The sequence below is a fragment of the Blastomyces dermatitidis genome, assembly GCF_000003525.1.
Source record: "Blastomyces dermatitidis ER-3 genomic scaffold supercont1.8, whole genome shotgun sequence".
In the NCBI taxonomy this organism is placed as follows: Eukaryota; Fungi; Ascomycota; class Eurotiomycetes; order Onygenales; family Ajellomycetaceae; genus Blastomyces; species Blastomyces dermatitidis.
In genome coordinates this window covers 2,324,392-2,394,238 of record NW_025544781.1, presented here as the reverse complement: position 1 = coordinate 2,394,238, position 69,847 = coordinate 2,324,392, and the positions used below count along the sequence as shown (strand labels likewise).

The 69,847-nt window shown below is 37.2% G+C and overlaps 14 protein-coding genes and 1 pseudogene across 18 annotated transcripts in view; 4 read left to right on the top strand and 11 right to left on the bottom strand.

Annotated features, from left to right (window-relative positions):
- Positions 1–2,326, top strand: part of BDCG_07401 (uncharacterized protein) — a 4,054-nt gene extending 1,728 nt beyond the window's left edge. Inside the window, exons 2-3 of the mRNA XM_045423196.1 lie at positions 1–268; positions 332–2,326. The exon at positions 1–268 is cut by the window's left edge and continues 360 nt beyond it. Of these exons, the coding sequence (XP_045278642.1) occupies positions 1–268; positions 332–987 (924 nt within the window). The 3' untranslated portion in view covers positions 988–2,326. The remainder of the gene's footprint in view (positions 269–331) is intronic.
- Positions 2,327–3,445: 1,119 nt separating this feature from the next.
- BDCG_07400 (uncharacterized protein) lies at positions 3,446–3,908 on the bottom strand (the record flags this gene model as incomplete). The annotated part of the gene is made up of 2 exons (XM_045423195.1): positions 3,446–3,708; positions 3,827–3,908. 2 exons carry the CDS (start codon positions 3,906–3,908, stop codon positions 3,446–3,448), a joined length of 345 nt encoding a protein of 114 aa, XP_045278641.1.
- A 93-nt stretch (positions 3,909–4,001) lies between these two features.
- Positions 4,002–5,881, bottom strand: BDCG_07399 (uncharacterized protein). The gene is made up of 3 exons (XM_045423194.1): positions 5,675–5,881; positions 5,178–5,450; positions 4,002–5,123 (listed from the first exon to the last, which is right to left on the bottom strand). The coding sequence occupies exons 1-3, from the start codon at positions 5,860–5,862 to the stop codon at positions 5,045–5,047; spliced, it is 540 nt and encodes a 179-aa protein (XP_045278640.1). The 5' UTR covers positions 5,863–5,881; the 3' UTR covers positions 4,002–5,044.
- A 4,288-nt stretch (positions 5,882–10,169) lies between these two features.
- BDCG_17516 (uncharacterized protein) lies at positions 10,170–10,409 on the bottom strand (the record flags this gene model as incomplete). Its single annotated transcript, XM_045426627.1, has 1 exon — positions 10,170–10,409. The coding sequence occupies one exon, from the start codon at positions 10,407–10,409 to the stop codon at positions 10,170–10,172; it is 240 nt and encodes a 79-aa protein (XP_045282116.1).
- An 8,897-nt stretch (positions 10,410–19,306) lies between these two features.
- Positions 19,307–19,395, bottom strand: BDCG_17515 (annotated as a pseudogene). Its single transcript has one exon. The product of its transcript is annotated as a tRNA-OTHER (tRNA).
- Positions 19,396–32,233: 12,838 nt separating this feature from the next.
- BDCG_07398 (ankyrin repeat-containing protein) lies at positions 32,234–35,128 on the bottom strand. The gene is made up of 2 exons (XM_045423193.1): positions 35,008–35,128; positions 32,234–34,946 (listed from the first exon to the last, which is right to left on the bottom strand). Exon 2 carries the CDS (start codon positions 34,221–34,223, stop codon positions 32,985–32,987), a length of 1,239 nt encoding a protein of 412 aa, XP_045278639.1. The 5' UTR covers positions 34,224–34,946; positions 35,008–35,128; the 3' UTR covers positions 32,234–32,984.
- Positions 34,979–36,329, top strand: BDCG_07397. Of its 2 annotated transcripts, none has more exons than XM_045423192.1 (3): positions 34,979–35,424; positions 35,526–35,695; positions 35,854–36,329. In XM_045423192.1, the coding sequence occupies exons 1-2, from the start codon at positions 35,171–35,173 to the stop codon at positions 35,692–35,694; spliced, it is 423 nt and encodes a 140-aa protein (XP_045278638.1). In that variant the 5' UTR covers positions 34,979–35,170; the 3' UTR covers position 35,695; positions 35,854–36,329. The 2 variants fall into 2 exon arrangements, with proteins under 2 accessions (XP_045278638.1, XP_045282115.1); XM_045423191.1 differs by having other exon boundaries at positions 35,004–35,424; positions 35,526–35,671; positions 35,854–36,275.
- BDCG_07396 (heme/steroid binding protein) lies at positions 36,000–37,535 on the bottom strand. The gene has a single exon (XM_045423190.1). The coding sequence runs from the start codon at positions 37,334–37,336 to the stop codon at positions 36,266–36,268; it is 1,071 nt and encodes a 356-aa protein (XP_045278637.1). The 5' UTR covers positions 37,337–37,535; the 3' UTR covers positions 36,000–36,265.
- A 733-nt stretch (positions 37,536–38,268) lies between these two features.
- BDCG_07395 (uncharacterized protein) lies at positions 38,269–38,463 on the bottom strand (the record flags this gene model as incomplete). The annotated part of the gene is made up of 1 exon (XM_045423189.1): positions 38,269–38,463. One exon carries the CDS (start codon positions 38,461–38,463, stop codon positions 38,269–38,271), a length of 195 nt encoding a protein of 64 aa, XP_045278636.1.
- A 600-nt stretch (positions 38,464–39,063) lies between these two features.
- On the top strand, positions 39,064–40,583 carry BDCG_07394 (uncharacterized protein; the record flags this gene model as incomplete). Its single annotated transcript, XM_045423188.1, has 4 exons — positions 39,064–39,328; positions 39,499–39,744; positions 39,921–40,235; positions 40,285–40,583. The coding sequence occupies exons 1-4, from the start codon at positions 39,154–39,156 to the stop codon at positions 40,581–40,583; spliced, it is 1,035 nt and encodes a 344-aa protein (XP_045278635.1). The 5' UTR covers positions 39,064–39,153.
- A 114-nt stretch (positions 40,584–40,697) lies between these two features.
- On the top strand, positions 40,698–43,898 carry BDCG_07393. 2 transcript variants are annotated; one of them, XM_045423187.1, is made up of 2 exons: positions 40,698–41,306; positions 41,376–43,279. In XM_045423187.1, exon 2 carries the CDS (start codon positions 41,488–41,490, stop codon positions 42,679–42,681), a length of 1,194 nt encoding a protein of 397 aa, XP_045282114.1. In that variant the 5' UTR covers positions 40,698–41,306; positions 41,376–41,487; the 3' UTR covers positions 42,682–43,279. The 2 variants fall into 2 exon arrangements, with proteins under 2 accessions (XP_045282114.1, XP_045278634.1); XM_045423186.1 differs by having other exon boundaries at positions 40,698–43,898.
- BDCG_17514 (uncharacterized protein) lies at positions 43,020–43,241 on the bottom strand (the record flags this gene model as incomplete). The annotated part of the gene is made up of 1 exon (XM_045426626.1): positions 43,020–43,241. One exon carries the CDS (start codon positions 43,239–43,241, stop codon positions 43,020–43,022), a length of 222 nt encoding a protein of 73 aa, XP_045282113.1.
- Positions 43,899–44,550: 652 nt separating the features above from the next.
- Positions 44,551–44,896, bottom strand: BDCG_17513 (uncharacterized protein; the record flags this gene model as incomplete). Its single annotated transcript, XM_045426625.1, has 2 exons — positions 44,551–44,726; positions 44,758–44,896. 2 exons carry the CDS (start codon positions 44,894–44,896, stop codon positions 44,551–44,553), a joined length of 315 nt encoding a protein of 104 aa, XP_045282112.1.
- A 102-nt stretch (positions 44,897–44,998) lies between these two features.
- On the bottom strand, positions 44,999–48,259 carry BDCG_07391 (the record flags this gene model as incomplete). Of its 2 annotated transcripts, XM_045423185.1 has the most annotated exons (3): positions 47,849–48,259; positions 47,267–47,788; positions 44,999–47,203 (listed from the first exon to the last, which is right to left on the bottom strand). In XM_045423185.1, exons 2-3 carry the CDS (start codon positions 47,342–47,344, stop codon positions 44,999–45,001), a joined length of 2,283 nt encoding a protein of 760 aa, XP_045282111.1. In that variant the 5' UTR covers positions 47,345–47,788; positions 47,849–48,259. The 2 variants fall into 2 exon arrangements, with proteins under 2 accessions (XP_045282111.1, XP_045278633.1); XM_045423184.1 differs by lacking the exon at positions 47,849–48,259 and having other exon boundaries at positions 44,999–47,788.
- A 15,321-nt stretch (positions 48,260–63,580) lies between these two features.
- Positions 63,581–65,200, bottom strand: BDCG_17512 (uncharacterized protein; the record flags this gene model as incomplete). Its single annotated transcript, XM_045426624.1, has 4 exons — positions 63,581–63,715; positions 63,886–64,031; positions 64,141–64,168; positions 64,247–65,200. 4 exons carry the CDS (start codon positions 65,198–65,200, stop codon positions 63,581–63,583), a joined length of 1,263 nt encoding a protein of 420 aa, XP_045282110.1.
- Between the last annotated feature and the right edge of the window lie 4,647 nt (positions 65,201–69,847).

The window sequence follows — 69,847 nt, the reverse complement described above, 5'->3', positions numbered from 1 at the left end:
GATTCGGATTGGATTCGCTTCGCGAGCCCCGTGGTGGAGGACTCGGTTTTCAAGGAAATCGTGCGCCTGTTCCGCGTCTTCCTGAATACCTGGACAAATGGGCATATGGACTACGACGACCACCAGTGGGCACTCCTGCCGCTGCTCAAGGGTTCTATGATTATCTATGTCGTGCTCTGTGGCACGATGTACATGCAGTACCGCTTTCGGATGATGGTGTACGCCATCATGTTCATGTACTTCTGGCAGCATCCGGGTCCTGATACTGGTTAGTGACAAAAAAACCCACCCGTTGCAAATCATCAAAAGTTCTATCAAGTAACTCCCGCAGAAACCTTCGGCCAACAATTCTTTGTCGGCATGTTCCTCTCCGACCTCGCCAACGACCAATCCTTCCAATCCTACGTTTCCTCCCTCACCTGGTCCCGGCGCATTTTCAGCTTCACAATCGCCTTCCTGGGCCTCTTCCTCGCCTCCTTCCCCGGCGAACGGCCTGAATTCGCCCCCTGGTCCCGCTTCCTCCTTGCAATCGGCCGCGCCATCTTCCCCAACAACGTTAAACTAGGAAAACGCTTCTCAGCCCTAGGCCTCGACCTCATCATCGTTGCAATCTATCTGTCCCCCACCACCAAATCCATCCTCTCCAAACGCCTTTTCCTCTTTCTCGGCCGCAACAGCTTCGCCGTCTACCTCTGCCACGGCACCCTGCTGCGCGTCGCCCTCACCTGGATGATCTACGGCATCTCCGGCCAGCCGTGGGAGCCCACCACCAACGAGGCCGGCAAGGTCGTGAAGCCGCCCTGGCTGCCCCGCGGTGGACCGATGGTTTTCGCGGTCTCGATCCCCATCTGGCTTTGCATCGTGTATGGCGTCGCGCACCTGTGGACGACGTATGTCGATTCGTTCTGCGCCCGACTTACGCATCGGCTGGAGATGCATGTTTTTGAGCCGGATGAAAAGGCGCGGCAGGTTGGGCTGCCGCGATAACGAACTTTGATTTTATTTTGTTTAAAGCTTCATTAATCTATTTTTTTTTTTCCCCTTTTGCGGTTTCTCGGTTGGATTTTTCCCGTGATATAGAAGAAATCTTCGCGGGGCCACGGCTCCGCGCCCGTGCATGCATCCTTCCACACATGCATTTGCCGCCAAATCGGGGTTGTAAAACAGCCAGCCAGACCAACCCCCGTGGTGTTTTTTTCGGAAATCTACTCCTACTCCTATTATCATTTGTCATAATTCCATTTTAAAATCCCATATCATTCTACTTCCGTTTTATTGTTCCTTTCTATCCTTTTTCCTTTCTTTTCTTTTTCTTTTTCTTTTTCTTTTTCTTTTTTTAATTCCTTTTTTAAATCCTTTCCAACCTCTATACCAATTACATGCTTCAATGTCGGTTGTATTTCTTGTATTTTTTGCGCGAACCTTGCTCTTTTTATGTACATATATATATATACATTATTCCCCGCGTGCTGCTGCCGCTGCCGCTGCATGTAGCTCTGGTTTTGTGGTCTTTAGATTTTTGATCATACATTTTATTTAGTTTTGTTCTTTTCTTTTCTTTTTTCTTTTCGTTCCGTTCCTTTTTTCATGGATTTTTATTTCCTGAGAGTAGTCTTATAGATACTATCTGTGTTATGTGCACGTACTTGATACCTTCAGTCCTTTGTGAGCACTTTGATAGCGGAAGAAGGAGTAGATGTTTATACCACTGCTTCTTTTACGGGCGCTTGATCTTATTCACAGAGTTATTTTATCTGAGCGTTTATGCAATGGATGTACGGAGTATATATGATGTTTGCGGCATGAGATATGAAGAATGTGTATTTGGAAGGTTCCAAGATAAGGTACACGTACATATGCTAACCCGTATATATGTAAGTGGGCCACAAGCTCCATGGAAAGAATAAAAGACAAAAAAAGCTTGCTCTGTGATTTGTTTTTTTGTATCATCTCTTGTTTGCTTTTGTAAATGGTGTTTTTTTGTGGTGGTGAGGATGGTGGTGGTGATGTGAATGATAGAAGGGACCTGCGTCTTGTCTAGTGATAGATATCTTTCTCTATGTACATGTATGTGGGAAGATTAGGAAAAAGGCGGGGGAAGTAATCGCACAGGGTATGTATGTATGGATGGATGGGCTAGCAAACGATAGGAGTATGGCCAAAAAGGTGGGAAGCATTAGGTGTAGGTGGGCGTAAGTGATGGGGGAAAAGGGATGAGTGAAAAGAGTGAAAATGGGATAGAAACACATGACGAAAGAAAAAAAAAGAAGGAATGAAAGAGAGAACAATCGCTTGCTTGATAGGAGTACAGGGGATCTAGGTAAATGAGTGCAAATCAAAAAAAAAGAAATCAAAAAAAAAAAGAAAACAAAAAAAGAAAAGGAAAAAGAAAAAAAAAAAAAAAAAAACCGAAACCGAAACCGAAACCGAAACTGAAACAGAAAGAACAATTCCTCGAGGTTCCATCACCGACGGACAGCCTTGTTTCGCCGGTTTATCCTGTCCTACCCATGTCCATGTCCATGCCCATGCCCATGCCCATCCATGCCCGTGCCGGCCAGTCCACCTCTATCCAATGGTTGGTTGTCCCTCTAAATCTCAAAGCCAATGAAATAAAATAGAATAAAACAGATGAAGGAGAGTAAAAATAAAAGGAGAAAAGTAAGAGCACGGAGCATATTCTACCGGGGATGAATTAAGCTTCCCCCTCCTCCCCCAGGCTCTCGCCGTTTAGTCCTGTTCTTTGTTTGGAGGCCAGCCATCCGTGAATTGAAGAAGACAGGGATAAAGAAAAGGAAAAAGAAGAAGGAGAAAAAGGCGACAAGACAGAGGGGTATTAAGAAGGGTTATACTGTACATGTACAGATGGCTGATGCAAGAAGAGAGATAATGCAGAAAACCAAAGAGAGGAAAACAAATGTAACAAAAAACATAGGGCTAGAGGAAAGGGGAAAGAAATATGATATGATAGACTAAGCCTAGAAATGTTGGTGTACAAAAGGGGATGCAGATGGGGATACAAATGGGGAAAAGGAAAAACTGGAAGGAAGAGAATAATCCGCAATAATGCGGAGAGAAATAGTTGTACATGTACAAGGCAGTGCGATGAGGCGGCGGGGCGAGGGGGGGGGCATATCTTTCGACAAGCAGATTCGGAATTGGGGAGTAGTTCATCGCACCGATGCGAAGAGTTGGCGGGAGAGAGAGAACGCTGGCGGTAGTGAAGTAGAGCCCGGGGGGGGTGTTGCTCGGTTTGCTCGCGTATCAATCTACGTTTGTCAAAAGAGGGTGTGGGTGGTGGTTGTTGTGAGAATAAAAGACCGTTTCTTTCTTTGTTTGCCAATTGCACCTCACTTTTTCCCTGTCCTTCCCGGGACTCTTCTTGCTGGGGAGGGGGGAGGAGGAGAGAGAAGATATGTATTGACCGCCGAGTCACCAGGACTCGTCAGAATGCGTTTGTGGTGTGATGAGCTTGTATTCGTCCGCATTTTGCTTTCGTTGAGGTAAAGAGGGCCTCGATCCGCTTGGCCTCCCGTCTCCAGCTGGCGCAGCCGTCATTGTCACCGCCGGTGTCTATTTCCATCGGCCGTCTCCCCAGTCGGAACGCCTCTTCTCGTCGTAAGTGCGGCTTCCGTGGTTGTGTACAACTACTGACGCTGGCTTTTTGGAGGTCGGGTCCCTTTGATGCTGTCCTGCGAAGGTTGAAGTCTTTCGTTAGTGAGTGATGAAGTGTGTGAGGGGTAGAGTCCCTTTTTTTTTTCGCTCTGAGAGTGTGGGAGAGCGGTGGGAGCCCGTACGGAGGGGAGTAGGAAGCATTGAGGCATACCTTGTGCATTGTGGACTCTAACATTTTTGCTATCCCCAGCAGACAACGTGCTGGACGGGTACGAGTCAACTTTGTGAGGCATGGTGGCGGGGGTTGTTGATGTGCAGTGGGTGGTGTAGATATGTGGTGGGGTAAATGGACCAAAAAAAAAGAAAAAAAAAAAAAAAAAAAAAAGCGCAAGATGGGATGACTCGACGCGAAGAGAGTGAGTACCAGAGGGATGAAGAGGCCAGAAGGGTAATCGCTGTAGAAGATTGACAGCGTAGAGGAGGTTTCAAAAGAATAAATATCCCCAAGTAAGAGGTCTAATGGCTGAGTAGTAGGAGCCTGGTGATGGTGAGGTAAAGAGTCAGTTTGGTTGATGTGGTTGGTTATCTTATCAGAGCGTAGATCTTGGGAGGGAGATGAAAATTTGGCGGGGGAGGGATGAGCTTTTTATACCAGCAGATTTTGCGGTTGGGCGGAGGCTGCTTAGACTTTTTTTTAATTATTACTATTATTCAACCTGTAGGAAGAGACAGTGCAGAGAGGAATAAGGTGTTTGCTCAAGCAAAGGAAGCAATGGAAGCGATGCTCCCCCAGAAAATGCACGTCCTGGCTGATTCAAGATCGCGGGGTAAGACAGGCAGCAAAGCGACAAAGAAGGAGGAATTGGCAAGGCACCGAACGAAAAGCGCCTGGGAAGCTATGTCGGTGGCGAGAGGAGGAGGAAAAGAATGAAGCGTCCTGTTCAGGCAGAACTTATTGGCCTGAGGGCCACCGGAAGATGAAAGTGGCCTCGGAAAGCAACCCAGGTTGCGGAATGCCGATTTTTCTCCAACTGATGGCTGTCATACAGAAAAGCTTCATGATCAAACGGACTAGACGTTTTGCTGAGAGCGATGCGGTCAAGAAAATAGCAGGGGGAAAGCAAAAGGAGAAGGGAGGGAAGAGTTAGCTTCATCGGTGCCTACTGTTCTAATTGCTCGACAGCACTGGGCGCTCGAAACGGACGGGAATGGGTCCTCAGCCCAGTGCGTCATCCTAGGCCGGCAGTGTTCTGGTGGATTATGATTCACCTCGCATCAGCCTCTTAAAACCGCTATGGGGAGATCTGGTGCGTTGCTTCATGCCAGGGACGCCCCTCAAGCCGGCTCGATTGGGCCGCCCGGATGCCCAAGCCAGCCAGTGAGCGGCAGCCAAGAACAAGGCTGGAGGCAGATATCGTGCTCTCCATCCCTATTGGGAACGATGCCTTGATGTTTTGTTTCCACGCCCAGGGCTGGTATGGGCCACTAGGCATTCCTTGGTCTGCAGCCTGTAATAAACAATTGTTAACACCGGAAACAGTTAGCGGGGTTTGCTTCCTTACCTAAAGAAGTGCCCCCAGCACGGAGTAGAAGGCGCCAATTTACGCTGCGTACTCCGTATAGCGTAGTGCTCTGGAAATGATTTGCTCCCTGGAGATGACTGAGCCCTGACTGGCTGATAAAAATATAGCTGCAGCGCAATGACGAGCACGCGACCATCAGAAATTCGGGGCTTGGAGAGATCAAACAGGGCAAACAGCAAGTTACAAAAGAGCCAGATCAGGACAGACATTGAGCTCAGGCAACGTTGGGCAGCTTGGGCATTCTCGTAGCATCTAATAATAATCATAGGATGGAGGAAGATATTGGAGGAAAATGAGGATGGGCGCTGTTAGGGCTAGGGCTCGCCCAATCCGGCGTAGTCTGGTATTGTATAGTCCTATACATTACATACAGTACATACATACCCCCGTGCAGGATTATTCAACATGAGTCTACTTCATTCTTTTCGCTTTTCTTTTCTTTCCATTTGAGTTGTTTGGTAGGCGTGGCTACGTACATATTACATCTTCTCAAGTCTTGAGATGTCGGAAAGGTATGACGAGAATAGATGTCCACAAATGTTTCCATCCAAGGCCTTGCGGTTGAGTTCTGGATACTACAAGTGCCATCCCGGCTACGGGCCGTCCCAAAAACAGGTTCTCCTGCCGATGGGAATGTCTGGGTGTCTTCGGAATCCTGGTCCATCAAGGATTATAGGAAAGAAAGATCTAGATGAAGAGATTAGCAGCGAGGAAAAGCCCAGTAGAGCTGTGCGAAGAGCAACAACTACGACATATTCGTCTAATATATCAGGTTTCAGTTGCAAACAACAACACCAAGCTGTTTGTAACAGTATATGTGCCAAATGTGATAGGGGCCTCAATTCTCGGGCGGCGTTAGTCTTGCTCCCAGTTGAACCCCTTTCTTCTCCCTGATCAGAACACTGAAGAACTGAGTTAACCGTGCCATGCTTACTCACTCTCTGTAGTGAGTGCACCACAGTGTATGGAAAACCACACTGTAAAGAAAATATTTTGAATATAGTAATCTTCAAAAATTAATTAATAATCACCATCACATCTATCTATAATATAAAGATTATCTATATACTCATTAGAAGATGTAGAATCCACTGTAAGTTGAGATTCTTGTCACGCCCCTGGCCGCGCCAAGGCCCCGCTGCGGTTCCACACGGCCCATCGCTTCCATGCGGATGATTCCATCCCGTCCGAACCGGTTTCCAACCACCCTATGACATCATTCGGATATATCATAGGAAGATCCGATTGATGGATATGAGAACCCCGCTTCTATACAAGGTCAGCAGATTACTTTTCCTTGGCAGTGAGACGCTGCTGAGGTATTGCTCCAGCTATTCTCACTCATGAAATGAGAGGAGGTATTCACTCATTGTCTATATAGAATAACTAGATACTGACTTCTTATAAAAGAAGTCAGTGATTTATTTCTTTTACTATAACTGAAATATATATAAGAGTTACTACATATCTCATACAATCTTCTTAGTATACTAAGTATCATATCTGTGATATTCTCACAATAACTCTGTAGCCTACAAGCTCACTATTCAAGCAAGATAGTTAAGCTCACTTATACAGCTTCTCAAACAACTACTTCTATATATTATCACTGACTAGTTATCACTTCAGTTTCACTATATTACAATTCAAATCACTTAATCTGATTATAAGTTTGAATCAGTCAAGCTCTAACAGACTGATATGATCTCACACATCTATACTGAGACTAGACTGGCCGGTGAGATCATGAATTTCACATTTGGTTCCATTTGGTCTGATCTCATACATTTCTTGACATGAGTCTCACCAGAACCAAGCCTCAAAAAAATCTGAAAATGAATCATTTCTGAGAGAAATGACATGAAAAATGATCAGATTTAATTCAAGAACAGTGAAATGAAAGTAATTTCTCAGAATAAACTGTGAAAGATAATCATTCTTTCAAAATCAGAATGAGACTGAGACTGAAGATTAAAATCAGTCTCATTCAGTTCATTCAGTGATTACTTATATAATCAGAATTTGATAACAATTATTGATAACACTCATGAAACAACTAAATACATTCTTGTGTAAGTTTATTCTTCACTTTCTCATGAAAACTACACTTCTCTGATATACTGTGATCAGAGGTATTAAACTGTCTGATAATTTCATGTTTTATAATCATGAGTTTCTTGATTATTTCTTCTTGTAATTGTCTCTGATAATAGTGATAAATATCTTAACTTGAGTTGAACTTTCACTTCATTCTCATCTCTGTTAATGAAATTGTCAGAATATCATATATTATCAGTGTAACAGTTGAATATGTACTCTCAACAATTTTTCATAACTCTAGAATTGATTTGATGTGTAAATTTATCAGATCATCTTGAAGATAACAGTTAAATTCAGTTTTACAAGTATGTAGTTTTATCTGATTTTCAGTTGCAATCAATGTATGTAAGTTCTGTTTCAAAGTTAGTATTATAGTTCTATGAGATATGAAGTGTTATCAAAGATCATTACTTACTAGGAAATTGTATTTCACTGTCTTCACATCTCAAACATCTGCTTATTCAAATCTCTGATAGTTGGCATTGTAGTAGTCTCAGACTAATTTAATATATGAGTCTCATTCCTCCTCTGTTCAATCTTGAGAAGTATAGATATTAACTTAATGAGAGAGATCTAGTAGAGCTGCTATAGCATAGTACTCTGTAAAAGATTGTTCAGTTTTACTATAGTAATATGTCAGTTTATTTCTTACAGCAATAATAATCTGTACTATAGCATCATCTCAGACTGAATTTCTTTTTGAGTGATTCAACTACTTCTTAAGATAAGTAAATAAACTGTTATACACTTATCAGACTGACTGCAGTATTGATGTATAAGTGATTAAGACTGTCTTTATTATCTTATAAAACTGAAACAGTAAATCAATCACATATTTCAACTGAGTTCACTTCATATCAGAAAGTTTCAATATCTGAATCTTTTTTTAATCAGAGTGTTGCACTCAATGATCAATTATCTGATACAATCAAAAAGTCTGAACAGTTATCTCATATATTAAACTTCACTGTGTTCTAACATTCTGTATCATATTCAGTGATGTGACTGATTTGTTTGTTTGTTGAATATCATGAAATCATTGTTATTATTTAGAAGAGATACAAATCACATTAGTAATGTTTCAAATCTATGATATTTAAATTATTAGTCAATCTATTCAAAATTAACAGTAGTGTTATTAAAAAGCATTATTAAAAAGCAATATTAAAAAGTGTTATCAAAAAACATTATCTTTTACAAAGTGAATGTAAAAGTTACTTGAGTAATCACTTTCATCTCATTCTCATCTCAAGAATCAGTCATCTCATTATTCTTTATCTTGATGTTAAGATTCTTTATCAGTGTTTGCATTACAAGTTGAATCATATGAGCAATGCAGAGAATATGACCTTGTTTATCATTTCAGAAATACAAAGCCAATTTTTACTCTAAGCTCTTCATCATAGTGTAGTTATTTGCAGCATTATCAGTTATAATTATAAGAAGACTGAGACTAATATTCTAATAGTCATTTTTAATCACAGTTATTAATATCTCTGTCATATAATTCTCAGTATGACTACTGATCAATGATTCAAATTCAATTAATATCTCTTGATAAGTTCAGTTCTCATCAATGTAATAACATGTAACTCTTATAAATGTAAGATTGTTTGTACTAGTTCATGCATTCACAGTGAGAGATACTCTTTGATAATTCTTCAACTCTGATTCTAGATATTGCATATTGACTTTGTAGTGTGTCTCAAGGTTGGACTGAAGACAGAATCAATGTGAAATATGAAGATTTGAATTAAGCATTTGAAGAAGTGTTCAGAATTCAGGGTTTTCAATTGATTGAAGAGAAAGATTCAGAGATATACACATGTAAAGTAATTATTCACAGAAGTTATCAGATGAGAGTTGTGAAATCAGAGTACTGATATATAGTTGTTTTTGCATGATTTTCTTCAAATTAGAAAGTTAGTGTTATCAAAAATTGTTATCTGATAGAGTAACTTACCAGCTCAGTAGTAATTTTCTGATTATTTTTCTTTTATTATCTGCATTCTGATGACTTCAGATGTCAGAAAATTTCTTCAGAGTTATGACTAGTTCATGATGAATGTTTCTGAATGAAGTTGCAGTGATTGCAGCAGAGAGATAACTCTCTGATAATCTGCAATACAATCTGTTGATAATTATTTCATAGTTCATCTTAATGTTTGTGTTGAGTTTTTCATAAATTTCATGACCTGGAATCAGATGTGAAGAATGAAGTGATCATTCATCATGATTGAAAGAGAGCATTCTGTGTTAAATTGTAAACAATATAGACTTTGTGATTCACAGTGATTTCTTGAAGAGTTTGTGAATCTTCAGTAGAAGTAAAAGAAGTGAAAGAAGTGAATTCAGAAGACATAATAATAATTTGAGAAAGATGATAATTTATTTTCAATAACTAATCACTGATGTGTGTAAGAAGAATTAATATAAGAGAAAATAATCTTGTTTCTTAGCTTAGTTATAATTTTAGTACTAACTCAGATTGAATATCATTGATGTATAAAAGTAAATAAACAATCTTGATTAATCTCTATCATATTTCTTAAAATATATTAATATTGTAAAAGAGAGTGTTATCAAATTGTGTTATTAGATAATATCATTAAAAATATATTAATATTATGAATATCAATGTTGAAAAAATGTTGATACTTATATATTATAGTGATTTGTGAATCATGATAGTTAAATATATATATATATATATATCATTCCTGACTTGATTACAACTTGTACAATAATTTTTGAAAACTCAAAATCAATTTTAATTATTAATAATTAAAAACTTAAACTTATAACTAACTAATATAAAAAGAAAAAAATCTACTTCTTCTCTTTCTCATTCTTCTTATCATTCTTTATAATTCACTTCTCATTCTTCTTCTTCTTCTTCTCCTCCTCATCTGAGATGATAATCATCTCAAAATCTCTCTTCACTGCCTTCTCAGAGAAGGGTTTCTGCTGCTCTCTCTCAGCCAGGTCAACCTGCATCTTAAAATCCTGCATTTTCTGATCTGCTGCCTCGGGTTCCATCTCAGCAGCAAGCAGATTGACATACTCAGAGAGCAGGGCTGTCTTCTCAATGTTCTGAATTATGAAGTGCATTTGAGACCTGAATAAGGCCTCAATTCTCTTCTTCTCTGCCAGCTTCTGCTAATCAATTAGAGAACAGAAGTGTTATTAAAAATCATTATCTCTCAATAAGTAAAAAACTTACTAGTTTTGACTTCTTTATCTCTCACTTTAACACCTTCTCAATCTTCTTCTGTCACTGCTTATTTATAGTAATACTCTTCTTCTCTCTCTCTCTCTTCATCTTGAACTCAAATCATTCTTAAAACTTCTTCTGATTCTACTGCTGCTGCATGAGACTCTTCACTGTCTTCTTCTTCAATCTCTCATAAGCAGTGTCATTCACATTATTTCTATACTTAGTTCAGTCTAAATCTATCAGAAGTGTTACTTAAAATTGTTATTATTCTGCTTTCTTACAGAGCCTCTTCAAGGCATTATAATGTGTCTTACAATCTGTCTTCTCTCACTTAAACACCTTCTTCTTCTCTCTCTTCAATCTGTGACAGTGCTCACGCGCCTTGATAATCTGCAGAACTACAGAATATTTAAAGAAGAATGACATGATTGATTTCAGTAAGTGTTGAAGAGAGGTGAAGACAGAAGAGATGGCCAGAAATAATATAATAATAATGATGATGATGATGATGATGATGATGATGATGATAATGATAATAATGATAATAATAGTGATAATGTTAATGATGATGATAATGATGATGATAATAATAATGAAAGAGAAAGTGCATTGAAATATATTACTGACTTATCAAATATAAAGAGACAAAGAAAATATTAACAGCTTTCAGAGATATACAGAAACAGCTACAGTGTTGCATAGTAATATCATCTTCATTCAATGCATGCAGTGTTGATATTCTTTGTATACAGTTATTATATAATCTATATCAGAGATACATGCAGAAAACAGATCTTTGTTGCTAGAGAGAATGATTGCAGCAATTCTCTGTTTTTATATTATAAAGATAAGTTATTCTCATTTCTTTCTTCTCTCTTTTCTCTTCTTCTTCAACTCATCACTAAGTTCAAGCTGATATAAAAACTATTAAAACACTCTTAGAAACCCTTAAATTGAAGAGTATAGACTAATCAAATTTTAAATGCAGAAGAATCAAATTACATTCAATATTACTAATTATTCATTCTCTCTTAATAAAACCACAGTTACATCTTCTCCTCCCCCCTCAAACAAAACATGGCTTATGAAAAGTGAGTACCACGCCAGGCTATAATGACCAACACAGCCCCAGCACACAGGGCTGCATACACACAGTGCATGCTGGACTGAGAGACTGCATGGATTGCAAACTGGCGCCAGCATCTCAGAAAGAGCCATGCAGCATGAGAAAGCCACAACTCTCAGTCATGTGTGCAGAGAGTGAATTGTTACAGTAAGTGCATATACATTGCATGAAAGTAATGCTTTTTGATAACACTCAGTCTCTGATATCATGAAAATAGAGTCTCTCTGTGAGATCTGTTTTTATCAGAAGTCAGAGAATCTTATATTTCTCAAGATCATCTTCACCTGCCTTGTCTGTGAAATTGATAAAGAGAATCATTGATTTCAGTATTCTGTTCTTGATATCATTCAAGTGACAGCAGAGTTCACTCTGACCACACTTTTTGAGTGTATGTTTTCTAAATATTCACATTTATACAGATATATACTGATTATTTATTAGATGATGTTAAGACAATGACTTATCACAGCTGTATTACTCTCACTGTGAGAGATACACAGTTGATGATAAACATTGTGAAGACTCTGAGAAGTGAGTATTTTGAGAGTGCTGCAGCTCTGTGATCTTGATTTTTTTTTTTTTTATTTTTTATTTTTTTCTTTTTCTTTTCTTTTTTTTTTTTCTTGTTTTTGTTTTATTTTTTGTTTTTTGTTTTTTTTTTGTATTTTATATTTTTTTCATAATTAAAATTATATGAATTATGATCTGTGTTTAGAAAAGTAATAATATTTGATAACACTCTCTGTTGAATTTTCAATAAATGAGTACTATGTTATGATATTATGTAAGTGAGAAGTGATTTCATAGTCTCATTTAATGTCATTCTCAATAATGAGATCAGAATGAAAATGTGACTAAGAATTCAAACATATTCTTTATCTGAGACTAGATTTTTATTTGAAAAGTGAATCTGAGACCTTTAATATTTGAAATAATGTGATTTGAAATCAATGTGATAAACACAAACCATGACCAGAAGTAATGCTTTTAGGCAATGTGACAACTGTAAAGTTTGATCCTGGTCTCAGACACGGTCACACGGTCAGTCTAACTGAGACTGACTTAATCTCACTCTCTGAGAGAAACACTACACTATTTTCTAGAGTGTGTACATCTCTATTCTGACAGAAATCTGAGATTTCTGAACTCACTGTATATTTTAACATAAGCTCTTCAACTGCTCTATCACTGCTGCAGCCTCTACACATCTATATCTATTATAAAGATAGAGATATTAAGATTAAAGATTCACTGAGATATAAGAGAAACATCTTATCTGAATTTCACAGCTTTATCTATACTCTTGAACAGAAATTTCACCTTAATCTAAGCCAGTATAATACTTATAAGATATAAGTAATATACACTGTCAATCTTCTTGAAGACATCTCTGTAACTACTTAAGTTATTAAGAAGAGAGAGCTTGAGTAGATCAATACTATTATAACTTAAGAAGAATTCAAGAACTTTCTATTGAATTAAATTAAAGATCACTGTAACTACAACTTCACAGTGATATAGCAGTTTAACTTATTATATTAACAAGATAATGAGAATTCTTTCAATTTCAATACAAGATTTGAAGAATATTAAGAGAAACTGACTAATGATTTGAATTAATTAAAAATGCAGCTTTATCTCATAAAGCTGACTTATAAGGTGTGAATAATAATATTATAATATCAGAGTTTATCAACTAATTACACTGAGCTAGTCAACCTGACTTTCTGAATCTATTTGAATAATTAATTCTCTGAGAAAAAGGTTAATAAGATCTCTTCTAAGTAATCAATGACAGAATCTAAATAACACTGTGATAACTTCAGTGTAGAGAAAGTAAAGAAGAATTTCAAGTGTTCTGATTCTTCACTCACTGTAAAGAAATATTAAAAAAGATTTGACAAAGATCTCTGTTTCAACTGTGAAGCTGATGAACACTATATCAGTGATTGTAAGAAGCTGAAGAAGAGAAGAAACTGAGAAGATATCTTCTCAAAGTCAACTCCTCTTCTGACAAATGTATCTGTGAAAGATAATGAAGAGAAAGAAATGAAGAATTAATAATTCTCATATCTCTGAGTTCATGTTATGATCACAATATATACTCTGAATAGAGAGATATCAGTGAGATATCTACTCAACTTCAGAGTAGATACTAACTTCATATTCTATTTCTTTTCTTTGATGAAGAGTTGAAAGAAGATAGATCTGTCAGATCATATAAAATTTACTGATGAAATGAAATGTCACTGTTTTGACATAATTCAAGTGAAGTATGTGATCACAGACTCAGAAGAAATCTTCAAAAAGAGTAGTCTGCTTCTTCACACAGTCAATATTATAGATAAGAATGTCATTCTAGATCTTCTGTAATTAAGAGAAAACAATTCTCTCATTAACTGAGTCACTCAGATATGACAGTACTGTCTCACTGATGAAGAGACAGTGATAGAGAAATCTGAAGAGTTTCATCAGAAGAATCTTGAGAAAAAGATTAAGTCAATATACTGTGTAACAGATAATTAAAACTTGAGAACAGATGAAGAAGTCATCACTCTCACTGTAAGATTAGCAGCAGTATCTGTCATTGAAGATGAATATATACAACATCTCTTTACAGATTTTAAGAATGTCTTTTCAGAAAGAGAAGCAGCAAAGTTTCCTGACATCAAGATATAATATAAGATTTGTCTTGAAGATGATGCAATGATGCTGTACAGGCCTCTTTACAACTTATCTGTAAAGAAGTTGAATATTCTACATAAATATCTTGAAGAAGTGTAATCAAAAAACTGAATATATTCATCAAAGAGTCTGACAGAGGCGTCTATACTCTTTGTACTCAAGAAGAATGATAGACTATGTCTATGTATAGACTACAGAGATCTCAATAAGATGACAGTTAAGAATTGCTATTTATTACTATTAATTGACAAGATGATTAATTAATTATCTGAAGTAAAGATATTCTTAAAGATTGATATACAGAATATCTATCATAGAATCAGAGTTAACAAAGATGATGTTTGAAAAACAGCTTTTCATACCAAGTACAGCAATTTTGAATATCTTGTTTTATTTTTTAATCTTTGTAATACTTCAGCCATCTTCCAGATCTATATAAATGAGATGCTGTGAGGTCTTATCAATGTCTTCTGTATAGTATATCTGAACAACATTTTAATCTTCTTGAAATCAGAGAAAGAACATGATACTCATGTTTAAGAAGTATTGAGTTACTTGAGACAGTATCAACTCTATACAAACACTGAAAAATGCTCATTCTACATGCAGAAGATTTATTTCTTAGATTATATTATTGAGATGAATAACATTTCAATGAATAGAAGCCAGGTCTCTGTCATTGAGAACTGGCTGATGCTGCAGACATATCATAAGATACAGATGTTTCTAGAATTTATGAATTTCTATAGATGATTTATCTATGCATATTCATGAATTACTGCTCTCCTTACAGATCTGTTAAAGAAAAGTGTGAAAGACAGGAAAACAGAACTGTTTACTCTCACTCAAGACACTGTTCAGATATTTATAGAATTGAAACAAGCTTTCACAGATATCACAATACTGAATCACTTTAACTCTGACTTACTCAGTCAGTGTGAGACTGATGTATTCAGAAATGAAGTCTGTGAAATCTTTTCACAGTTGACACTGAAGATCTTTCAACATTGAAAGAATCAGAGAATAATTATTTCTGAGAAAACAGATAATAAATTGTCTGTGAGAGAAGACTTTTTCACAGAGTCTATAAGACACTGTGAATAAAGATCAGTGACTTTCTTCTTCAAGAAGTTATTACTCACACAGAGAAGATATGATACTTATAATCAGAAGATGTTAGCAATTGTCAAATTCTTTAAGATCTGATAACATTATCTTCAGAGTAGTAAGTATTCAGTGCAAGTTCTCACTGATTATATAAATCTGTATTACTTCTTAACAATAAAGAGCTTGATAGAATGTCAAGCCAGGTGAGCAAAGCTGCTTTCAGAGTATGAGTTCTATATCTGATACTATTCAGATTGGCTTAATCTCACTGATGCACTGTTTAGATGATCTGATTATAATATTATTAATACAGAGAAGAATTCTACAAAAGAATCTCTATCATCACTGCAGAAGAAGCTGACTGCAGAGAGTTGAGATTCTCTAAAGCTCAGAAATGACACTGAAGAGGCAGCTGCATGACTCAGTATAGAAGATGAAAGAGAACTCAGATTCTCACAGAGAACTGACACTGAAGATCATGAGCTTCTCATGTTACATCTTGTAATCATTGAATTGACAAAGAATGAAACAGTCTACAATCTTTTAACTTAACTACTTTTAGAATTCATTGAAGAGTTACAGAAGAGAGACATCTCTACTACAGCTCAAATTCAGAAGTTGAAGAAGAAAGAGTCTGATTTGAACTTGAAAGAGACAGACTCTAAGTGAGACAGTGCTGCTAAGAAATCAAGTTACTGATAACTAGAAGAATGTGAACTTCTACTACTGAATGATTCAGTCTTCATTTCTTGTAGCAGAATGATATGTCAGAAGTTATTAAGAATTCATCATAATAATTCTCATACAGAGTACTTCAGGTTAAAGAAGACTAAGAAGCTTCTAAAATGTAAATACATTTAAGACAAGCTTCAGACAGATATCAAAGAGTATATTGAAACTTATAATATCTGTCAAAGAATAAAGATTTCACAGTATAAGTAATACAGTGAGTTGATATTACTGTCTGTTTCAAAGAGCTTATAACAGAATCTATTAATGAATTTCATAGTTGACCTGCTGAAGTTAACAAGAGTCAAAGAATATAACTTGATTTTGATTATTATTGACTGCTTCATGAAGATAATCAGATATATCTCTACTTATAAAAAGATTAAAGCCTCTGAATTGACTGACCTATTTTTAGATATTATCATTTGTGATCACAGTGCTTCAAAATCATTGATAACAGATTGAGAATTTCTCTTCATCAGCAAATACTGATCAGCTTTTTACTATCATCTTATAATAAGATGTCTTCTCAGTATTACATTTTATCTACAGATCAATGATCAGACTGAATATCAGAATCAGACACTAGAACAGCATCTTCAAGTGTTCTATTTATATTATCAGAATAATTGACTCAAACATCTTCTAATCACTGAATTCATATATAACAATGTAAAGAATGCAATCTTAAAGATATCTTCTTTCTATACTTGTTATGAATATAATTCTTCATTATTCAGTGACATCGCGGATAACATTTCAAAGAGAGGAATAAACAGTCAGAATGTCAGATAGATACAGAGAATGAAGTATCTCTCAGTATCAGAAGTAAAAGTGAGATTGAAACTTTTGAATAAAATTCATGAGAAGGTGGTGAAAAGCATTCACTACATTCAGAAGTGATAGATAAAATACTATAATTAAAAACATCTTCTGATGAAGTTCTTAATAGAGAATTAAGTACTACTTTCAGCAAAGAATATCAAGATAATAAGACTGTGTAAGAAGCTCAGTGAGCAGTGACTAGAATCTTTTCTGATAATAAAAGTGATGAATAAGCAGACATATGAGTTGAAATTACTCACAGAATTGAAATCAATTCATTCTATTTTTCACATTTTCTATTTAAAGCTCTATAAGTAATACTCTGAGACAGAGCTGTCTCAGCTGAATAATATTGAAATTGAGAGTAATACTGAATATCTTATGAAGAAAATATTGAATAAGTAAACATATTACAGCAAGCTTCAATATCTTATTAAATGAGAAGATTATTCATTATCAGAGAATTCATGAGAACTGCTTGAGTATTTGAAAAATGCTGAGAAAGAGATTGCAATCTATGAGACAGCTAGTAGAGACTGTCTTATTACACATCAGAGACATTGAGTAAGAAATACTGCTTAAGACTTCTTATTTTTCTCAAAGAGTTTTTAGAGATAATCTTATAGTAATGAGCTGACATCTTGTAGACTCTGTAGCACTCTTCTTCTATTTTCTTTCAAAGGGTTTTTAGAAGTTTAATAAGACTACACAAGTGTAACATTTCTGAAGCAGTTAAAAGAAAAGAGATATTTGAAATTAATAAAAAAGATTATTATTAATTGATCTGCAGGCTGCTGCTATTCTAGTAAGACTGCAGCTCACTGAAAAAGTAAAAAGAGAAAATCTCAGAGTCTACTCATCAATAATCACACTCTTATCAAACTCATTCTTCACTATTAAAGTCTCTGACACTGATATCTTTATCTGCTGAGAAGTTAGCACTGCAGCACTGCAGAAGAGTATGAGAAATGTATAAAATATTAACTTACTAACTTACAAAGCATCTCAGTCATCTACTTCAGTTGAAGTGAGATTCTCTTTAATCAGTGATTAATCTCTGTGATGCTTTCAACAGCAGCACTGACTGACTTCTTCTTGAGATCAGTCATTCTAAGATGTTTTTTTATCTCAGAGATTCACACTTTTGTCTTCTTTTACAGATGAGTAAGAGAGACCTTCTCAGTCTTGACAGAATTCATCAACACTTGAAGCTCTGAGACTCTTACTCTGTACTGCTTGAATATCTAGACTTCTTATCAGAACTGATATAATGTCTTTCTGTGAGATAATACTTACAGAGAGACAGAAGTCATTGTTATAAGTATAATAAAAATAATGAAAGTGAAAGAAGAGATAGATGTATAAAATTCTCTTCTTCTTCAGCTGCTTAATGCAGTGTAGATAAGTAGTGATACTGATCAGAGACTGTATCAGAGCCTTCTCACAGAGAGAAGATGAAGAAATCACAGAATTCTGTGAATCTAACTCAGCAGCATCTCAAGCAGGGCTCAGATGTGCTGTGAAAGAGAAACTATGAATTAAGCTTCTCAGAGTCACTGTTTCTGAAATCAAGCTCTTCTCAGACTTCTCTCTGAATGATCACACAGAGTCATACATCACTGTATTAGCTGGGAGAGAAAGCAGCATTGCAACAGTAATAAGAGAGACAGAGAACAGATCAGACATAGATAAACTAATCAGTAAAAGAGATAACACTTCACTGCAAGATACAGTGACTACTACTATGACTGCAAAAGAAGTAGAAGAAGAAGAAGATGTGATAATGAAAGTAATACTCTCACAGCTCATTGATATCATCACCTCTGCCTTTAATCTGACTTTCTTGATAGTCATGAAGGCCACTGCTGCATCATGAAGATGTTTACTCACTAGAAAATGTCAGAATAAGCCCTCTATTGTCCTTCAAGAATGATACTCTCATACACTCACTATTACAGATGAAGAGAGAGAAGAGAAAAAGATATCACAGAGAGAAAGAATCTTTTCAAAAAATCCTGTCACTACTGTTATTATTATTATTATTATTATTATTATTCTTTCATTATACTCATATGCAAGCGGAGCTTATGATGAGTCCTTGCGTGATGTTAAATACAGGCCAAGTGTTGGTTATACAGGAGGAAATACAGGTGTTGAGACCACGCCAAGATAACAAGAACATAGGAAATACAAAGGAGTGACAATTAGATACATGCGATAATAACTTCCCAGCCCAGGAACATAGAGCGATTTATTGAAGCGATTTGTACACCTCTGTATTTATTAGGAACCTGAGGTGCTTGAGTTCCGGATTTAATGTATCCCCTGCGGGTTTCGAACCCACACGCCTTGGTTTCCCACGCCAAGGCGCTACCAGGTGGCTGCATTAACCATTCGGCCACCAGGGCTGTCACTACTGTTAGCTTTGTCTCTAAAACACATCACTTTTGTAGAGAATTTCATATGTAGAACAGAATATGTTGAAAGATCTGTAAGTCACTTATTAACTACATTTTTCTACATTTTAAATTAATATATAAGGAACTCACTTATCACATATTTGATTTGAATGAAGATAAAAAAAGAAAGATCTACACAGTCAGTAGAAAAACTCATCTATTTCTTTATATTATATACAGCACATGCACTATTAATCAGTTAGCAATCATTACTATACAATAAAGATAATTTCTAATTCAGTAATCTTGAGAGCATAGAGACTATGCTCTTAAAGAGAAGAACATTGTCATATCTCTGACTGTGTCAAGATCTCACTGTAATTTCACACAGCTCATCACTTTCATGCAGATAATTTCATTCTGTCTGAACTGATTTTCAATCACTCTATAACATTATTCAAATATATCATAGAAAGATCTGATTAATGAATATGAGAACTCTGCTTCTATATAAGATTAGCAGATTACTTTTCCTTAATAGTGAGACACTGCTGAGATATCACTTCAGCTATTCTCACTCATGAAATGAGAGAAGATATTCATTCATTATCTATATAGAATAGCTAGATGCTGACTCTTTATAAAAGAAGTCAGTAATTTGTTTCTTTTACTATAACTGAAATATACATAAGAGTTACTATGTATCTTATACAATCTTCTTAGTATACTAAGTATCATATCTGTGATATTCTCACAATAACCCTGTAGCCTACAAGCTTGCTATTTAAGCAAGATAGTCAAGCTCACTTATACAGCTTCTTAAACAACTACTTCTATGTGTCATCACTGACTAGTCATCACTTCAGTTCCGCCATGTTACAATTCTATAGAATTATCTTATTATGATTGAATAACTGTAGATTTTATAGATTTGATTTCAATCAATTGAAGAGTCTTATTAAACATCTTTTTCATCTTATCTGCTCTACAGATTATAATCTTACAATTGATATTCTTAATAGTAAGAACTTCATCTACTTGCATCTGTCTGTAGAAGAATTTAATAACTTAATGTCTATTTACTTAATAATAATCTGTAAGTTCACTTTTATGGTTCGGAAGAACGTACGACCGTCGGATAATACCGCGGCCGCTTCCGAACTACTAGTGTACGCGTATAAGTGTAAAGGGGCCATAGCGGCCGCTAATTAAATTAGTGTACAAGATTCAATATATAAGAAGCCAGTGTACACCTGTAATTGTACACTGGCTTAAGCAACCTTTGAATCACATCTGATAGCATGTCTAAAAACTGGTGAGAAGCACAGACTTCTCCAGGACATGATAATTCCATCTATAAAGCAATTCATAGTTATCATGCCAGTGTGGTTCTAGAATGTCTCAAAAGATAGCATATGAAGAGCAGTGAGTGAAAGAGCATCTGATTGATGCTGCTTCACTTGTTGAAGGAAAACTTCACACTCAGACACATGCCACATATGAGATGCGAATGAATGAGGTATGAGAAAGAGAATGAGAGCAGTGAATCAGATTCAAAGAAGTTCACTCCCTACTCAAAAGAAGGATAAAAAGAAGGGAATGACCATCACCGGAGTCATACAATGATAACAGAAATTATATAATAATATAGCAATACAGTGATATAGCAATATAATAATAGACATTGTACAATCAACCAGAAATCACTGAAATGAATACCTTTTCTAACTGATACAAATAACACCCTTCTCTGCTATCTGAATCAGAAGATATGCAGAACCTCTCAGAGAGTTTACTCAAAATAGTAAGAAAAGCAGCTGAGATCACTGAACTGAAATTGAAGCTCTGTATGTATATAAGAATTCTAAATAAGATTAAGACCTTGCATATGCAGTGACAGGCTGAGATGAAAGTCAAACAACAATTGACATTCACTGCAGATCAAGTATTCACTATGAAGAGCTTTACTGACATAATCATCATCATCAATAAGAATAGAGAAAATCAGATCTTAGACCTGCAGCAGAAGATTAAATGTTTATATAGATAGATGACTACACTGAATCTGAAGATCTTATCATAATTATTCACAATCTCTTCAGAAGCATACATATCATCAGAGACTGCTGTGCAGAATGAGAATCTGAGTATGAAATATATCAAGTCAGAAGATCTACTGAAGTTATCAAGCTTTAATAGTGACTGAAAAAATAATACTGCAATCAGCTGACTAAGTCAGATGTAATTATATTATCAGATTGAATATGAACTCACAGACAGACAGTTAACAGAATTTTAACAAGTCTTAAGATCTGCTGTGTTTCTACATAGAAAAGTGAAGTCATTATAAATGACTGATGAAAAGATAAATCTCACAGACTCAGAGTGATATTCATTCTTATAAATATGAAATAAGTTTTTCAAGTGAATCTTACACAACTTTGAGAAAGTGAATGTATAAGACAAGTGTTATGAATACTTTACAGAGTGTAGACAAGTGAGTGATCTTATATTATACTTCACACACTTCAGCTTATACTATCTTATGTTAAATGAAGAGCTTTCAACATCTTTCTGTTTACAGATCTTTATTCATAGTCTTACATCTGAGTTGAGAGTAGAATGAAAATGCTTAATCTCACAGTCAGACACAGTGAAAGAAGTATATAACATTCTCATTATACAGAAACAAGTGAGTCAATTATAACAGAAAATACTGTAATTAAGTATATCTCAGTGAAGAACAGATAATCAGACTTCTATAACATAAGTCATACATCTGAACATGATGAATCTAGATCTGAATACTATCACTAAAGCACTGAATTCTCTGAAAAAGGAATTCTCTGAGTGAAAATCTTGATATTATGAGTATTGAGCTTGCTTCAACTGCAGATGTTAAAATCATGATGCAAAAGATTGCACTCAGCATACATAGTCAAGAGAAGCAAGAGAGTCAAAAAACTAGCAGAATCAGTGAGCTCAGAGACACTCACTGATATTCTATGAAAAGTCTTCAAAGTGAAAGAGATGTCTGTGTTAGATGACTCTCTGAATTCTGTGAATATTAAGAGAAAGCAGGCTTCTGACTGAGATGCAGATGAGAATGAAGTAAACACTTATCTTAATGTCTTGAGACCTGAAATATTAATGTATAGAGAATACTTGAGTAAGAATTAAGAGATGACTGTAAAAGTGTTAGTGAATACAGAAGCTTCTACACAATATATTAATAATTATATAATTCAAAGATTGAAAGAGGTCTGCTGAGTGAAGAATCTCTGATATATAAGATTATCTGATAATTAATATCTGATATCATCTGTAAAAGTAAGAGTTTTCTTACACTTCAGAGAATGATCTTGCTATATTTGAGTGTGAGAGCTGCAGAACATGGAATACAACCTTATTCTCAGACTCAATTGATTTCAAAGGTTCAATTCACAGATTCAATGATGTACATGTCATATGCAGTTGACTGATAGAAAGAAAATAATTCATACAATTCTATTAACTGATATGAGAAGAACATTTCATGTCTCTGATATAGAAGGATTAAATCTGCTTATGTATTAATAAGTAAAGAGAATGATTTATAAGACCTCATCTGAAAGCATTCTGTATATCATACAGAACCTGAAAGCAGAGAAAATCAAGATAAAGAATATACAGAAGAATAAGCATATAAAGAAGCTTCTGAAGAAGTATGAAAAGATCTTCTGAACAGATCTTTCACTGAAATTACCACTGAAACAAGAATTCATACATGAGATTGATATAGAGAATATAAAACCAGTTAATCAGAATGCATACTCTCTGTCACAAATACACCTTGAAGAACAGAAGTGTCAGATCACAGACCTTCTAGAACATGATCTCATATGACTCTCATTAAGTGCGTGAGACTTTCCAGTTCTATTCATGAAAAAGACAGATGAGAAGTGACAGATGTGTATTGATTATCAAGCACTTAACAAGCTTATGATCAAGAATGAATATTCACTGTCACAGATTCAACAACAGTTGAATACAGTCAGAAACACCTGATATCTATCAAAGATTGATCTTCTCTCAGAATACTGGCAGATTCATGTAGATGAACTGTCAGTTCTGTGAACTGTGTTTAATATACAATGAGAGAAGTTCAAATTCCTAGCAATGTCATTCAGTCTGATAAATGCATCTGTCATCTTTCAAATAATGATGAATATGATTCTTTATAAACAGAATGAAACCTCATGTCTTATATATCTCAATGACATTCTAGTCTTTTCAAACTCATACAATAAACATCTGAAGCATCTTGATGAAGTGCTTATAACTCTGATAGAGTATAAGCTCTACATCAAATCAATCAAGTGTGTGTTTAAAACAGAAGAGTTAAAGTTTGTAGAATATGTAGTGAGTGATAACTGTATACACCTCATTCTGAAGAAATTGAATGTCATAGTGAATTGACCGCAGCTGAGAAATGTACATTATATATGACAGTTTCTTGAGTTGATCTCATACTATCACAGGTTTATCAAGAATTTCACATGAATATCTACATCACTCTCAGATCTCTTAAGAGAAATAGATGCAAATCTATGAAAGAAGAAGTTTCATTCAATTATCTGAAATGTCACATGTGAAGAGGCTTTTCTCACACTGAGAGAATGTGTAATAACATTCTCAGTACTTATTCAATCAGATTATGATAAATCTTTCTACATTGAGACAGATACATCTGAATGAGCTATCAGAGACACTCTTCTACAGATGAGCAAGAACAGCAAGCTGCACTCAGTGATGTATGATGATAGAAAACTATCAGGCACTGAGCTTAATTACTCAGTGCATGAAAAGAAATTGCTAGTGATTAAGCACACACTGGCATTGTGAAATAAATATATTAACAATGAGCATACAACAACAGTGATCACAGATCATGAAAGCCTCATCTATCTATAATCAATGATAAAACCTTTCAAACACTTAGCACATTGAATCTCAGAGTTCTAAGTATATAATCTTTATATTAAATACTGAAAGAGATCAGATACAGTGATACTGAACACAATCAGTCACAGATCTGATTTCATAGATGAGAGTTCTGTGAATCAGATATAAGAGATGTTTGCATTAAACACACTGAGAGAATGTAAGGAATCAGAATAAGTGAATGCTATGATCTCTCACTTGAAGAATGATAAGGTGTTGAATGATAAGTGTCTTATGAGAGTAGTAGAAGAGATGCTTCTGAACTTCAAGCTGAGAAAATTGAAAAAGGAAAATGACATTGTACTTTACTGTGATCTAGAATATGCAGAAGCTCTCTATCTAGAATCTTCATTTAAATGTAACTTAGTAGCTTGCATGCACAAGGAATTCAGTCACTTAGAAAGCCCTGAACTCATGAGCATACTTAAATCAAGAGTATACTGGCTAAGCATGGCTGAGGATATTCAGATGTACACTCACAAGTGCCTGAATTATCAGGTCATGAAAGAATCTAAGAAAGGATTAGAACACAAGAAAGTGCAACATCAGATAAAGTGTATAATACAACTGTTTAAACAATGAGAGATGAATCTCATAGACATATTACTGTGAACATCAAATGGAAATTGATGAATAATCACTGCTATTGATTATGCTACTGACTGATCAGTTGTGAAAGCAGTTTCAGAGACAACAGAGAAGATGATAGTGAAGTTTCTACACAATGAGATCTATATCAACTATGAAATGCCGCGCGAGATTCTAACTGATAATGATGTGAATCTCATGAAAGAAGTGATGAGGCATTTTATGAGCCAGTTACAGATAAGACATTATAGAACAACATCATATCATCTGTGAATGAACAGGAAGATGAAACACTTGAATGAAATCTTGAGTAACATGCTGATAAAATATCTAGTGAGCAAGTCTACAAGACTATGAGATGAGTATCTCAGGCAGGCACTGTTAATCACACAGATTTGACAGCATGCAGTCTCCAAGCATTCATCATTCTACCTGTTGTATGGATTGCATCCACGCATCCCGGAGAATGCTTCAGAAAAGGTGAGAGAGAGAACAGCAGTTATGAATGCAGTAGAAACAGCAGTTGCAGACATAGCAGTCACAGACACAGAATCAAGATTGAAAGAGATCAGCCATGCATGCACAAAAGCTAATGAGTTACTCCTGAACTGAGCAATTCAATTGAAAAGAATATGAGACTTACTTGTTAAGAAATTGAGTCTCAAGATGAAAATGTGAGTTCTTATACATAATGAGAGTTCTGAGAAGTTTCAATCTAGATGGTTTGAGCTATATAAGATACTCAAATCACATTCTCTGAGAATGTACACATTGAAAGAATCAGAGAGATGAATCTTATGCAACTTAATTAATAATTCATAACTTATAAAAGCAAAGATGCAAGACTCAAGTGAATTATGATTATTCACAGTACTATTATCAGTGTTGAAAAAGAAGAAACTTACAATTGAAAAGTCTTACAAAGTAAGAGAAATCATAGACACTTATGAATCAGATGATCTTACTTATTTCAATCTTTTCATAATTATAAGAAAAGAATGAAAAGCAATGAAGAAATCAGATAAACATCACACTTTAATAAGTGATAAGACTGTAGTCAGTCATACAATAACATGCTGCAGATAGTGAGTGCAATGCAGTAAAGAGCAGTCTCAAAGTAACAGACTTACATATAAGTCAGATTGCAGAAGAAAAAGAAATTCAGAGTTGAATTTGACTGTTTACACCAGTTCAATTGTGAAGATTATAGAGAATAAACTATCTGAAACATCTGCAGATGTATGAGACCAAGTCATCTTAATCTCTGAGAACACTCAGAGATCAGGTGAGATTAGTTTCAATGAGCTGTTCACTGTAGTGATCTGAGCGGGTGAAGAGAGACAGTATAATGCATGAGATAGAATCACAAAGATGAAAGCTGCTGAACCTAGTCATTAAACACTGTATCATATAGAGGTCATGTAAGAGTAGTGGCTAGCAGATAAAGAAAAAGTATAAGAAAAAGAAAAGAGATAATGAATTGATCATTAACTGTAAGAGTCAGCTGTAAAAAGATAAATATTATCATACACATCTCATTCATTTTCATACATCACACATTTAATCTATTTCCAACATCACATCATCTGAAAAACATCAAAAACAAAGAAAATCTCAAAACTCAAGGTCTGTGAGAGATTTAAAAGCTGCAAGCTGCTCTTGTAATAATACTGTGCACATCTCTGATTCCTCTATCACTCTGTATATGACATTAATGTCATTTATCACAAGATTGGCTGGAATGCCAATATAGAAATGTGTACACATATGTGTAGAGAAATTGAAGAAGAGCGTGGGACCTGCAGAATCAGGAGCTAGAACAGAAGAAGTAAAGACAGAAGAAATGAAAGAGAGAGGCACAGAACTGAACAAATAACAGAAGTCATCTGAGATCAAATACTTATAACTCAGTGTGCACATGACCTTTCTCACAGAGAAGGAAGAAGAAGCAACAGAAGAAGCTTGAGAGTGAGAGAGAGTAGTCTCAGTAATATTATCATCTTTGATTAAAATGACCTCTGACACTGGAGTAACTAAGAACTATTGTTAGTATACAAAACTGTAAAAACAGAGGTAACAATTACTGAACAAACATCTGCTGGCCTTAGAATTGTATGTGTAATTACAACATGCATGAGACTTCTCAGAAAGAGAGAGAGAGACACAGAGAAATGCAGGAAGCAGAATATAGTGTGTAAACAGCTTATTCTCATAATAACATCTCAGACAAGGTGTACAAGCCTTACACTCACAGATGTAAAAGAGTATGATATTCATGTTTCTGTTTCTGAAAACATGGATATCTTTTACCTGCATCACAAAGTCAGATGATAGATATCAGAGAATAGACTAATATAGATCTATCATTCTGAAGAAATTCATCAGAGTGAATATCTCTATAATATTGAACTTTACAGTTATAAAAAGCTTCTTAATATCTGTGAATACTATGACTTTATACACAGTAAAACTCATAATAATTTCCTCTAAGAACAGAAAAATCAGTATCAGAAAGAAAAGATGAAAAAGAAAAAGACTTATAATCTTAATACTATTGAGAGAGAGAGTGATTCTCTGAAATGAATGAATAATTATTTTATTATGAATATTTAAAATGAATGTAATAATCAGTGTCTGTGACTGAACTTCAGATAGTCATGTTATACACTGTCTTTGTACAATAAATTGTTCTAAGAATTAATAAGAAGAGTGAAAGTATATGTACTGAGAAATATGATTCACTGAGTCTATACAATATCTTCTTGAAACAGAGAGAGCTGATAAGAAAGACAGAGACAGTAAAACCAGAAGTAGTAAGAGTAGAGATTGCAGAAACAGAGATAGCAGAAGCAGGGAAATCAGATACAGAGATAAGTGTAGAAGATTGAAAGAGAGTAGTAGAAAAAGAAGTAGTAGAAGAGACAGAGAGAGATACTGAAGACTCAGCTACATATAACACAGACAATTTCTTTATTATTGCATTCTTCAAGTTCTTAATCAATGATTTAACACTGAGTTTACTATTATTAATGAATGTGAATCTGTCAACATGTGAAGATTCTACATGAATAAAAATAAACATCAGCATCTGTGTCTATGTAAAATTATGCTAGAAAACACAATCAGAAACTCACTGAGAAGAAGAAACAGTCAAGAGTGTATAAGAAGATGAAGAAGATATGTCATTATTCATGATAATATATTATTCTGACAATTATTAGAAGATAAACAAGTTCTGATCATGTTTCATAATGTGTTACACTTACTGCTAATAAACTGCCTGATATGAGCACTATAATGACACTTGTTGTGAAAATGAGAGGTCATTGCCAGAAATGCATATAATGTAATAGATGAACAGATAGAAAGAGTTGAACAGAAGAAGAAGTAGAAATCTTGAATGATGATGATGTTTAATGATGATGAAATGAAGAAGATGATTGAAGAATGAGAAAAGTTAGTGAATGAGTGATGTAATATAGTGGAAGTTTCTTTGTGAGAGTGTACACAGAATGCTAGCTGAATCAGGAATAGGTCACACAATCGCGAAACACTAGTGGTGAGCTAATCCACATGAAGCTAGGGTGTATGACATGGTCACATGGGTGTGACTGAATCTGGTGAGGGAGGATGTGGTTTGGAAGAATGTATGACTGTTGGATAATACCGCGGCCGCTTCCGAACTACTAGTGTACGCGTATGAGTGTAAAGGGGCCATAGCGGCCGCTAATTAAATTAGTGTACGAGATTCAATATATAAGAAGCCGGCGTACGCCTGTAATCATACGCTGGCTTAAGCAACCTTTGAATCACACTTTCATGATGTGTATTTAATTCTGCCTGAATCATGCTACTCTTGAAAATCTTGTTTAACTGTCTTATCAAATCAGATATAAGAGTATTCTTCACATCTTCTAAGGTCTTGACTGCTGTATTGATTTAATGATATAGTTTTACAATCATCTCTGAGAAGATTAATTATAAGAAGACAGTTAATAGTTGATCTGCAGATGACAGAGTAAAGTGATTACATATATTATCATCATCATTATATATATTGAGATTCAAGGCATTATTTTAGATTCATGAGTTTTTACTTGACTTATTTGTAATCTGACAGGTATTTGATGAATCAATATATTCATATCTTACTTACTGTGAGAGATGCAGTCTCTGAATCTGTATAATACTGTCTTAACATGCAGTTTACAGCAGCTTTAATATACTTGATAATGAATAAATAAAAATTAATATTCAACTGATGAATTCATATCTTAATTATCTCTTTCTGACTGTCATTTAATACTTGATTCAGTGAAATTCTCATAGTTCTTGATTTCCTCTCATTGATTCTCTCATATAAGATGATATATAAGACTTTGAATTCTTATGATAGAGATGTGATTTTTAATTTTGAATTACTTTTATATATGTTAACAGCTCTTTACAACTGCTTCTCAGTGTAATTAGAAGATTTAGATATGATTATAATTAATGATGATTATTTAAAGATAAAGAATGAAGATATTGAAAATATTTTCTTTACAGTATGGTTTTCTGTACACTGTGGTGCACTCACTACAGAGAGTGAGTAAGCATGGCACGGTTAGTAGTCTCTTGTCCAGCCTCATCCCGATAAGTTACAGTAGTTACCGGGGCGTGGAAATTACAAGATCTCCGCAAACGCCTTTAACCAATCTGTTCTGTTTTGGTGATTCCTCCAACGACCCTAGAAGGACTGTTGTCTTTGAATTTGAACATTAGTCATTATGCCTTGCCCATTCATCTAAATGAACTTCTATTCGAGACCTGTGGCCAACAGGAAGTCATCCCGCAGCTTCATGTAACACCCGCTTGACATAAGTCGATAGAAAGTATTCCATGCTGCCTCAGGGCCACCAACGGAGAGTGAATCCTTTCTCTATTGGAAGCTTCGAAATGTGCAACTGTGGCTGCTGCCTTTTCATCTTAAAACACCTGGTTGGTTAGCTATTCTTTAACTATACTGAGGGTACGGTACGGTGAAGTTACAGAGCATTTGCCCCCCTGGAATCTGCCCCAGCACAGTACCTAGGCAGTCGTCATGCTGCCCTACCCTACCACATGGTGAACTACCGAATCAGAAAATGAGACTACGGAGTAGTTCTAGTGTTGATGGGCGGTGCTGGGAATGACGTTTTGCTTTTTGTTTTCCTCATGATTGGGTTCGTTAGTTATCTAGTTAAAGAAATGGAGATTTGATTATGTTTAGGCGTGTATGTGCGCCCCTAAACAGAATCAAACGCCCAGTTGAACCCTTTAACTAACAAATTAACTATAGATTACTGTATAGTAACATACTCCGTACAAACTACAGTATCGCCCGGAATTTCGCGCTTCAGCCATTGGAACTGCTTTTGCTATGTTCGGGGCCAGAGTGTGTAATCAACCAGCTTTCGGTGGAAGCAAACATGACCTCTGCTTCTATTATTGTTAAATATTGGTATAGAAGGCTGACTGCTTTGATGGCGAAGAAACATTCGGGAATTCCGATTCAACTCACCATCTTAATGGATATTCTCTGGCCGCCATCTCCCGAAATTATGTAGATGATTTAATAGGAACAATGTCATTGGCGTGCTCGAGTGCTTGAGTGGATAAAATAGGGTAACTATACTTAGCAAACACCGACTTATCCACGAGGAATATCTCCAGGAAGTGGTCAAGCGCATCTTTTCATGGTCAAGGGGATGATCCACAATAAAAACTCCCCTCAACAAAAACACGCTCTCTCCAGGCTCAGATCTGCACTCTGCTGCACGAGAAGTTATGTGCTTCGGAACCCAATGCAGGGACCCGTCCTGATGTGACTGACGTCTGTTGAACCCTCCATTTCTAGATTTCTAGTCAGCTAAGACCCATCCCGCACTCTGATTGCTGGCCTTGTTTGACCAGCTTTCCTTGAACTATTTAGGCACTTCTTTGTAGCCCACCCCAACCGAACGTTGGGCGATTAGATAGTTCAGTCTCCTTGCATGCCCAAATCAAGAGCTGCTCCCCCGCCGTCCTCGTAGCGCAAGGGCTGTTGGACGTGGCACCTGTCACAGCGGGCTGATGAGCTGTCAGTTCTGACCTGCTGGACTTCTTTAACGCGTGTGTTTCCGCTTGTTTGTTATTCCGCTTCTTGACTCTCTTTCTTTCTCCTCACCGATTCACTTCGTTTCCTCCCTCCCACCTTTTGTTCACCGCTTCTCCTGGACGCTTCGCCTCGGTGTGGACAAGAATGAGAGTCTGGGGAGTCTGAGCCCAAGGCATCGAATTATTCACCTCCCTCTGCCTAACGGCTTTAGCTAGATATTACCAGATGAATCAGGTAACGAACCTAAAAGAGAATGTGGCTTGGAAGGAAGACAGAAAGAAAGAAAGAGAAGAGGTTGTATCATGTCTGTGGATTTCAGGGATTAGACGGCAGCCCCGAGATCCATGTTGAAGCAAAGCAGGCAGGGAAAAAACAAGCCATAACAAAGAAAATTGAAGGATGATTGATGGGCAACAGAGGCAGCAAAGGCCGAGTGGAGGATGGGATGGAACGAGGCGAATGATGCAACACGATATCTTCACCCGTCCTGGTCCCCCGCTCAACAAGGGAATAATACTTCATAGATATCCTCCTACCCCAAACTGGACTCCCACCAAAAACCCCCGGAAACCTGGTGATACACCCCGGATGACCATTTTCCTTTATTGTTTTTGACTAACATTTCACTGTTTGCCTGTTCTACTCTGTCATTTAGTCTTGCCTTGTCAAGGCATCCAATCGCAGATCTCCGTGCGCTGCGTGTTTTTCTTGGTCGATATAGTACATGTACATGTACATGTACATTACCTTGCTTGTTATTGTCGCTTTGTTTGGCCTCACTGCAGTGATGAGGCTCTCAGCCCTGACTTTTCTCTGTTGTGCTCCCCGGGCGTTGTTGAATTAGACTGAAGAAGACTTTGTTCCTTTCTTTGCATAGAGGTTAGTGTACTATAGATTTCCCACTTATTTTCAGGGTGATATACGACCTGCCACATGCCACAATTGCGCTGCGTGATTCCTTTTGTAGTGATGGTTTGTTCGAAAGACTTCGTGCGCTAACATGGAGGAGGTGAAATGAAGTACTTAGGGTTTTGGCCTTTTTATTCTTCTCCTTGCAATACGTTGCTCTTATTAGGGCTTTCTCTGATGGTGAGATCGGTAGATGGTTTTTGCACTGGACAGTTGGAAACAAATAACCCTTTTTTTGTGAGATAATACGTTTTTACTTTCAAATTTGAGCTCCCGATTCTGCTGTAGTTTATTGGTATAATACCAGCCCTTCGACTATTATCTTGTAGATAAGGAAATGAAACCGTAACCACGAAGTTGTAGCTAGTCGTTTACAGCAATTTTGATACTGGAGTTCCTCCTTATGCCAGTTCTATTTCTTGCGGTAACCTCACAGGAATTATACAATTTGCTAAAGTAAATTATATGGATGTCTATCAAATTTGTCTACATTCATTGTCTGAAGATTACCGCTGGTAAAACTCCTTGCTATGATTGATATGATGATAGGCTACGCGACCATTCTTTCCGATGGTTAAAACGTTATCTTATTGCTTTGTGATTAAAATCCAGCTTTGAATTTTACGGATATAGAGCTTAGTATCCGGCGATACGAATGTTATTGCAAAGTGTTAAATATGATAGATATATCATCGTTGCCGCCATGGAAAATGAAGTTAGCTGTTGAAGGCTGCGAGTGGTTCCTCGAGTGCAAGCCGGAAGTATTCAGTATTAGCCGTAATATTGTCGAATATACAAGTATGCCGCTTCAGGGCTATCAATTTGAAGCCCTGGGTGGGGCCCCTCAATCTGCTCGACAGTCGACCTGACGTTATCCAAGCGTGATTCGTCATATTCATTGGTTGCAAAGGGGTCTGCGCCCGTTTCCATGAGTAGCAAAACAGCATCAGTGTTCCGGTCGTTTGCAGCAATATGGAGCGGTGTCTCGCCTGAGTGACCCTCATGAGGGTTTTAAGTCGGCACCCTTGCTAATAAGTGCGGCTGCGATATCAATTTTCCTTGCTTCGACGGCGATATGGAGGGGCGTCAAGGGACCTGGATCTGTGGCGTTGATATCCGCACCTGCGTCATCAAAGAGACGATTTAAAATCCCGAGGTGGCCTATAGTACAAGCGCCATGGATCGCCATCTCGCCAGCACAGTCACGTAGGAGTGGATTCGCGCCATTGTCCAGAAGAAGCTGGACGATCTCTTCATGCCCAGAATCAACGGCACGGTGAAGAGCATGATAACGCTCTTCGTCTGCTGCTATATTGGGGTCCGCGCCGTGTTTCAGGAGGAGTTCAACAATATGTACATGGCCTGCACTGACAGCGAGGTCGAGCGGATACACGCCATTTCGATCGGAGGAAGAGCTTGCGCCTGCGCTGATGAGTTGCTGAATAACTTGAACGTTACCTTTCTCCACCGCTCTGTGCAAGATCAGGGGGTTTGTTGTGCTCTGGGGCAGCGAGAACTGGTTGCCGTTCGCTCGGAGGAGAATATCAAATGTTTCTTGATTAGCCTCACACGCTGCGTGGTGCAATGCTGTCCATCCATTGTGATCACAGAGGGCACGGTCAATCCCCTTTGACAGGAGATACTCTAGTAGCTCATGTTGGCCAGCAATCGCTCCAACATGGACTAAGGACCGCCCATTAGAATCTATAACGTTGAGTTCAGCTCCAGCGGCAAGAAGAATATCCACGACTTCCCTGTGGCCCGAGTAAACAGCGTGGTGGAGTGCCGTGAATCCTGCCAAGTGTTGGATGGCGATGTCGACGACGCCGCTATCAAGAAGCGCTTTGAGCTCTGTAGTATAGCCCTTCTCGCATAGTGCGTGGAGTATAGACATGCCTCTCACATCGAGTAGAGACGGATCAACACCTAAAGAAGCAAATAACTTTACCACCTCAGCGTTGCCTCCACTGGGTGCTGGAATAGCAATTACCGAGCCAGAAGTACTATCGTAAATGTCCGGCACCGTAGTATTGAAGAGCACAGTCCGTCGATGCACATCGATAGTCGAAATATCTGCCCCCTCTTTCATAAGAAATTCTACCATCTCCTTATGCCCCCCGGCGGCCGCGTAGTGGATCGATGAACGCCCAAAGGGTGAGTCTCCTTGCGAGACAGCAACCCCCGCATCCACCAACAAGCGCGCCATTTCCATGTCTCCTCGTGCAGCGACCATATCCATGGCATTGTATCCGCGGCGTTGAAGAGCGGCGGCATCAACGCCTAGTTCCAGGAGATACTTCACGACTGGAAAGTGGCTTGTACAGGCAGCTTTGTGAAAGGGGATTTTTCCATCCCTGTCCGCCTGTAAACGGCCACCTGACTTTTTCAAACAGTAGTTCCACAGTTGACTTCAAGCCTTGCTCGGTAGCTAACTGGAGCGAATATCTGTAGTTTAGAAACGAGAACGTTTTCTCCGGAGCCTGCTTCAACAGGGTATCTGCGAGGCGTGCGAGCCCTCTTTTGGCTGCCCATTCGAGAACTGTTTGATGTGCTTTGACAAAACCACCTCTTGCTATGGGGCGAAGATACAGTATATCTTTATTGCGATAGACATGCTTGACAGCAGCTTTATGGATTCTTGGAATGGCTATGTTATAGAAGACGCGTGCTGTTTGGGAGAAACTAATGAGATCTCCTAGTTTGAGATAGAAGTTTATTTCACGAATCAACTCGGTGGGAAGGGTGGATAGAGAGATTGGGCATAATGGGATGGATGCATGGTTATAAGGTCATGCTGCCGGCAACATGGAAAGGGGTGCTGCCTGATGGTGATGCCTAGGCTCGTCATTGCCAATGGGGTTCTGACTGTGTTAAGATAGAGTGCTTAGAATCATGTCATGAGCATGGCGAACTATATTGTTCGAGCGGCTAATAATTTATGCTGATCACTATCGTAGCAAGACTCTATCATAGTTAATCATAGAGTACTCCAAACGAGGGCGGATGTTAGTACTGTAACTTACACGTAGGCTGTAAGTCCGCACGCTAAATATTTAGGTCCGCAGTAACTATTCTGTGCATCAACCCAACTCCGGGGCTTCAACGATAGCTACAGCTTTCAATACCACCCACCGCCTGGAGACGTAACCAATCATAAAGATAAAGAAAATAATAATAACGAATGCAATGCGTGTCCAATCCCTCGTCACGTTTCTCTCCCTCTCCCTCTTTTCCCTCACCACCTTCGTCGTCGCCGAAGAGAGCGGACTCAAAATCGAGAAGACACATACCGTCGAATGCGAGCGCCGCACCACAGTTGGTGATGTCGTCTCAATGCACTATCGCGGCACCTTAGCCTCAGATGGCTCCCAGTTCGACGCCAGCTACGACCGCGGCCAGCCCTTGGTGTTTACCGTTGGCAAGGGGCAAGTGATCAAGGGGTGTGTATTCCGTTTTGTTTAAATCTTTCCTTTTTCCCTTCCCAACTTGCTGTACTTTTTTAAAACAAAACGGTAGCTAATCTGTGTGCTTCTCTGTCTAGATGGGACCAAGGCCTCCTTGACATGTGCGTTGGCGATAAGCGCAAACTCACCATTCCCCCCGGACTGGCCTACGGTGACCGCAGCGTCGGACCCATCCCAGGCAGGGCCACCTTGATCTTTGAGACGGAGCTGGTGAACATCCAAGGTACGGCAAAGGATGAGCTTTGAAGTATGTTCTTCTTCTTTTTGGCCGTCCGCTTTCTGCCCGTCCTTCTTTCTACCCGTCCCACAACATCTCCCCCCCTCTTTTACACCATACCTACCGTGCGGATAAAAACACCAGCAAGGCGAATGCTTATTCTGCGGATTTTTTACGCATTTCTGTAGACGCTGGCGCCGGAAGTAGTAGTCGTGGTGGTTTGTTCCTGTGGTTTCTGGTTGTTCTTGCGCTGGGAGGAGGAGTTGCTTACTGGAAACGGTACGGGTTTGGTGGGATGTCCGCCCGCCGGGTTTAGAGCCGGGTGTGACAACTCCTTAAGGGCTATTTTCTCTTTGGTTTGTGACACCAGTTATGGATTCTAAAAGCAAGGACATGGATATTCTCTGTCGATTGTGACTGGCCAAATGCCTCTACCTGTATGCAATAGATGTATAGCTGAATATGCGTAATAAACGTACGAATAGCTCAGCAAGAAAACTCCAGTTAAAACAAATAGGGTATAACCAAATTCCCGGAACCATCTAATCTACAAAGGTATTTATTAAAACAAACATATCTCGTAGCAGTGCTGTCGTGCAATCAATCCATCTCTTCTAGACTCCCATCTCCGCTCGCATTATAGTCCTCGCTAACTAGTATTCCAACCATACACTCCGCAAGCATCCCATCCCAATTAACCCACGGATGAATCTCTGCAAAAAGCTTCTCGGAATTCTTCCCCGCGCCGCGAAGTAGCTCCCCCTTTCCTCCGGGATGGAACGGTAGGTACGGAGTTATATTGTAGACTTTACCCATGTATGATGTCCATGCGTCTCGCCCTTTCCTTCCATTGTGCGCCTTCAACATCGACGGTGTTACGCGGATGAGTGTCGGTGGAAGGTTATCCCCTCGTAGCTTGTGGTTGGGGTTGGAGGTTAATGCAGCCCAGTCGAGGGGTGAGTGGCCTGGCTCAAGTACTACTTGACGAGAGGGCTGTAGTTTGCCTTGGACATGCACCGGAGCAAGTGTGCTAGATGTGAGGCCTCGTGGTCGGGGGGCGCGGAGGGAGGAGGCTGCGGATGGCGGAGGACGGAGTGGGACATTTAAAGAAGGCCGTGGAGGAGGTAGCATGGAGCCAGAGTTGGGTATTGAGCTGGATGCAGTTTGCCTCTGACCTTTTAGTGTCGGTAGGGGTGGCGGGCCCATAAGGGTATTTCTAGTAGAATCATTCTTGGCTACGGGGGATGACGAAGGCTTAATAGGAGAATCCAATAACGGGGAGCAGTTCTGAGAGAGGGTCGTATTGTTGTTAGAATTTAACGAGATGTTTGGTCGTTCTTCGACAACAGCAGGGCTTTCTAAATTCAAGGTCGGTACGTCTATTAATGGGAGTTGAACCGGGGTCGCTTTTGGGGTCGAGTCATCTGATATAGGATCTGTTCGGTGCTCGTCAGCTTTAGATCCCTCTCTGTCCAATATAGATGTAGACTCAGGAGGTGATGGAGGTAGTGCCGTCGGTGATGAACGAATGTTCGTCACTGTATTGGGCGATGCGCCGCGTCTATTTCGAAGCCATTCGTGTAAATGTGCAAAATTCCAGGACCCCAGGGGATGTTTGAATAGTAAAAAGGAGACCGATACAACCAAGGCCCCCAGGCCTATCCAACCCATGGAAAAGTCGGTGCTATCGAGGAACGCGTACTCTCTGTTTGCGGGGTGGAGGGTAAAGATAGTGAAAGGTGCGTCGTGTTTGCGGCGGCAAGCATTTGGCAAAACGCGGTCATGTGTTGCCACGTGGTGTGGCCCGTGCGCGAGCCTATAAATAAATAAGATTTGTATAATTTTAAGCTTATTCTGTACCAGATACTCAATCTGGGTCCTGGGGGAAAGTGGTGGTTGACATCAAACATGCCCTGCACTGCTGAATTGTTGGGAAGCAAAGAAATTCTTCAGAGTATTGTAAACGGTTTGGCAAAAGAATTACTCCTCAAAAGCATTACTTGACATAGTTAAAGCCTCAAGTCCTTAATTCAACCCTCAATCGCTTTTCAAGCGACGATGTCCCCGTTCAGAAGTGGAGATTCTCGCTGCGCATGCGCCATTGCTGAATGGTTACCCTCTAGAGACGTTGTTCGATAGCTATAAGAGTTGTGACTGCCTTTACAAGATTTAGCTTTAGACGAATCGCCTGCACCTCCACCCTTTAAACTTGGGGTTCCAGAAAACAAGGTTCTCAGCCTGCAGTGTCTGGAATGTTGACAGCAGGAGATAAAGCTGGTGGGGTATCGCGTCTAATTAGCGGGCCTCCGATTGGATTTGGGGAATCTGAAGAACGGTAGACCATGTGGCCCCATAGGTTATCGACGGATACGATGCTGGATTCTGGCAGGCTCCCAAAGCGACATTGTATCCCCAAGGGCTTGAATAGCTGATCCGTAACTATTTCCTCCCAGGAGGCACCGTTGCCGTGAATTTCTCAATAATTCGGCCAAGAATAACGTAGTTCGTATTCCCATAGAAAAATTCACCCTGCACACCAGCGGGGTCTTTATTCAGAATGCGCTTGACCATAAGAAGCCGCCCGCCAAGCAGGGTGAATAATATCACTTTTCGAAAAACGCCGCGTCTGTCAGCAGGTCCTCTTGGATGCCCGTGCGAGGAGCGCCGAGTATGCCGATTGTGGTTTTCAGATGACCCCTTGACATAATAGGAGCAAGCTCGGGCAATGCTTGAGGCAGCGTGAGATCCCAGTTCAGACATCCCCTGTCAACAAGCATTTCTATGAGCGTTCCCGTCATGGCTTTTGTGTGTTCGAACCAAGGTGAAAGATGTCGGTTGTCTCGAGGTCAGTGTGGTCATCTACCTTCCGGACTCCAACGGCATCCTTTATTACCACGGAGTCACTCGATCTTGCGGCTGCCAGTCCGGGTATATTATATTGCTCCCTGATGAGTTCTAGGTCTGCTTGTCCTGGGTTTGGGCGAGGGTCCCAATGGCAAGGAAACATCCATGCAGGAGATTTAAACCTCCTCTCCATTGCAAATTGCACTATATTTCAGGAGTTTGAAATAACTATGTGTATATGCTGGAAAATTTCCCTTTAGGAAGGCCTGACAGAACCCTTTACAGTCAGCATAAAATCTTTACGTCAAGTAACTGGCGGCAATGCTCAAGTTCTGTCTCACGATATACCGACTAACTGCAGCTCGGTATCTTTATAGTGGTATTGTTAAGTGAAGAATTTGCAATGCGACTGCTCCCAATGTCAGAATATTTCGTAGTACATTTATAAGATGATTGGCAAGGTGTACCTTTCTTTCTTTCTTTCTTTCTTTCTTTCTTTTTTTTTTTTTTGTCCTTGATGGTGTATTTAATTACCAGGTGAGAAACCCACCGTCTAAACATTGAGGCAACGAGACATTCTTTGGAAACGGCAACGAGGCAGAGAGAATTATGGAAATATAGGGAGATATCTGCCGACCACATCCATGCCTGCGTTGGAAGCAAATGTGTTATTCATTCAAGCTTTTCAAAGGGCTGCGATCCGTCTCATTCCTGACGCCGTTGGTGGGGGATTCAATTCCCTTGGCTCCCAGACGGCAGATGAATACGAGCTCGCGCCACTTTCAGTAAGATTCCAAGCGGTGGAAACCTTGAAAGTAGGTATGCCTTGGGGTCACGTCAAGGGCACTTGGCACCAGAAGCGCACTCCTCCCGTCGCGATGTTTCCCCTTTTCTTGAATCGCGGCCACCATTTCGAGGGATATTTGTCCACGTTCTGTCTCTTGGCTGAAGAGAACTGAGCTGTTTGTTCAGTTGATCTTCATATGCAGCGACGATGTTTCCTCCTCTTTCGCTTGTTGCGCTGTTCCTCGCCATTGCAAGCACGCTTGTCTCGGGCGTTTCCTCCTCCAAACGTGCCGACACGTCAAAAATCATCTACCCCCAAAGCGGCGATGGGATAACCACCGGGATTGACCTCGACATTCGCTGGCAGTCTGCCTCTTCCGAAGACTCAGTCAGTATCGATCTTCGAAAAGGGCACCCGCATAATCTCACCATGGTTCATACAATTACCAGTGCGTTTTCCCCTTTCCCTTTGTTTGTCGGCCAATATATTGTCCTAACGCGCGCAGCTTTATCCGCCTGCTTTTGGCGAATTGGGGACAATTTTGCCCACTTTTTTTTTTTTTTTTTTTTTTTTTTTGGATCTTTACAACTTATATCTTTACTTATTTTAACTCGAACCCTACAGGTAATACTCCCAATAACGGCTCTTACTTCTGGCGAAGTCGTGATGACAAATTCCTTCGTGCTCTTTCTGCCAAAACGTTGCCGAATGCGCCCAGCAGCGGCTGTGATTATCTAATTGCCGTCCGCGAAGGGCAGCCTACTGTTTATTCTGATTATTTTACAATCTTGAATCTGAATGACGATGGCCTGAATCCGAACATTCCCTGTCCTGGTAAACCTCCTCCAAACAATGGGGGAGGTGGTGGAGGCGCTGGTAATGGTGGTGATGGGAATAGTGGTGGAGGTCCGGGAAGCCAAAACAACCCTGGTGACGGTGGTAAGCAAATCTGGCATGCTCACCTTCTTAGTATGCCCTGACTGACTAGTGAAAGGGTCCAAATCCAATGATGGACGAGGTGTCACCACCGATATGCTTGGAGGTGCAGTTGGTGGAGCGGCCGTCGGCCTCCTGGTGATCTTTGCAACTGTCCTTCTGTTTGGCCGACAAAGGAGCTGGTTTATCAATGAAGGGGAAATTCAGCGACTGGTCGAGCAGAAATTTTTGGAGCTTAAGCCAGTACTGGGTCCTATTCAGCCTCCCCCAGCGCCACATCTAGCTGGGCCTTACGAATTTAGTGGTGAGCCTCATGCTCACCAATTGCCGGCAACACCTGCAGAAAAATAAACCAGGCGGGGCGTTATCCACTGTGATTTTATGATCAGTCATTATCTTCTTGTTTATTATTGTTTTAGGTTGAGGCTACGTTGTTATTTCCGCGTGACGAGAAATCGGAGAAACATGCCGCATAATGCCGCATAATTATTATTGGACATCCCAAGAGCTGCAACTCCTTTGAAATAGAACTAGGAATATCGCAGTGGTGAACGTCTTGACGGGCTGCCACAGACCTCGCTGGAGGCGCAGGCCCAGATTGCCCAAGAACCGCCACCAAGAAAGCCTCGGCTCCCGCGAACGTTGAGGCTCAACCGTGAAATCCAGTAAGACGAGTCCGTCTACCGAAGTGGCTCAACGACAGAGAGAGTGATGGCCTCGACATTCCGGACATCTTCTGCCAACCAGCGCATCCATCGTTGGTGATGCCCGGAATCTTTCTATCCTTGTGCATGTGCCATTGGATGATTCGACCCAGCTTCAACCCTTGTCGAAACGCCAAACGAATGAGAGATGACATCCTTGTGCTCCATGAGATACTCATTCCCAATAATATGGCTTTTTGTGCCTAACCACATGTTTTCTTTTTAAGGCTCACCGCGCGGTGAGGCTCAATCGCACGATCGCCATGGGAGCAGCTCGTCAACAAGTGTTGGGCTTGAAGCTTAATAGAGCCCGCGATGCTCAGCAATGCATTTTTGTTGCTTCTCAGTAGTGGATTGACCATTTCCCAATGTTAGAACCATGTTCCCCCAGTTTTAATTTTTCAACTTTTGCGCATTTCGTGACATACCAAATATTTAGTAGGAGAGTGCTTGATCTTTGATACGCGGCGACGCTCCACGTCAAGCATCAGTGTGCCTTTTTGGTGTCACAGGGAGTCTTCCATTAACTTCATTCCCAAGCATCCCCTACCATGGCGTACCAGGACCCATACCAGCAACAGCAACAGCAACAGCAACAGCAACAGTCACCCTACACCAACGATGAATATGTCGCTGCGCGCGCCGTCATCTGCAACGAACTCTGCTACGGCTGCTCAACAAAACGGTTCGCTGTTGCGCTTAGAATTACTGTTTGCCTCTTGACCCTAGGCATCACTGAAGCCCTCCGCGGCCAGGACGGTTGGTGTGCGCAATGCCTGGATCATCCTGTCATTCCTCCGCGACGTAGCCCTTCACGTACCACGTACGTTAACCAACAACCAGCACAGCCTCCACCAATGGAGACGTCAATTCCAACGCCTAACCCAACGCTGCCAGCCGTGACACAACCTACTCTGCTGCAAGGTGGTCTATCGCAGCATTCGGTTCGGAAGCCATCGTATGGACAGCCGTTTATACCCCCCGACCTCTCCACTTATCCCTATCCCCAACAGCAACCCCAGCCTCAGCAAACCCAAGGTTTTACGGAGTCCCAACAGCAGCCAATGCCCCAATTCCAACCACCATCCCAACCGGATCAGCAAATCTATTCCGAGTTCCAACAGCAGCAAGAGACAGATCAGCAACAATACCAGCATAACCTTCAGCAGCAGCAACAACATCAGAACCACCAATCCCAAGAATATAATGAGTATCAGCAACAGCAGCCGTTACAAGTACCCCACTCACCCCACTCTCCTACTCCTCGGACAAACCAGCAACTCCCATGGCAGCAACAACTGCAACAACAGCCTCCCATTCGAATAAACTCGCCGCTCCATCAGCAAACTGTCCCTCAAAATGTGTCCCCCAACATGGCACCGAATACAACCCAGTACATGACCCCTAGCTCAGATCCCAATACTGCCCCAAATATCTCCTCGAATGGGGACCCTAGCATGAGTCCGAATATGGTGACACCAAACACGGCACCCAACATGCTTGCTAATATTCATCACCCAAGTAACGGTGTAGGTAGCACCGACCCCTATCAACTGCCCGTCGCAAATACGCCACCAGCCAGCCTGACGAATACCGTGCCCGGGCGAAAACCGGTTAACATTGTCATTGCGCCCCAGGCAGTGTATACACCACCACAACTACCACAGGAAGTACATATTCAGCCGGTTCTACATATTAAGCCAAAGGTGAAGCGGCGGGATTCTTCGTCGAGTAACTCAAGCTAGGGGAATCCTTTTTGGAGGGGGTAGAGGGCCGATAAATCGTACTATCTTCTTGGTTATTGGTGAATGGTTGGAAACTTTAGGGTGAGAATTTGGATTCGCCAGATGATATATGTTAATGACGAGTTGGGCTTTGGGTTTCTTATCTGGTTTTTGTACAAGGGACATATTAGCAATAATATCTTTTTTTATGTTTGGCTACAGAGGTGGGGGTATGTTCTCAATGTAATCTTTCGTAATTTCTGAATTATATGTCCAACAATATTGTGCATGTCACACATTTTAAACGCTTATCATATTCAAAGTCGATGCGCTAAACAGATGAGCCGGCGTTCATAGCATTATAGAACTATCTTAAACCGATCCCCTGCCCCATCATTCTCCACCCTCACAACCTTCCGTTCCCCATCCAACTTTTTCAGAACCAGAAGCACCCCATGCGAAGCCGGAACATTTAAATTCTCCGGGACATCATGATATATGACTTTCACCAGTTCCATTGGCGTCCAGCTTCGAAGTTCCTCACTCTTAACTGGCAGAGGTGGTCCGTCGCTCTCAGACATTAGCAAACCGAATGTTAACACTTGCAACACTTCGTCTTCCCGCTGCTGCCGGTGCTGGATGTACTCGGTTATTTTGGAATTTCCATCTTCTATCACGGCTCCATGGCCCAGATAGGCACGGGCGGAGCAAAAAATATTGCATCTTTTCGAGAGATGATAGGTATACTTCTAGATCTTCGAAGACGGGATGTGCCGTCGCCGAGGACGTCTGGGAGGGTAGGTAAATTGTGGCATGTGAGTTTAAATATTTATTGTATACCATAGCAAGTTAATTAAGATATAGTTAGAGAGAGGAAGGGGAGACGGGGGAATATAAGGAAATGGTTTGAAGCATACTGTCCCCCGTAAACAAGGCATCTTCCTCAGCAAGCATGAATACCATGTGATCGTTCGTATGGCCCGGGGTACTATATGCTCTGAAGGTTGCGCCCTCGACTTTAAATACCTACCCGCCCTCGATATTCAACTACCCGTCCACATCTGGTTGGTTCTTGTGTATCTTCACACGAGGGCAGATCTTCAGCAGATCTAGCACACCCCGAATGTGATCAGGGTGCCAGGGGTTAAGAGAGCCGTTTTTATAGTGGCCTTTTCACTTTCTAGTGTGGCCTTCAGGTTTTCGCTCCATATCGCACGGCCTTCACCTGTGTCTATGAGGAGACGTTCATGGCCTTGGCCGATGAGGTATGTGTTGGTTCCTGCGTTTAGTCAATAATGAATAGTAACGCAAACTGGCGTAGTTGGTTACCTTGGAGAGTAAACTGCAGCAAGCGGAGTTTTTTAGTTAATCAAAGCCCTAATGTCTCTTAGGATAGGATAAAGAAGCGAAGGAAATAACAAATAACCGTAGCACATTCATGATGCTGGTTTTGTTTATTTTGCCCCAATGACTTAGAGTGCAGTTTTTTGCAGAGTTGTTGTAGAAAGGTCTCTTGGACAGTGTTTCATGGAGCCCACATCGCAGGTGCCAGTTTCATAAGTTCAGTTGTGCAATGAATGACAATCAATATATTCATTGTTCATGTAGAATTCTCCAAAGCCATTGATTAGTTTTCAAAGGAATAAAATCCAAATAATGGGAGATTGAGGTAAGTGATATTATATGTTGACATGATTGTTCACTCATAGATACATATTTCAATGTCATACAACGTTGTCTGGCAGGTTACGAAGTACAAATGTCTAACAAAAGAGAGAAAAAAAAAAAAAAAAAGAAGGTAAGATGATCACCCTGTGAAGCTTTACACAGTTGGTTCTCAGGGGGACTAGGCTACTTCAAGCACCACTTGGATTTGCGACAAAATATCAATCAATCGCCCCTCCTTACTGCTGATTGTAATTCTGAGACTTCCCAAGCACTCAGTTTCCATGCCACGATAACGCACGAGGATTTTGATTTCATCGCTAAAACATGGAAAATGGCTGTCGCGATGGCATTATCGTCTGGGACGCCCTCCTCACGAGCAGGCTTGGACGGAAAACGAGCTAAAAGAAAGCTGGTAGGTATCGTGTCCACCAAGAAACCCGCCGAAACCCTGCACCTTGGGGAGATCATGCAGCAATCGATCTCGTCGCTCGACATATTCTGTCGATTTTCTTCCATTTCCCTCGGCTTGAAGAGCTGCAGTGGCAAGGGCAAAGGTGGGTGCGGACATGTTCGTGTACGGGCCTTTTGGTTTCTAAGCACCCTGCTGGTAGGCTGGCGCGGCGACGCAAAGGTGGTAGCGCCTTATAACAGTCCCGAGTAAAAGGTAACATTAATATTCATCAAAAACAACGTCCGCGTTGTCTCTATCGACTCTTGTCCGTTTCATTGCTAATCCAGAGCTAGCTCCACCATCGCCCACTCTCTTTCTCCCGGAAAGTGAAGGTTGAATCGAGGACTGGTCAAAATCAAATACCATGACACGCTGTCGCTCCTGATTCCAACCCATATTGGCCCGCCGCAAGTCATAGTGTACAAGACCTGCAGCACTTAACTCCGCGATAGATTGCTGCTTCTGAGCTTCAATGTCCACATCGGACTTGTAGTCCTCAGAGTGTAGACTATTGCCAGCCCATGACATGAGCATCATAGATGTGACCGTGGCAGTGCTGACAAGAGGATATGTCTGCAAAAGCTTGATATTGCCAAGGTGCACAGGTATTGTCACCCCTTGCAGTTTCCACAGATGGGCGTAAACATTTGCTTCATTTAAAATCGCCTTTTCATCCACAGCCTGTACACCTTTAGCGACAAAAGTGTAGCCATAGTTAGTTAGGGTAATCTTGAAAAGCACGCCCACTGCACCAAACATTCCCATTGTATCAAGGCATTTGCAGTTTTCGTCAAGATTGCGAGCAAGCTGGTTGTTGACAAGAATGCAGAGCTTTTCCTTCGAAATAAGATGGTTGTGAGAAGATGTTCCCCGTTGGTGAATGGAAAAGTTGGGGCAGAATTGATCAAGAGGGTGCCCCTGTGAAAGCCCAACAAGGCAGGCTTGTGTGCAATATGAAAGAGTTGGCTCTTGAGATCTGTGCTGAGTCCTTGATGACTGACGTCGCTGCGTTTCGGTACGATCTGTTGACTGCGAATGAGGTTGTTGATTGCGAGGTTGGCGTCCAGGTCGGTAACTGCCATCTTTTTTATCTTCAAGTTCCTCATCGCTACTGCTACTGGGTGCTGTTTCGGGACGCAGTGATCGACTTCTCAAGATCAGATTTTCAGGTAAGATCGGCCACTGATAGAGCTGGGATTTGGCATTTTCTATCCATTGGGGAGATTGCGGCGCTGATTCCAGTGATAACATCACGAATGTCGAGAGCTGAGAAACGGGGCCATATCGTACATCAAAGTCATTGAGAAGAGAGTCGTCGACGCAGTCTGGTACAGCGCTAACGTGATAATATAGGATCTGCGGGTCACTTTTCTCAAGCATCAAAAAAACTAGAGCCTGCCCAGATGTAACATATCCATATAGAAGGCCAGCATTAATCATATAGTCGAAAGTTTGACAGAGCACTTGCGCTACTACGCGCTCTTCTTTGTTTGTATCAACAAACGGTAAGGAGAGTCGCTTCAGTGTGTCGAAGAAGAGACTCTCGCCCGTAGACGAAAAGACGCGATCGAACGCGCTAGAGGGTAGCTTGTGTGCAGCCTTGTATTCTCCCACAAAGACTGTGAGCTCATCTCCACTGGGAAGTCCACGAATGCCCCAGCGATCCGGGACTCCTCTGACATCTCGCTCGACGGATCTCTTCTTGCTAGGAGGGACTGCGTCTTGGTTTTCAATCGCATCGGCATCTGTCAGGTCTGTAATATGCTTGCTGGAAAGACTGTAGGCATTATTCTGAAACAAGAAATTAGCCGTCCGTGTATCTTTGATCTGCCTTAGATATGCCTGAACCAGACGCTCGGCAGGTTTCTCCATAGAACTGCGAACAAATGGCCGAATATCTTGTTCGTCCTTTCTTGATCCTGGAGAAAGGTCTCGACTAACCCCCTGTACATCTGTCTTGGGGGGAAAAAGCGGATCATTGGAAAACACTTCAGTAAACTGATTGAACATGCGATTATGGTTTTTGTTAAAGTCAGCCCATTTGCGGAGTTGCTGCGGATAGTATTTCCCATGGACATTCGTAACAGAGCCCGAGGATGTTTTGGTAGGATCAGGCTCAACTGAAAAGGTAGAAAGCAGTTTTTCCTTGACATGCTGAAGATACACCAAGAACGCCGTTGGTGATTGATCTGCTTCCAGTCGCATCCTCCCACGCTCTTCTCTATCAGCTCGTTCCTTCTCTTGCGCTCTCTCACGCTCATTTCTATCAGCTCGTTCCTTCTCTTGCGCTCTCTCACGCTCATTTCTATCAGCTCGTTCCTTCTCTTGCGCTCTCTCACGCTTTTCTCTATCAGCTCGTTCCTTTTCTTGCGTTCTCTCATGCTCATTTCTATCAGCTCGTTCCTTCTCTTGCGCTCTCTCACGCTTTTCTCTATCAGCTCGTTCCTTTTCTTGCGTTCTCTCATGCTCATTTCTATCAGCTCGTACCTTTTCTTGCTCGCGTCCTCGCCTTTCTTCTTCAAGACGACGACGCAGGTCTTCAATTTCAGCAATGTGAGATGACATTCTCAGTTCAGCAACAGGAGGAGTCTCGGAAGGGTCTTGGATGTTGTGAAGCGTGAGTGTTGAAGGGTTCACGTCAGAAGTCGTTTGTGGCTAAAACGGTGGATAGGTAGGCTAGGCTGGTAGATATGCAGTTGCGAGTTGTTGGCAATGTGAGCAGTTGGTTGATTAAGACGGAATCCGGCAGCTAAGTCGGTCTTTGTTTTGGGGGGGAGACGGCGGTCGGGCCTCTGGCGGGATATTTAACCAACCCCTCTCAGCCAGGCAGAACCCAACGTTCCCTGGTCGGTGGTCGGACCCTTGTACGGCGTAGACAAATTCGATGTTATTAACCCCCCACAATAACCATTTAATTATCAAATTAATGAAGTTAAATTTATTAATATAGGTTAGGGATTTTTATACTACACCTATTCTTTTTGATAGGCGCACCCCTACTGAATTGTACTAGGCAGGCTCAGTGATTGAAATTCCATTGATCAAAATGTAAAAATCCGGAAATCTTACAGATCCGTATATGCACAGTATGAAATCAATAATCTTCTTGCAGCCCCCAGGCCCCTCCCCTCGCTCTGCATTAAATCTGTTGGAGGGATTGGATTGAGTGATTCGTCGTCCCCTCTTTACCACCATGGCGCTAGTGGGGATTGAGCTCTTGTGCCACAGTGGCCTAATAATAATAATAGGTTTATGAGCCAAGTACGGAGTACTCCGTACGCTGTACTGCGTAAGCAATAATAATTAATAATAATAGAGGGATCCTGCAAGCACCTTTCGCAGTAATGGCCTTCCTTATATGGTTTAACGTCACGTAAATTAGTGTTCAGTGGTGTTTTTAATTAACGCCACTATCACACAGGTGGATCTGTACATGCGATGTTTCTGCACGAATTCAGATGTAGTATGCGCATGTAATTAGTGCTGTACAGCCTTCCTTATTCAGTTAGTTATAATTTGCGGAGCGAAGCGAAGCAAATATATGATGAAAACCCTGGTCATTAAAAGTGGAGAATTTCCTTTTTGAGGTTCTTGGCATGAATACAGCCCACTGATTGGTGTAGAATTAAGCGAAGCGCAATCCCGTGACATTGCACAATCATATCTGTAGCATCCGCCCTAGTGGCGTTGCCATAGCGACCGCTCCGCCTACACGTGATCTCATATGTAATATATATATAGCTAGCTCTTCCTACATGAATACAATGGATTAATCATCTCATAATATCATCTACTGTTGAGAGTTTCAGAAGTTAATTGACTCTTCTATCAGCAGTGCTAGTAATGACTGAGCTCTTTTATCTCAGTAGTCTACATCTACTCTGTACAGATTCTTGAATAATAGATTACATATCTTATTAACTATCTACTCTGTACAGATTCTTGAATAGATAATATATCTAATTAATAATCTACTCTGTACAAATTCTTGAATAGATAATATATCTAATTAATTATCTCTCATAGATTCTCAAGAATGAATAATGTATTAAAAGTCTGTGTTCACTGCTTATAAAATCAGTCTCTTAAGTCTTGATTAATTTATTTCTTTATAATATTCTATTACTTCTACAGCTGTCTGTCTTCAATATCATACTTAGAGAACTTAGATATTGTAATCTTCTCTTATTATATCTTTTCTATTACTGATTATCTCTTTACACTGTGATTCAAAGATTGCTTAAGCCAGCGTACGATTACAGACGTACGCCGGCTTCTTATATATTGTAATATTGTATGCTAAATTAATTAGCAACTGCTATGGCCCCTTTACACTTGTACACATATACTAGTAGTTTGAAAGCAGCTGTGTTATTATCTGACAGTTGTATGTTCTTCTGAACTACATTCTCTCTCATCAGATTCAGTCATACTCATGTGATTATATTATACACTCTAGCTTTATACAGATTAGCTTGTCACTAGCATTTCACAATTATGTGATCTATTTCTGATTCAGCTAGTATTCTATGTACACTCTCACAAAGAAACTTTCACTATATTACATTACTTATTCACTAACTTTTCTCCCCCGGTGGCTGAATGGTTAATGCGGCCACCCGGTAGCGCCTTGGCGTGGGAAACCAAGGCGCGTGGGTTCGAAACCCGCAGGGGATACATTAAATCCGGAACTCAAGCACCTCAGGTTCCTAATAAATACAGAGGTGTACAAATCGCTCCAATAAATCGCTCTATGTTCCTGGGCTGGGAAGTTATTATTGCATGTATCTAATTGTCACTCCTTTGTATTTCCTATGTTCTTGTTATCTTAGCGTGGTCTCAACACCTGTATTTCCTCCTGTATAACCAACACTTGACCTGTATTTAACATCACGCAAGGACTCATCATAAGCTCCGCTTGCATATGAGTATAATGGAAGAATAATAATAATAATAATAATAATAATAACTAACTTTTCTCATTCTTCAATTATCTTCTTCATCATTCTCATTATTAAATGTCATTATTATTCAAGATTTCTATCTCTTCTTCTGTTCAACTCTTTCTATCTGTTCATCTATCATATTGTATATATTTCTGACAATGACTCTCTGTTCTCACAACAAGTGTCATTGTAGTGCTCATATCAGACAGTTTGTTAGCAGTAAGTGTAATATGTTATGAAATGTATATAATCAGAACTTGTTTATCTTCTAATAATTGTCAGAATGTACTACTATGAATAACACATCTTCTTTATCTTCTTATACACTCTTGACTGTTTCTTCTTCTCAGTGAGTTTCTGATTGTATTTTCTGACATAATTTTGCATGAACACAGATGCTGATATGTTTATTTTTATTTATATAGAATCTTCACATGTTGACAGATTCACATTCACTGATGATAGTGAACTTAATATTGAATTATTGATTGAGAATCTGAAAAATATAATAATGAAGAAATTGTCTGTGTTATATATAACTGAGTCTTCTGTATTTCTCTCTGTCTCTTCTGTTTCTTTCTCTGTCACTCTCTCTTAAACTTCTACATCTGTCTCTGTATCTGATTCTCTCACTTCTGCTACCTCTGTTTCTGTGACTCTCACTCTCACTACTTCTGCTTTCTCTGGTTTTATCATCTCTGCCTTTGTTATCAGCTCTCCCTGTTTCAAGAAGATGTTGTATAGACTTGATAAATTATATTTCTTAGTATATATACTTTCATTCTTCTTACTGATCTCTAGAACAATCTATTATACAAAGATAGTGTATAATATAACTATCTGAAGTTCAGTTGCAGATACTGATTATTATATTCATTTTAAATATTCATGATGAAATAATTATTCATTTATCTCAGAGAATCACTCTCTCTCTTAATAGTATTGAGATTATAAGTCTTTTTCTTTTTTATCTTTTTCTTTCTAACACTGATTTTTCTGTTCTTAGAAGAAATTGTTATGAGTTTTACTATATATGAAGTCATGATATTCACAGATATCAAGAAACTTTTTATAACTGTAAAGTTCAATATCACAGAGATATTCACTCTGATAAATTTTTTCAGAATGATAGATCTGTATCAGTCTATTCTCTAGTATCTGTCATTCAACTTTGTAATGCAGGCAAAAGATATTCATGTTTTCAAGAACAGAAATACAGATGTTATACTCTTTTACATCTGCAGACATAAGACTTATATACCTTGTCTAAGATATTGTTATAAGAATGAGCTGTTCACACACTGCATTCTGCTTTCTGTATTCTCTTATATCTCTCTCTCTCTTTCTGAGAAGCCTCATATGTGTTGTAATTACACATACAATTCTAAGATCAGCAGATGTTTGTTCAGTAATTGTTATCTCTACTTTTACAATTTTCATATACTAACAATGATTCTTAGTTACTCTGATATCAGAGACCATTCTCATTGAAGATAATAATATCACTGAGACTACTCTCTCTCATCTTCAAGCTTCTTCTATTGCTTTCTCTCTCTTTTCTGCAGAGAAGATTGTATGCATATCAGATTATAAGTGTTTAGTCTCAAGTGACTTCTGTCATTTATCTGATTCTGTGCCTCTCTCTTCTGTTTCTTCTGCCTCTATTCTCTCTTTCTTGACTCCTGGTTCTGCAGGTCTTACACTCTTCTTCAATTTCTCTATGCATACACATGTGTATTTCTATATTGACATTCCAGTCAATCTTGTGATAAATGACATTAATATCATACACAGAGTGGTAGAGAAATCAGAGACATGCACAGTGTTATTGTAAGAGCAGCTTGCAGCTCTCAAATCTCTTACAGATCTTGAGTTTTGAGATTTCCTTTGTTTTTGATGTTTTTCAGATGACATGATATTGAAAATAGATTAAACATGTGATGTATGAAAATGAATGAGATGTGTATGATAACATTTGTCTTTTATAGCTGATTCTTACAGTTGATGATTAATTCATCATTTCTTTTCTTACACTTTTTCTCTATCTGCTAGTCACTACTCTTATGCAATCTCTATATAATACAGTATTCAGTGACTAGGTTCAGCAGCTTTCAACTTTTTATAATTCTGTCTTACATATTATACTGTCTCTCTTCACCTGCTCAGATCACTACAGTGAATAGCTTATCAAAACTAATCTTGCTCAATCTCTGAGTGTCTTCAGAGATTGAGATGACTTGATCTTATATATTTATAAATGTTTCAGATAGTTTATTCTCTGTGATCTCTGTGATTAAACTAATGTAAACAGTTGAATTCAACTCTGAATTTCTTTTTCTTCTGTAATCTGACTCACATACAAGTCTGCTGCTCTGAGACTGCTCTTTATCATATTGCATCTGCTGTCTGTGATGTGTTATCATACAATCAGCTACAGTCTTATCACTTATTGAAGTATGATGTTCATCTGATTTCTTCATTGCTTCTCATTCTTTTCTTATAATTATGAAAAGATTGAAATAAGTGAGATCATCTGATTCATAAGTGTCTATGATTTCTCTTACTTTGTGAGACTTTTTAATTGTAAGTCTCTTCTTTTTCAATACTGATGATAGTGCTGTGAATGATTACAATTCACTCAGATCTTATATCTTTACTTTTATAAGTTATAAATCATTGATTAAGTTGTGTAAGATCTGTCCCTCTGATTCTTTCAATGCATACATTCTCAGAGAATATGATTTAAGTATTTTATATAACTCAAATCATCTAGGTTGAAACTTCTCAGAACTCTCATTGTATATAAGAACTCACATTCTTATCTTGAGACTCAATTTCTTAACTAGTGAGTCTTGTATTCTTTTTGATTGAATTGCTCAGTTCAGAAGTAACTTATTAGCTTTTACACATGTGTCGCTGATCTCTTTCAATCTTGGTTCTGTGTCTGCAACTGTTGCATTCACAACTGTTCTCTTTCTCAACTTTTTCAAAGCATTCTTCAGGATGCGCGGATGCAATTCATACAACAGGTAGAATGATAAATGCTTAGAGACTGCATGCTGTTGAATCCGCATGATCAATAGCACCTGCCCGAGATATTCATCTCATAGTCTCATAGGCTTGCTCACTAGATATTTCATCAGCATGTTGCTCAAGATTTCATTTAAGCATTTCATCTTTCTGTTCATTCATGAATAATATGATGTTATTCTATAATATCTTATCTGTAACTGACTCATGAAATGCCTCACTGCTTCTCTTACAAGATTCATATTATTATCAGTTAGAATCTCATACAGCATTTCATAGTTAATATAGATCTCATTATATAGAAACTTCACTATCATCTTCTCTATCATCTCTGAAACTGCTTTCACAACTGACCAGTCAGTAGCATAATCAATAGCAGTGATTATTCATCAATTTTCATTTAGTGTTTGCAGTAATATGTCTATGAGATTCACTTCTTATTATTTGAATAATTGTATTATACACTTCATCTGATGTTGCACTTCTTTGTGTTCTAATCCTTTCTTAGATTCTTTCATAACCTGGTAATTCAGGCACTTGTGAGAATACATCTGAATGTTCTCAGTTATGCTTGGTCAGTATGCTCTTGATTTAAGTACACTTATGAGTTCAGAGCTTTCTAAGTGACTGAATTCCTTGTGCATGTGAGTCATTAAGTCATGTCTAAATAAAGATTCTAAATAGAGAGCTTCTGTGTATTCTAGATTGTGATAAAGCACAATGTTATTTTCATTTCTCAATTTCCTCAGCTTGAAGTTCAGAAGCATCTCTTCTACTACTCTTATGAGATACTTGTTATTCAACATCTTATCATTCTCTAAGCAAGAGATCATGATATTCACTTATTCTGATTCCTTGTATTCTCTCAGTATGTTTAATATGAACATTTCTTATGCCTGATTCACAGAACTCTTATTCATGAAATCAGATCTGTGACTGATTGTATTCAGCATCACTGTGTTCAATCTCTTTTAGTATTTAATATGAAGATTATACACTTGAAACTCTGAGATTCAATGTACTAAGTGTTTGAAAGGTTTTATCATCAATTGTAGATAGACAAGACTTTCATGATCTGTAATCACTGTTATTGTATGTCTATTGTCAATATATCTATCTCACAATGTCAGTGTGTGCTTAATTACTAGCAATTTCTTTTTATACACTGAATAATTGAGCTCAGCATCTGATAGTTTTCTATCATTATATATCATCAGATGCAGCTTGTCATTCTTACTTATCTGTAGAAGAGCATCTCTGATAGCTCATTCAGATATATCTGTCTCAATGTAGAAAGATTTATCATGATCTGATTAAATAAGTACTGAGAATATTATTACATATTCTCTCAGTGTGAGAAAAGTCTCTTCACACACAGCATTTCAGATAATTGAATGAAACTTCTTCTTTCACAGATTTGCATCTGTTTCTCTTAAGAGATCTGAGAGTGATACAGATATTCATGTGAAATTCTTGATGAATCTGTAATAATATAAGATTAATCTAAGAAACTGTTATACATAATGTACATTTCTCAGTCACAGTTAATTCACTATAACATTCAATTTCTTCAGAATGAGATATATACAGTCACTACTCACTACATATTCTATAAACTTCAACTCTTCTATTTCAAACACACACTTAATTGATTTAACATAGAGCTTATACTCTGTCAGAGTTATAAGCACTTTATTAAGATGCTTCAGATATTCATTATATAAGTTTGAAAAGACTAGAATGTCATTGAGATATATAAGATATGAGGTTTCATTCTGTTTATAAAGAATTATATTCATCATTATTTGAAAGATAACAGGTGCATTTATCAGATCAAATGACATTGTCAGGAATTTAAACTTTTTTCATTGTGTATTAAATGCAGTTCACAGAACTGACAGTTCATCTACACAGATCTATCAGTATTCTGAGAGAAGATTAATCTTCAATAGATATCAGATGTTTTCAACTGTATTCAACTGTTATTGAATTCATAACAGTGAATATTCATTCTTGATTGTAAGTTTATTGAGTGCTTGATAATTAATACACATCTATCACTTCTCATCTGTCTTTTTCATGAATAGAACTGAAAAGCTTCACATGCTTGATAAGAGTTGTATGAGATCATGTTCTAGAAGATCTGTGATCTGACACTTCTGTTCTTTAAGATGTGTTTGTGACAGAGAATATGCATTCTGATTGACTGATTTTGCATTCCCTGTGTCAATCTCATGTACAAATCCTCATTTCAACAGCAATTTCAGTGAAAGATCTGTTTGAAAGATCTTCTCATACTTCTTCAGAAGCTTCTTCATATGCTTATTCTTCTATATATCTTTTATCTTGATTTCCTTCACTTTCAGGTCCTGTATGATATACAGAATGCTTTTGAATGAGGTCTTGCAAATTATTCTTTTTACTTGTTAGTGTGTAAGCAGATTTAATCCTTCTATATCAGAGATATGAAATGTTCTTCTCATATTAGTTGATAGAATTGTATGAATCATTTTCTTTCTATCAGTTAACTGCATATGATATGTACATCATTGAATCTGCAGATTGAATCTTTAGAATTAATTAAGTCTGAGAATAAAATCATATTTCATGTTCTGCAGCTCTCGCGCTCAAATATAGCAAGATCATTCTTCAAAGTACAAGGAAACTCTTACTTTTGCAGGTGATATTAAATATCAGTTATCAGATAATCTTATATATCAGAGATTCTTCACTCAGCAGATCTCTTTCAATTTTCAAATTATATAATTATCAATATATTGTGTAGAAGCTTCTGTGTTCACTAACACTTTTGCAGTCATCTCTCAATTCTTACTCAAGTGTTTCTTATACATTAACATTTCAGGTCTCAAGGTATTGAGATGAGTGTTCACTTCATTCTTACTCATATCTTATTCAGAAGTCTGCTTCTTCTTTGCATTCACAGAATTCAGAGAGTCATCTAATGTGAGTATCTCTTTTACTTTGAAGACTTTTCATAGAATATCAGTAAGTGTCTCTGAGCTCACTGATTCTGCTAGTTTTTTAACTCTCTTACTTCTCTTGACTGTGCACACTGAGTGTAATCTTTTATATCATGATTTTGACATCTGCAGTTGAAGCAAGCTCAATGCTTATAATATCAAGATTTTCACTCAGAGAATCTCTTTTTCAGAGAATTCAGCACTTTAGTGATGACATTCAGATCTAGATTCATTATATCTGAGTGTGTGACTTGTGTTATAGAAGTCTGATTATTCATTCTTCACTGAGACATACTCAATTACAGTATTTTCTATCACAATTGACTCACTTATTTCTGTACAATGAGAATATTATATGCTTTCTTCACTGTGTCTGACTATGAGGTTAAGCATTTCTATTCTACTCTCAACTCAGGTGTAAGACTATGAATAAAGATCTGTAAATAGAAAGATGTTGAAAGCTCTTCATTCAACACAAGATAGTGTAAGCTGAAGTGTGTGAAGTATGATATAAGATTACTCACTTATCTACACTCAGTGAAGTATTTATAACACTTGTCTCATATATTCACTTTCTCAAAGTTATGCAAGATTCATTTGAAAAACTCATTTCATGTTTATGAAAATGAATATCACTTCAGATCTGTGAGATTCATCTTTTCATCAGCTATTCATAATGACTTCACTTTTTCATATAGAAACATGACAGATCTTAAAACTTGTTGAAATTTCATTAACTGTCTGTCTGTGAGTTCATATTCAATCTGATAATATAATCATATCTGACTTAGTCAGCTGATTGCAGCATCATTTTTTCAGTTATTATTAAAGCTTAATAACTTCAGCAGATCTTCTGACTTGATATATTTCATACTCAGATTCTCATTCTGTGCAGCAGTCTCTGATAATGTGTATACTTCTGAAGAGGTCATGAACAATTATGATAAGATCTTCAGATTCAGTATAATTATCTATCTGTATAAACATTCAATCTTCTGCTGTAGGTCTAAGATCTGGTTTTCTCTATTCTTATTAATAATGATAATTGTATCAGTGAAGCTCTTCATAGTGAATACTTGATCTACAGTGAATGCTAATTATTGTTTAACTTCTGTCTCAGTCTGTCACTGTGTACACAAGATCTCAATCTTATTTAGAATTCTTGTATATATACAGAGCTTCAATTCTGATTCAGTGATCTCAGTCACTTTTCTTACTGCTTTAAGTAAACTCTCTGAGAGATTCTGTATATCTTTCAGTTCAGGTAGCAGAGAAGAGTGTTATTCATATCAGTTAAAGAAGATATTCATTTCAGTGATTTTCTCATTGATTGTACAATGTCTATTATTATATCACTATATCACTGTATTATTATATTACTATATCATTCTATCACTATATTATTATATGATTTCTGTTATTATTATACAACTTCAGTGATAGTCACTCTCTCTTTTATTTCTTTAAGTGAAGAGTGATCTTCTTTGAATCTGATTTATCACTCTCATCTCTTTTCTCATACCTCATCTGTTCACATATGTGGCATTCATCTGAGTGTGAAGTTTTTCCTCAATAAGCAAAGCAGTATCAATCAGATGCTCTTTTACTCATCATTCTTTATATACTATCTTTTGAGATGTTCTAGAATCACACTGACATAATAACTACAAATCATTTCATAGACAGAATTATCACATTCTGAAGAAGTCTGCACTTCTCACCAGTTTTTAGACATGCTATCAGATGTGATTCAAAGATTGCTTAAGTCAGTGTATGATTACAGACATACACTGGCTTCTTATATATTGTAATATCATACACTAAATTAATTAGCGGCTGCTATGACCCCTTTACACTCATACGCGTACGCTAGTAGTTCGAAAGCGGCCGCGTTATTATCCGACGGTCGTACGTTCTTCCGAACCACAACACTGTGTAGAACTGTAAATAAACATGTATAGTAAAATAAGATTCTTCTACAGTTACAGATTCTGTGATAAATAAGTCTGAACTCTATCTGTTATTCTAGATATATCAATACTTTATATATACTTAACAGTAGTCTCTTAAGCCTGTAAACAGTCTATTGAAACAGATATATTATCTAAGATTAAGTTTTATCACTATGAGATTTATAGTTCTGATATATCTTTATTAACAGTAATCTGTAAAAAGAAAACTATTATTCAAAGAGCTTACTGTATTATCAGATATTATAGAAAACATCTCTTATTAACTTCATTCTTAACTTAATTAAGAAAACAGCTGCAGTTATTATCTTTGATAATTAATTTATCTCTTAGTTCTACAGATCTCTCTTCAGTTTTTCATCAATTATCTATATTATTATTCAACTTATTCTCAAGTTAATCTTATTTCACTTTACAGATATACTTTTACTATAGTTACAGTTCTATCTCTTCTATTAATAAGCTGTAAAATCAATCTTGCAGAGTCTTCTGTTTTAAGCTTAGCTCTACAATGTCTTTGTACACAGAGACTCGTGTGTATTAAGATATTTTAATTAGTGCTTCATCATCAAGTTAGCCTCATATCTCATATTGTTATAAGTAGATTGATCATCAACTTCACCTGACATCTACATATATACCTTTCTCTATTTTATTCATGTTATCTATCTCTCTGATTTACATTATTTACAATTGTCATACCATTATCATTATTATCATCAAGCTCTTATATTTTCAAGATTGAAATCAAAATGAGTGTAGACTGACCGTGTGACCGTGTCTGAAATCAGAATCAAACTTTATAGTTATTATATTATCTAAAAGCATTACTTCTGATTATAATTTGTATTCATCATATTAATCTCAAATCATATTATTTCAAATATTAAAGATTTCAGATTCACTTTTCAAATAAAAATCTAGTCTCAGATAAAGAATATGTTTGAATTCTTAGTCACATTTTCATTCTGATCTTATTATTGAGAATGATATTAAATAAGACTATAAAATTATTTCTCACTTACATAATATTATAACATAGTACTTATTTATTGAAAATTTAATAGAGAGTGTTATCAAATATCATTACTTTTCTAAATATAAATTATAATTCATATAATTTTAATTATAAAAAAAATATAAAATATAAAAAAAATAAAAAATAAAAAATAAAATAAAAACAAGAAAAAATTACAATGAAAAAAAAGAAAAAGAAAAAAAAAGAAAAGAAAAAGAAAAAAATAAAAAATAAAAATAAAAAAAATCAAGATTACAGAGCTATAGTACTTTTAAAATACTCATTTTTCAGAGTCTTTATAATATTTATTATCAACTGTATATCTCTTATAGTGAGAGTAACACAGCTGTAATAAGCTATTATCTTAATATTATCTAATAAATAATCAGTATATATCTGTATAAATGTGAATAATTAGAAAATATACACTTAAAAAGTGTGATCAGAGTGAACTCTGCTGTCACTTATTATTATTATTATTATTATTATTATTATTATTCTTCAATTATAGATGTATGCAGTCAGAGACTATGACATCTACCTGAGAACATTAGTTCTCAGGGTTTTTTCTATGTCTGTAAAGTTAACTATTATACATTCATCAATTTCAGATATGCAAAATCAGAAAATTCCAGCCCAGAATACAAAAACTGTTTACAAATTGCAGTGTTTTAACATCTTTTGATACTTTGAAATCATTTGACAATATCATGATAAAAGAAAAGAGAAAAAGAACACAGTCTCAAAGATAGACACATTAAATAAATAGATAGAAAGAAATTGAAAGAAAAAGATAAAGAAAAAGATAAAGTAAAGAGAGACTATAACAAAACAAATTATTAAAAGAGAGTGTATAGCTGTTTTAACAGACTATATCTGATTTATTTCCTCCTCTTCATACTCAGATAATTCTGAATTTAGCCATTTTCTTGTAGCTGCTTGAGTTTCTGATAGAAAGTCTATTAAGTATTTAATTCCTGTCTCAGTTGAGAATAAGAATCTCATATTTAATTGATTTAGATCATACTTCTCTTTCAATCTGGCTCTGAGACTATTGTATAATGCACAGTGCATTACAATATGCTCAGGATTCTCATTTGTATTGCAGAATGAGCATTCTATTGAGTCAAATCTATCATCAAATCTTTGTATATAAGATTTGAAATAGCCATGTCCTAGTTTCAGCTGTATTATAGATGAGAATATTTTCTTTTTACATTTAATTGAACAAGATTTCCACTTGGGTTTTGTTTCAAATCTTGAATAATGTATACTCTTCTTTTATTTCTGCCAGCTTTCATTCCACTTGTCTAAACAAGATTCTTTTATTTTTCTCTTTATAAAAGACCAGGACACAATTTTTTGAATAGATCTGCTTAATTCTGCACCCTTTTTTACAGCTGAATCAGCCAATTCATTACCATGAATATTCATGTGAGCAGGAACCCAGTGTAGATGAATTATCAGCTTTGATGTTCTTCTCTTTTGAATTTTCAAAACAGAGTTTAAGATCAGTTCAAGATTCATTTGACCATTATGAATCTGACTATTTCTAAGTCTTTTTAAAGCAGCTTGACTATCAGAGAATATCCATGCCTCTTTCAAACAATTTCCTCTTTTATGAGATTTTATTTCAATGAGTTTGAAAGCTTTCACTATTGCAAATAGTTCAGCATCAAAGACTTCACATTCAGAGCCTAGATTCCAGAAATCTGAGATAAAATTAATATTATCTTCAGTATAAGCAATGCCTGCGCCTAATCTATTCAAGTTCTCATTTTTTGAGCCATCTGAATAAACCAGAATAGAGTCTTTTATATTGATTGTAGAAATTCTCTTCAAATGCTGTTCATATTCTTTCTCTTTTGATAGTTCACTTATTTGTAAGTCTATAAGAGATTCAAGCTTTTCTCTCCAGGGAGATAACTTCTCATGATCAACTTTTTCAACATTTAAAGAAGAAAATTGATTTTTAATCAGAGAGCATAGTCTGTACAGTTGAGAAGGCATTTTCTTTGAAGAATTATTTTCATTCCAATCAAGAAATCTATTCCAATCCAGTTCATTTCCAGAGTTAATTGATGGAAATGAAGAAGAGACTCTTTCTCTGATTATATGATTTGAGCTCATCTTTACAACTCTCAGAGCATAGTTCATACAGGCCTTTTCAAATCTAATAGCAGGAGGAGGAATTGAAGCTTCAATTTCCATTGCTTTAATAGGAGATGATTTGAATGCTCCCAGAATTCTTCTCAAGGCTCTGTTTTGCAGACTTTGAAAGAGTTCAGTGAAATTCCCTTGATTATTCCACCAAACTTGAACTCCATAATCAGCTACTGATGTAATACAGGCTATATATAACTGTCTCATAGCCTGAAAGGATAGACCTCTCTCTGTATTTGATAGTCTGATTATGTTGTTCAATAGTCTTTCTGCCTTGACAGTTCTTTGTTGAATGTGATATTTAAAATTCAACTTGGAGTTTAACCATACTCCTAACCATTTGACATTTACACTGGGTTTAATCTCTCTATTTAAAAGAGTTAGAGATAGTTCTTTCTCATTGAGTCTAGAAAAGAAATGAATTAACTCAGTTTTATCCATATCAAATTGAATTTGATTGATATCTGCTCTAACAAAGATTTCCTTTGCAGCTTCTTCAATTACTTTCAAATTCTCTTTGATAGTTTTTAAGCTGTAGACTAGACCAATATCATCCACATAACTCGGAGATCGCACTATTCTCATATTTCTATTTTTGAATAGATATGCAGTGTATATTGCAAATAAAATGAGTGAGATTGGAGATCCCTGTGGTACTCCTATTTTTATCTCAGTCTTGTCTTGTTTCATTCCATCAAAGAAGAGTTGTATAATTCTTTTAGACATAAAACAGTTAACCCATTTTATTAGAGAAAGTGGCAGTTTTAATATCTTCAATGTCTGAATTAACTTTGACTTTGAAACATGATCAAATGCTCCCTTTATATCAATAAAAACTGCAGTTGAGACCAGACCCTCATGCTTTGCTATTTGAATATCATGAACAACTGAGAGAACAGTGTCAATTGCAGAACACTGTTTTCTACCTCCCATTTGTTCACTGAATAAAAGAGAATCATCTATAGAGCTTATAAAAGATAGTCGAGTAGCTATTATCTTTTCTAAAACCTTTCCTAAACAGTTCAATAGAGATATTACTCTATATGACTTAGGAATTGAAGTTTTTCTATTAGGTTTTGCAAGAATCACTCCAGTGGCTTCTCTCCAGCATTCAGGATGATATCCATTTTTCAAGAGATTGAAAAAGAGCTCAAAATATTCATTCTTTAAGTAGGAATATGTATTTTGAATAATCAAGTGATTAATTGAATCAGGACCTGCAGCAGTTTTAACAGAACTTGAGAAGATAGCTGACTCTAATTCATCTTGTGTAAGATTAGGCCATTCCCAGTCATTTTCATCAATGTAGTTGAGAAGTGATATATTCTCTTCCTCTGAATCTGAATCTGAGTCTGATGAGTTCTGAAAGAGAATTCTCATGAAAGCTTGACATTTTTCCTCAAAAGAGTTTGCTGTATATGATTCATTCTGAAACTCATATTCTAAGGCTGGAAGTTTTGCTACACTTCTTGTTTTAGTATAGTTAAAAGCTTTAAAAATTTCCTTCCCTTGTGCTTCTTCAAGAAATTTATTCCAGCAGTCTGTTTTAGCTCTTTTGATATCTGAAAAATATTCATTTCTGACAGCTTTGAACTCTTCATCAGATATTACATCATTTTTCCAATCTCTGCTAGCAGTAGCTAATTCTTTCCTTTTAGATGAGATATTCTCATTCCACCAAGGTTTTGAATACTCAGAAGATTTTCTTTTTGAAATATTATCTCTAACACTTGTTAGAATAATAGATGTAATAAGCTTCACTCTATTCTCAAGCATTTCATTTGAGATATCTTGACCAGAATTCCAATATAGCTCATTCTGTCTTTCAGATTTTAGCAGTTTTATGCTTTCTTCAACTGCTTTTCAATCAGCTTTTTCAAAGTTATACTGATTAGAGAGAAGAGGATTTTCACTCATTTGTTTTTCACTCAGTTCAATATCAAATTGAATAATCTCATGACCTGATCCTGATGTCTCATTTGAATCAATAAACCAGTTTACAAGTCTTCTTTCCATTAGATTTTGTGACATGAAGGTTAGATCTATAATAGACTTCTGTTTCATGCCTTTTCTAAAGAATGTTTGTTGATCAGACTTATTAACCAAATCTATTGAATGCTCAAAGGTCCATTCAATCAGATTATCAGCTCTCACTGCTCTCTTGCATTCTGAATTCCACCAGGGATGATGTGCATTGAAATCTCCTGCAATTATAGAGTTTCTTGATGGAGTTATGTTCAGAAATCCTCTATCAATTGTCCAGATATTGTTATTTTCCTTCAATGACTTTTCATTATAGATATTTATGAGCTGTATAGTATCAAACTCATTTTCTTTATCTATAATATCACCCACCAGAATATCAGAGTCAGACATGATATCAAATCTTAGATTAAATTGATATCTTGATCTCTTTCTTCCATAGATCACTACTCTTGACTTTATCTCAGACTTTTGAGGTAAAAAGCAGTAGTAGCTTGAATGAGAAATAACATATTTTTGCTCAGCATCAAAATTCGGCTCCTGAAGCAGTATAAAATCAACTTTTTGTTCAAATGCAATTTGAAGACAAGAATAAATACAATTTGAGTTTCTATCCACATTATTTTGAATAAATGTGATTTTTGAAGAGTTTTTAAACTTTTTTTGTTGTTTTTGTTGTATATTCATACTAAAAGAGAGTAGAGTAGAATCTAATCACTATCATCAGATAGTAGATTATAACTGTTCTGAAAAGTAGGAATCTCAACTGCTTGCATTATATCTAGTTTATCACCAGAGTCATTTCTCAATTCTCTAATCTTAACAGAAGTTTGAGGATTCAAGTTCTGTTTACATTTAGCTGGAGAGTTGGAGTTTGAAGACTTAGATAGTTGAGAGTTTCTTCTTTTTGAGCTTGCAGTTGTGAGTTTACTGGCTTGACTCTTCTCTTCAGTTCTAGATTGACTTTGAGCTTCATCTTTTCTCCAGTTCTTTTGAGTTCTAGGAGCAAACATACATTCTTTTGAGCTAGATGCATGTTTTTCTTTGCAATTAGAGCACTTAAGCAGAGTGTGTTGACAAATTTCACCTCTTTTTGAGCATGTTTCACATTTATGCTCACTAGTTTTGTGATCTCTGGCACAGAATGCACATTTTGAGTCTCTAAAACATGAGATTGCAAAGTGTCCATATCTTTGACAGTTTGAACACTGTGTTTGAGCTTTGAGGTTCATCCTTGAGTCTTTGTATTCATGAACTCTCATTTTCAAACCTGCTACTCTTACTTCAGAGATCTTTGACTGTTCAAGTGTTTTTGTATATACTAGAACAGAGGCATTTCTCCTGCTTTGTCTGAACTCAATTGAATTTAGCCATACAGGCTCCTTTCTCAGTTGAATAGAGTTGTATTCTTCCAATTCATTTTTGAGAAGTAGCATTCCTTCTTCACAGTCAAAAATTTCAACTGGAATATCATGAAGAATGAATTTGCCCCACTTTTCATCTCTTTCAGATAGAATTGTTGTGTTTAACAAAGATTCTACTGCTGACTTCCAGAGATTCTCATTCTGAATAAGGAATTCAGCACTGAATTCAGGCATTGTAGTCAGAATGATGGAGTTTCCAAAGAATGATGGTTCAATTGAAGCTATAACTGGTTTTTGAACTTCAATATCAGTCATTAACTGAGAAAAGAACTGCTGGTTAATTTCATTTCTGATTCTGAAAATGAGATTTGAGTTTAGCTTGTTTCTTTGCAGAATGTCCTGGTTTGAGACTTTGAGAATAAGTCTTCTATTTCTGAAGATTTGGAAGTTTTTCTCTTTTTGCATTTTCTTTTCCACTTTTCTATGAATAGAGGCATGAGCAGTATTCTTCTCAGTTTTCTCAGAATTTTGAGCAGGTTTTGAGACAGTAGGTTTAGAGACAGCAGGTTTAGAGACAGCAGATTCAGCTGCTTGAGCATATGTTTTCTTCTGATTCAAAGAAGGAGAAGAAGAAGAAGTAGAAAAGAAAGAAGAGCAAACTGAAGAGTCAGTGATTGTATTAGAAATTTTCAAAGTTTTTTGAACTGTGTTTGAAATTCCAAGTTTGAACTTGATCACTTCCTGTAGTTGTCTAGCCTGAGCATGAAGAATTAACAGAACTTCTTCATTCATCTCACTCAGACACTGCTTTCCAAGAATTTTACTTGCTTTTTCAAGTTCCTGTATTTCAAGAACTTGTTGTTTCTCTATCTCTTCTTTCTTTCTTCTCTTCAGAATTTCAATCTCAGGAATAGCATTTGAGAAAGCATCTTTTTCCACATCAACTGAGTGTACTTTTGAACTCATTGTTCTTACTCAATGAAAAGTTGGTCAGACTAATTCAATTGAGATATTTATTAAACTCTTTTGAATTGAAAAGTTGGTCAGACTGTTTCAATTAAGAGGTTTCTAAGTCTGTTTTCAATTGAAAAGTTGATCAGACTATTTCAAAAGAAGAATCGCAGACTTTTGTGTATAAAACACCTGATTTTTTTCACACTAGTTCAGTAACTAGGTTAGATTTTTGAAGAGAATCTAATAAACTAAAATTGATTTTTAAGATAAATCAATAAAATCTTTACAATCTCTTTCTTGGGATACAGTGAGGAAAAGTATGATATCAATTGATAGTAAATCAGATGATATGACAGTTTTTGAGAGAAAAACTGACAAAAAATAAATCAATTTTTTGAAGAGAAATTGATTAAAACTATTCAATTTTATTCTAAATTATCCAATTCTCCTCGCACAACAGGTGTGCAACTCAAATCAGTTAATAAAGAGTGTAAAAAGGAATTAAGTATTAATGAAAGCTCTTCAGCCACTGAAAAAGTAATTCTTACTTAAAAGAATATGAAATTATGACAGAAAACAACTCTGTTTTTAATTCTTTGTAAGAATATTGTGTAAAACCCAGAGAAAAACACCTTACTTTTTTAAGAGAAGTAAAAAACTATTTCTAAAATCTTTTTTTTGCATTAACTGCTGCAGAAGAATGAGATAGAAACTGCTAAGATATGCACTACTGTATACCCTCTATCAAGACTTTCCCTCTTCAGGGTCTTGATATTATAGAGAATATAAGTCTGTTTCTATATGATAATATAAATATTGCCAGCGGGATGTAGAGGAACTGGTTATTTATATCTCAAAATAGAAGACTTTGTCAATGATTATATCAATATAGAGTTAATTCTCAAATTCAATAGAAACCTAGTGTTGCTGTTCTCAATCCCTTGCAGAATCTATTGAATATTGAGGTATTAAAACTAGATTTAATATATCTCACTGTGCAGGGATCAAAGGCTCAGTCAGATCTTGGGGTATACTGATTTTATAGTTGTTGTGTCTGCTGATTATGTATTGAGTACAGTTGCTGAGGTATCTTTTTGTACTTTTCTGTTGGGGATGGGCCAGATTGAGAGGGGTGGTACGAGGGCGAGACTTGGCGTTGATGTTCAGATACACTGAAGACAGACCGCGGAGGTTGCACTTCAGAAGTGGCCGTTGGTTATGTGCTTGATATTATCGCCGAGGTATCTTTTTGTATTTTTCTGCCGGGGATGGGCCAGATTAGGAAGGGCGGTACAACGGTGGGACTTGGCGTTGGTGTTTTGGAACATCAAAGATGGACAGGGTTTTCGCGGAGGTCGCTCCTCAGATATCTCCACAACTACAGATCGGGGATCTTCCAAAATCGAGAAGATTGGTGCATATGGCTAGGTCTCTTCACCTTACAATTTGTATGGCACTTTGGCCCGGGGTTGTGGTGTGGTAGGGGAGAACGGGGGATACTCCCACACAGGAGTTTTGAACAACGTCCGGTTCACGTTTGGCTGGATAACTCCACCACCACACAGGGTATGCGGTCGGCGATGGGGTCAGAATGCTCGTATGATCGAGGGCTTTTCGATGGATCTATCGGCGGGTTCTTATTCGAAAAATCGAGCGAGTTCGTGGTGGAGCGGTCGTTGGCCTGCCTTGTCATAATTCGCATTCACTGTAGTGTCTGCTGTCACTTAAATAATATTAAAAATAGAATACTGAAATTGATGATTTCTTTCATTAATTTCATAAATAAGATATATGAAGATAATTGTAATATAATAGTATCAAAGCAGTGACTAGTTAATAATGTTATGTAGAGATAGTTGTTAAGAAGCTGTATAAGTGAGCTTAACTATCTTGCTTAAATAGTGAGCTTGTAGACTACAGAGTTATTGTGAGAATATCACAGATATAATACTTAGTATACTAAGAAGATTATATGAGAAATACAGTAACTCTTATATATATTTCTATAGAAGAAAGATGAATCACTGACTTCTTTAATAAGAAGTCAGTATCTAGCTATTCTACATAGATAATAAGTGAATACTCTTCTCTTATTTCACAGTAAGAATAGTCAGAGTAATATCTCAGTAGCATCTTATTATCAGAAAAGAGTAATCTGCTGATCTTGTATAGAAGTGAGGTTTTTATATTCATTAATCAGATCTTTCAATGATATATTCAAATGATATTATAGAGTGATTAAAAACCAGTTTAAATAGTCTGTGAGATGAATAAAATTATCTGTATGAAAGCAATGAGCTATGTGAAACTGCAGCAGAGTCTTGATATAATCAGAAGTGTGACAATGTTCTCTTCTTTAAGAACATAGTTTCAATATTCTCAAGATTATCAGATTAGAAGTTATCTTTGTTATACAGTAATAGTTATCAACTGATTGACAGTGTGTATACTGTATATGATATAAAGAAATAGATGAGTTTTTCTACTGACTATATAGATCTTTCTTTTCTCATCTTTATTCAAATCAAATATGTGATAAGTGAGTTTCTTATATATTGATTTAACATGTGAAAAATGTAATTAATAAGTGACTTATAGATCTCTTATCATATTTTATTCTATATATAAAATTCTCTGTAAAAGTAATGTATTTTAGAGACAAAGTTAATAGTAGTGATAGAATTTGTTAAAAAGATTCTTCTTCTCTATGATATATTTTTCTTTTCTCTCTCTCAATTATAATAGTGAGTGTATGAGAGTATCATTCTTGAAAGATAATAAAGAACTTATTCTGACATTTTCTAGTAAGTAAACATCTTTCTGATACAGCTGCAGTCTCTGTGACTGTTAAGAAAGTCAGATTTAAGACAGAGATAATAATATTAATGAGCTGTGAGAGTACTACTCTTATTACTATTAGATTTGAAAAGGCCTGTATGAACTATGCTCTGAGAGTTATAAAGATGAGCTCAAATCATATAATCAGAGAAAGAGTCTCTTCTTCATTTTTATCAATTAACTCTGGAAATGAACTGGATTGAAATAGATTTCTTGATTGAAATGAAAATAATTCTTCAAAGAAAATGCTTTCTCAACTGTACAGACTATACTCTCTGATTAAAAATCAATTTTCTTCTTTAAATGTTAAAAAAGTTGATCATGAGAAGTTATCTCTCTGAAGAGAAAAGCATGAATCTCTTATAGATATATAAATAAGTGAACTATCTAAAGAGAAGAAATATGAACAGCATTTGAAGAGAATTTCTACAATCAATATAAAAGACTCTATTCTGATTTATTCAGATGACTCAAAAAATGAGAATTTAAATAGATTAGACACAGATATTGCTTATACTGAAGATAATATTAATTTTATCTCAGATTTCTGAAATTTAGGCTGTGAATCTGAAGTCTTTGATACTGAACTATTTGTAATAGTGAAAGCTTTTAAACTCATTGAAATAAAATCTCATAAAAGAGGAAATAGTTTGAAAGAGACATAAATATTCTCTGATAGTCAAGCTGCTTTAAAAAGACTTAGAAATAGTCAGATTCATAATGATCAAATGAATCTTGAACTGATCTTAAACTCTGTTTTAAAAATTCAAAAGAGAAGAATATTAAAGCTGATAATTCATCTACACTGAGTTCCTGCTCATATGAATATTCATGACAATGAATTGGCAGAATCAGCTGTAAAAAAAAGTGCAGAATTAAGCAGATCTATTCAAAAAATTATATCCTGATCTTTTATAAAGAGAAAAATAAAAGAATCTTATTTAGACAAGTGGAATGAAAGCTGATAGAAACAAAAGAAGAGTATACATTATTCAAGATTTGAAATAAAACCCAAGTGAAAATCTTGTTCAATTAAATGTAAAAAGAAAATATTCTCATCTATAATACAGCTGAAACTAGGACATGGCTATTTCAAATCTTATATACAAAGATTTGATGATAGATTTAACTCAATAGAATGCTCATTCTGCAATACAAATGAGAATCCTGAGCATATTGTAATACACTGTGCATTATACAATAGTCTCAGAGCCAGATTGAAAGAGAAGTATAATTTAAATCAATTAAATATGAGATTCTTATTCTCAACTGAGACAGGAATTAAATACTTAATAGACTTTGTATCAGAAACTCAAGCAGCTACAAGAAAATGACTAAATTCAGAAATATCTGAATATGAAGAGAAGGAAATTAATCAGATATTGTCTGTTAAAACAGCTATATACTATCTTTTAATAATTTGTTTTATTACAGTCTCTCTTTACTTTATCTTTTCCTTTCAATTTCTTTCTATCTATTTATTTAATGTGTCTATCTTTAAGACTGTGTTCTCTTTTCCTTTGTCATGATATTGTCAAATGATTTCAAAGTATCAAAATATGTTAAAACACTGCAATTTGTAAACAGTTTTTATATTCTGAGCTGAAATTTTCTGATTTTGTATATCTGAAATTGATGAATGTATAATAGTTAACTTTACAGATATAGGAAAAACCCTGAGAACTGAAAGTTCTCAGATAGATGTCATAGTCTCTGACTGTATACATCTATAATTGAAGAATAATAATAATAATAACTCTTATTACTATATCTTCTTCTTCTTCTGCATCTCTTACAGCTGTAATGATAGTAGTTATATCT

Bases quoted from the DNA above. Each gene is read 5' to 3' on its own strand.
- BDCG_07399 (XM_045423194.1), bottom strand. From the start codon at position 5,862: ATGGACCAGGATTCCGAAGACACCCAGACATTCCCATCGGCAGGAGAA. The intron at 5,451-5,674 runs GTACGTAGCCAC...GATTATTATTAG, and splicing joins GACTTGAGAAGATGTAATAT to ATGCTACGAGAATGCCCAAG. The intron at 5,124-5,177 runs GTAAGGAAGCAA...TGTTTATTACAG, and splicing joins TGCTGGGGGCACTTCTTTAG to GCTGCAGACCAAGGAATGCC.
- BDCG_07393 (XM_045423186.1), top strand. From the start codon at position 41,488: ATGGCGTACCAGGACCCATACCAGCAACAGCAACAGCAACAGCAACAG.
- BDCG_07397 (XM_045423191.1), top strand. From the start codon at position 35,171: ATGCGTGTCCAATCCCTCGTCACGTTTCTCTCCCTCTCCCTCTTTTCC. The intron at 35,425-35,525 runs GTGTGTATTCCG...TTCTCTGTCTAG, and splicing joins AAGGGGCAAGTGATCAAGGG to ATGGGACCAAGGCCTCCTTG. The intron at 35,672-35,853 runs GTACGGCAAAGG...GCATTTCTGTAG, and splicing joins GGAGCTGGTGAACATCCAAG to ACGCTGGCGCCGGAAGTAGT.
- BDCG_07396 (XM_045423190.1), bottom strand. From the start codon at position 37,336: ATGGGTTGGATAGGCCTGGGGGCCTTGGTTGTATCGGTCTCCTTTTTA.
- BDCG_07398 (XM_045423193.1), bottom strand. From the start codon at position 34,223: ATGGATATGGTCGCTGCACGAGGAGACATGGAAATGGCGCGCTTGTTG.